Here is a 72,089-nt window from a genome sequence, read left to right on the forward strand (position 1 = left end):
TCCTAGTTTGAAAGACAAGTGTTTGCTAAGGAAAGCAGAAGCCTCCCTTTGGACTGAAAAATGTGATCCTACCTTCCTTCCGATTATTATGATTTTGAAATTAAGGGAGCTCTCAGGCAGATATGGGGATAAGAATAACAGTTCTTTACTAGTCCATCTAACAAGACAAACAAGAACAACAACAGCTATGAAATTACCCACAAACAGAACAGTAACTCAGTCCCAGTGTTTTTTGGCTGCAGGCACCTTTTCCCTGAGCTGCAGTTCCCGGTGCTGGGGGCGGGCGGGTCCCGCAGAGCCGCAGGAGGGCTGGGGGTGATGGCAGAGCTGTCCCAGGGGGAGAGAGAGATGGAGAGAGAGCTCTCAGCTCACGGTGTGGGTCCTGGTGCTCAGCAGAGTGCTGGATGGTGGCAGGTTACAGCGAGAAGGCAGCAGGGCAGGGTCTGACAGCAGTGAGGATGGCTCCTGGTGCTGGGATGGCAGGAATGGGGCTGAGGCAGCGATCGTCCTTCTCGTCTGAACTCCGCGGGGGAAATGGGGAGAGCCAGAGCCTTCCATCTGCTCTTCTGGATGTTTGGATATCGAGGGGTTTCCCTATTCCCTCCCCTCCCCTTTGCCACCAGGGCCCATTCAACAGGTATCTTAGCATGACAATGGGGAAAATTCCACAGAGGGAAAAGGGAAAGAACCAACCCCCAACAGCATTATGTATGTAAAGGACATATAAATATAGAATATTAAAAATGCAATCCTATAAACCTAATCTTATATATATGTTCTTCTAAATTCTTATTCCTAATTTAACAAAAGAAGTCACACCATCAATAACTACTATATCTAACTTTCAGAGAAATCATCCCTTATTTTCCATTACTTTTTTTAAAATGTATTTACACTGGAAATATTTCAATACTTTACTTAATGATGTATGCAGTTGTGTACAAAGGTGGCAAACTCTATTTACTTAAATCTGCATCAATCATGAATCAGTAGATAAAGGCACTATCGCACTGTTATAGTTAAACCAGTTATTATTGATTCTGCATTTCTTGCAAAATACCATCACATTTTTGTATCTCATCACTAGAATTAGTAAATAGATATTGCATTTCATGATTATAGTAAACCTTTCTGTCACAGCTATTCTGTGAAGACTCTTACAGTAAAGGACAGAAGCAGTCTGAAGTCTAGTTATCTTCCATTTGTTTTACAAGGTATTATACTATGACTACACAAGAAGTGAGAACTACTAGAATATTTTCGCTTTAGTTTGTTGTTTTCTTTCATTTCACCCAGTAATTTGAAAATGTGAATAAAGACTGAATATATAGAACTGGAAACAAAATGTGTAACTTTATAGACATTAGATATTCCATAATTGAATTTAGGATTGTCTCTGGGAAAAAATAGTCCCATTTGCAGGAGGCATGCTGGAGAGAGACAGAGCTAGAGAAATGCCTCCAAACGGCAAGGATGGCTGAACTGTTCAAAGGAAAAAGGGCCAACATAATAATAGCCATTAACAGAGAGCAAGTACATCACTGATTGAGCTGAAATGGCAATGCTGACATGGTCCTGCACTGGAGAAAACAACACAAAAATGAGAAAGCTTCACATATAGTCTGTGGGGGATGGGGAAGAATTAGAGGCTAGATAATTGTTTATAACCTAATCCCACAGTATTTCTGAAAGGCATTCTATAAAACACAGGACATATCTATTCTGTTAAAAGAAAAAGTGCCAGGCAGTGAATTTGAGCATTGGATGGGACCGCCAGTCTTCTACAGTGCATAACTGCTAGCATATTCCCTGGCACAGTTTTTGCCTTTCCCAGTTAACAGTTCTCCAAGACAATGACTGGGCAGAGTTCAGGGGATGACTTGTGCCAGGACCATTCCCAAAAGGCCACATGGAGAAGAATGCAGTGGTTTGGGTGTCCCCCACCCTACACTTAACTTTGCAGCAGTCAGCACTCTACCCTCAAACAATCCTCTTGCCACAAGACACTTCATGCAACACATTCCCACAGCTTCATGTTATAAAAACATTGCTATGGTAGACAACAGTTTTCATGTCCTTTCACAACCTATAAGCAAAAAAAAGAAATTAAATATAAAAGTAGTATTTTTTAAAAGTTCAGACATGTTACAGGGGTCAGAGGATGCCCATAAGACCCTTGGGTCCTGAGACTATGACATTGGTCTGTGGCCTTGTTTTATTTATTAGTATAGATCAAAGAAATTTTCACTGATATCTATGATGCATGCTACCAAATACAGAAGCTCTCAATGCACCTACAGTACTGAAAATACCTCCAGACATTTTTTTGTTTTGCATTTGTAACTCTGTGATTATATCAGTAACCAATTCAATAAAATAAACCAGCAATATTTGGGGGGAGAAATTTGATAAAATATCAATTAAATGCAAAAATACAATCTGAGTGCTACAGGCTTTTAATAAGAGACCCACAAAGTTTAAGTCATTATCACCCAAGGTCCCTGGCAGCTGACAAATATAAGTCCAGCCGTTCAAGACAGCCTGGTAATAAAATCAATACAGACTCACAGTGGTGGCTATATGTTCACCTAGGGCTATATGGCCTGCTGTGTTATGATGTGTAATATTTCCAATTTCAGTAGCCACTGGCAGATAAAAGAACAATGTGGCTAACAAAAAATTCAGTGGTCTTCGATTCCCCAGCTGAAATGAAGAAGAAAGCTTTTCCTAGCTGCTTCAGTTAGGTAAAAGGAAGCTAACACTCATAACAAGAACTCACAGAGAGCAAGGGCACATGCTGACATTGCTGGATATATTGCACATTTCCTTAACCACTTAGTTACAGCATCTCATTTCACTGCACCATGGCACCAAGTTATTTACTGAATAAGAAATGCAGAAGGACTAGCACTGTGGATCTTTGCCATTGTAACAGAGCATACCAATGTCTAAAAAGAAAACAGTGCTCTTGAGGATATGTTGACATTTCCTAACTTTAAGTATACATTTCCTGACTAGTACACTGGAAATTTACATCAGCTATCTGGAGTACCCTGGGTCCTGAGACAGTACTCTACAATAAGGCTAAATGCTAACCTTTGGCATCATCAGGGGTTAGAAGATAATTTCACCTGCCAATTCTGAAACTGCAGGAGCATAATTCTATTATCTTTGACAAAATATATTGTGGCAGTGATAAATACTACAGCAGAATTAACACATTTTTCCAGCTATTCACAGAATATTGAAATCATAGATAATTATCTAATAACAGTTAGGAAATTTATGTTAATTTGTATTGGGTTTGTATAGCAAGACTTTTCAAGATCCAAGGCTCCAAGGCAGGCCCACCTCTGGCCAAGGCTGAGCCCATCAGTGACAGTGGTGGCACCCCTGGGGTAAGGGTGTCCCGGATTCAGCCAAGGACAAGGTTATCTGTTTTCAATAAGCCAAGAAGAAGTGCGGCTGAGGGGGCATGACCAGACACTGATTTTATTCAATACCACCTCACATCATTGCCAGGGATGAGTAAAGAGACTCCCTTCCTTCCAAGATGTGCATCCTTTTCCAGGGGGGAGAAAATGTATTGCAGAAGAGCTGGTCAGTATTTGCTGCCAGCTTTCCATGTAAATAATTTTTTTTGCCTCATACCTTTTGATAATAATATTGTTGCTGCTACTGTTTGTTCTCTTATCTCATTGTTTCCAGTTAATAGTTCTTATCTCAAGCTGTGATTTTCTACTTTTGTGCCTCCAGTTCTCAACTCCATCCTGCCAGAGCAGGAAGGAGGAGGGGAAGGGGGAGCAAGTAGTGGTGTGGTTTTATCAGGATTACTAAATTGGAGAATACTAGTCCTAAACCACAATGCACAGCTGAGAAGGGAAGAAAAAAGCCTGCATGACAGCAGCAGAGAGAAAAGTGAAAATATGTGAGAGCAGCAGCTCTACAGACAGCAAAATCAATGCAGAAGGAGGGGGAGGAGGTACTCCAGGCACTGTAGCAGAGTGGTGCAGCCCATGGTGAGGCTGCTGTGCTCCTGCTGCCCATGGAGCTCCACAGTGGAGCAGAGATCCACCTGCAGCCTTTGCAGAACCCTAGACTGGATCAGGGGGATGCCCAAAGAATTCTGTGATCCCATGGGAAGTCCATGCTGGAGAAGACTCCTGAAGCACCTGTGGCCTTGTGGAGAGTGGAGCCCACTCTGGAGTAGGAAGAGCCCCATGAGGGACCCATGCTGGAGCTGCTCACAAAGAACTGCACCCTGTATGAAGAACTCCTGTTGGATAAGTCTGTGGAGGACTGTCTCCCATGGCAGCTACCCAGCAAGAGGAAGGAGCAGCAGAGATATAATGTGATGAACTTAGCACAACCCCCAGCCTCTTTGTCAATGCCACTGGCGAGGAGGAGGCAGAGAAACCAGGAATAAAGATGAGCCCAGAAAGAGGGAAGAGTTTTGGGGAAGATGTTTTCAAAATTTGTTTCAGTTCTCATCATACTACTTTGATTTTTCATTACAAAATTAATTTTCCCCAAGAAGAGGCTGTTTTGCCTGTGATAGTCACTGGTGATCTCTCCCTGTCCTCATCTCAATCTAAGCCTTTTCTTTTTTCCTCTCTCCTGCCCAGATGAGGAAGGCAGTGATAGAACAGCTTTGGTGGGTGGCTGTCCTACAGCAAGGGACAAATCACCTCAACTCTGCAGGAACTGGACAAGAATGTCTACTGCCTATAGACATTCCTATTTCTATTGCTTAGGGTTTTTGGCTTGATTTCCCTGAATTTCTGTATCTCTACCCTCCACTCTGTTGCTTGCCTCTTCCTGCTCTTGCTTCTGCTTTTGGGCTACTGCTGCTCCTGTATAATTTCCTTTATCTTTCCTCCAAGTTGCTATTTTCCATTTTTTCCCTTTCCCATCTCTTATCTCTGCAACACTTCTCATGTGCCCAAGGGCACTGTGGGTCCTGCTTTTGGGAAGCGCTCAGAAATGCTGTGTGACTGCAGGGAGGGATGGCCCAGGAACAATCCTGGCGCACACCAGGTGCATGCTCAAGGCCAACAGAAACCTCAGAAGATGCAGCTGTCATCTTCAGGATATCTTTGAAGATCATGAACAAGTCAAAGTATTTTAGTGGCTTATGTTTTAGGCATATTGGAGTAGAGAGCACACAGAGACAACATAAGACAGTTCTTGTGCTGTTACCAGTTTTTAGTCAACAGTGAAAGCAATACTTCCAGCACCAAAGGTTTCTCCATAAAAAGGCTATAAGAAGTACTTTAATGTTGGAGTGTAGGACAGAGCCAGTCTCACTTTGAAAATGGGGGTTGTGCCCTCTCTCCTTGACATGAGTCATGTGGTGGGAGTGCAGCCTGTTCTTCAGAGCTGAAATTCAGGATGGGCAGGAACCTCCAAGACCATACTCCAACCCTCCCACTGCACACTACCTCCAGGTCCTGCTTCTTGGGATTCCTGATCCCCTTTTTCAATTTAGGGAATCAAGCCTCTGCCATCCCTGTTACCTTCCTCTATTCCAAGGAACCACTCCTCTATAGGCTGCGCTAATGTTGCTGCCATAGCCTTATAAGAGAATACAACATGGAAGTTAATGTAGGTGAAAAAGACTGCTAAAATTTTCCTAATACTACTTCCTCCATTTCCCCCTCTCATAAAAAGCCACTGCACTCTAGTTACATGGTTGCATAACTGTGTTCAAAAATAACTGTAATACTTTATAAAACATTTTCCATCTTAAGTCAAAGCATGGAAACTTTTTGTGTAAGCTGTTAAAAGTTTCAGGAAATTTTATAGGGATGCATAACGGAAAGTTTCTGGTTGCTATAATCTACAATACACATGTATATCACATAATCACAGCATGGTTGAAGTTAGAAAGAACTCCTAGAAGGCATCTAGTCCAACCCTCCTGCTCAAGCAGGACAATTTGAAGCCAGTTGCCCTGAACTGCATCTTGATGGTTTTTGAGTAACTCGAGGGACTGACACTCCACAACCTCCCTGGGCAACCTGTGCCCACGCTGGGTCACCCTAACAGTAACAACTTGTTTGCTCATGTTTAGACAGAGGCGTCTATGTTTCAGTTTGGGCCCACTGCCTCTGGTCCTGCCACTTAACTAGGATGTAATGGCCTGTGGTGAATGAAACATAGGGATGTTAATTTGTGGATTTTGTTCTAGTGCCTAACCAAACTCAGTGGCACAGAATCTTCAGTTCATTTGTGAGAAGAAAGACCTAAGTCCTGCAGTTCAAGCTGAAACATCCTGAAGCATGTCGACCAGTCGTGGGTTCCAGATTTGGCATTAGACATCTTTGTCATTTTCACATCCAAAACTATGAAATATTGCATCTATTCAATTCAAAGAGCATTTTTCTTCCAGAATTAACACTTATACTCACACATCTCAGCATGAATTACCACAAAGAATTTTAAATGTATGTAGTGGGTAAGACCTGAAGTTTTTCATTCCCTTTAACCTTTGCTGAGTTTCTGTTCTTTAAATTGCTCCTACAGCTACTGAATTTCTTCCCCAGCATTATCAGTAATTTTTGTTTGGTTATTATTATTTTTATTTGTTTTGTCTTGCTTGAACGGAGGAAGATAATAGCTGTGTCACAGTGATAGAGCACTAGCTCCGGGCACCAGCCCTGGTGCTGCTGTAGCCATGTCAGAGGGAGCAGAATCTTGGTCTACCTGGGATGGGCACGAGAAGACCTGCACCAGCCCAGTACATCCATGGAGGACACAGGTGAAAAAAGCCTGAAAGGAGAAGGCAGGGAGGACTGGGAAGAGTAAGAAAGCAAGGTCTGCCTGTGGCAATAGAGGAAGGCTGCTCCTCCCCTGCTTCTCTTGTGTATTGCAGATGGACACTCAGACAGGGATGTGACCAGACCATACCATGCTCCTGTCTTCTCTCTCCTCTGCCACTTAGTCAGAGAGTTACCAGTGCTCTACAGGACAAATGGTCACCCTGTCATCATCTTACATCGTCTGGAAGCTTCCCACAATCATGGGAGGCAGCTCCATTCTCGTTGACTAGACAAGGATCAAGCCCTCAGATGAGCTCCAGACACCAGGCCTTAATAGTGTAGTGTCCATGTCACAGTGGGCAAAATGATGGTGGTGGCCCCTGTTAGAGTGGGGCTGGTGACACGGCTGGCCCAGGATGAGGCTCTGGTTACTGACAGGGAAATATGGGCTGGACAGTCCTGGTGTGAGGCTGGGAAAGCCTCAGGCAGGGTGGTAAGGGTTGACATATTGACAGAGGGTGGCTGCTCCATATATTGACTCTGCTGTCTTTGACAGCCATAGCCCCAGAGAGAGCCACAACCAGATCATGGCACTTGACAGTCCTCTCTCTCCTCCACCACTCCTCTGGAGAGCACTGCAGAAAACTTGTGCTAGGACATCAACATAAGGTTCAAGAAGAACACATATCTTTATTCTGTACCATATCATGCTCCTATGGGTGCCAAAGTGTCCCCACAGTTGTGGATGAAGGGAGGTCAACAGCACCCATCATCCCTGTACCCTGTCATTGTCCCAGAGGAACTGGAAGAGCACCAGAACTATGGACTCAGGGAGCTCCATACGACCTCACTTTCCTTTGGAAAACTTCTATGTGTCTAACCTCCTTACAAACATGCGAGGAAAAAACAGAACTCACCTTGTGGAAAAGACAAGTCCTGAACTCTGTCAGCAGCTTTTGTCTTAATAAAAAATTGTAAGGAAAGCACCTACTACATACCAGCTCTGAAATATCTCCCTTAGCAATTTTCTCTTGATTTCCTAGATGTTCGTTCTCACAGAGAGAGCAATGGCAATTTATTAATATCCACTATTCAGCCCTGAGGACATATTTACACTTGCCAGGAGACAGTGTATATATATATATATGTATAAATATATATGTGTGTGTATATAGATATTCATTTACATATATGTTAGGTGCATATTATGCACATAATGGGAAAGTCACCATATGGAAACAATGTCAGGTTTTGAAGGCAACTCACCTAACAACTCTGATATGATTGTCCCTGCAGTCTTAACTCTCCCTGCTGTGTATGTGGATCTATTAGCTGAAAGTACACGCAGAATGAGAAAGAATCCATGGTCCCCAGCAGTGGAGATCAGTTGTGCCTGTTTACTGAAAGAGAGGATTTCTTTTCCTTTTACTCTTTAATTTTTACCTTATTGATTTTTTGCTTTTTCTATTTGATGAATATTGATTGTACTCATGCAGTGTTGCATTCATACTAGCACTTTATTTCTCCCTTGTTTATTCATTGTGGTAATTTACTAGGGGTATAAAAACTGCTGAGTATCACAGAATTACAGTATCACAGAAGTTGGAAGGCACCTCTGGAGATCACCCAGTCCCTCCCCAGAGGAGGGTCACATACAGCAGATTGAGTGTTCTGTCAGCAAACCAGCATTGTCTGCTGACACACCAGAGGGTCCTGTTGCTATCCAAAGGGACCTCTACAGGGTAAGAGAAATAGGCTGAGAGGAACAAGAAACTCAGTGTATTGTCACTCCATCAGATAACAGGGTGGTTAAACACCTCTTATGAGGACTAGGGCCTACAGCTTTGAGGATTCTTCCAGTTTCTTGAAGGAGGTTCTCAGCAGTCATCATGTGTCTGCAGGTAGAGCTCTGCACATTCCTGCTGCTCTCACACATAAAGGGCAAATCTTCCTCCTCACCAGCCCAGCCTTAAGAGCCTGTACCCTTCCATTACAGCTCTTCATTGTGTGAGCCATTCCACCACTGGTCTGTGCAGCTAAACCAGAGCCCTGCCTGCTCCCCATGCTGCAGATGTAGCACTTTGGACCCAGCCTTACTTGTGCTCATTCCCCAAAGGGTGTGAGAACTTCCCTGTGTGCCGTTGTCTCACCCTTGATGTGCTCTTGCTGCAGGCAGGGCCTATCCAACCTTTTTTCAAGTTGTCTCCTGCCCACATCAACAGGCACCCTTTGCTTAAAGTTCAGAGAATCACAGAATCATAGAGTGATTTGGGTTAGAAGACCTCTTAAAGATCATATAGTTCCAACCCCACTGTGGGTAGGGATGCCACCACTAGACCAAGCTGTTCAAAGTCCCATTCACTCTGGCCTTGAGCCCTGTCAGTAGGGTAAAAATCCAGTCCAAAACCCCTGCATCTCCCTGCTGAGCTTCTCTTTCTTCTCTTCACCCTCTCTCCTCTGCAATCCCAGTGTAAATCCCTACACACCAGTTTGCCCATCCTGTGGACAATGAAGGTTCTGCTGCCCCGTCCAGGTAAATCCTGTCCCTTTCTGGCAGCCTGCCATCCCCAGAGACCATCCGCGGTCTCCGCAGCCGAATCCCCGTCCGTGTGAACCGCAGGCTCCCCGCACACACCGAGCCCTCCTTGTTCACAGCGGAGCCACGCCGGGACCCCGCTCCGGGATGTGGAATCGGGATGCGGGGCCGGGATGCGGGATCGGGATGCGGGGCCGGGATGCGGGGCCGGGATGCGGGGTCGGGATGCGGGGTCGGGATGCGGGATCGGGATGCGGGGTCGGGATGCGGGGTCGGGATGCGGGGCCGGGATGTGGGGCCGGGATGAGGGGCCGGGATGCGGGGTCGGGATGAGGGATCGGGATGCGGGATCGGGATGCGGGGCCGGGATGAGGGATCGGGATGCGGGGCCGGGATGCGGGGCCGGGATGAGGGGCCGGGATGAGGGATCGGGATGCGGGGCCGGGATGCGGGGCCGGGATGCGGGGCCGGGATGCGGGGCCGGGATGCGGGGCCGCCGGCTCCCTCTCCTGGCCCTGCGGCGGCACGGCGGGACACTGCCGCGGGCTGGGACCTGCGCTGCCAAAAAGCAAAAAAACGCTCAAGATTTCTGTTTAGGACATTTATTAAATATTATAATAAATATTTATTTATTTTTCCCCCGAGGCATTCGTATTCTCTGTTAAATCCCGGCTTCCCGTGGCGGTGTCTCCCCAAAAACAGAGCTCCTTTTCTTTGCACGCGTTAACGCAACATAGATAGAGTTAGTGCTGAATGTCTCCTGATACCTGAAGGAAAGAAAAAAAAAATAAAAGAAACCTGCTGAGCTGGGCATTCTGAGCAAGTGGAAAAATTGAGTTCAGAACCTCTCGTGAGGAAGACACAAATAATTCCTTGTCCTGTTTTTTCTTGATATGTGCACCAAACACCAATCTCTAATGGGAATGGGAACAGTTCCTGCATTTAATGAGTCTGTGCTCTGCTTCCTTGCAACGCTGGCCTGAGAGTGAGCTCCTGCTTCTGGATTACAAGTGGGGAGAAGCAATATTCAGTCTTAAGGAATTGTCAGCGGTTCACAAAGGGCTGGCAACTCCAGGGGGAAAAAAACATGTAAATAAAATATGTAACTTTTTTTTTTTTTTACATCAAATCACTGAAAATATGGAGAGAAACCAATGTGACAGCAGTTTACCTACTTTCAAAAAAAGTCAGCAATGTGCTCACACAGCTCCAGTGTAACTGTGGGTGGCTGAGCAGCAGGTAGGTGGGCATTACTTGGTGCATTGACCCCTTGTGCCTTATAAAACTTCTGCAAACAAGAAAAGCAATAGTGAATTTATGACAAAAGATTAAGGGTTTGTCCATAGGGAAAATTCAAGAGGGGTTCACTCCTTTAAGTGGATTATCAAAACCTCATTTAGCTTCTTTGAGAATCCCCTTATTTAGTGTTAAATTGTCTTTATTCTTGCACTAAGAGTGAGTTTCAACACTTTAAAGATACACCTTCTGTGCATTTGGATTGATTTTCCTCAGTGTCCCTGTTAAGAAAGATCCCAAGTAATTGGATTTTAGACAGTTTGCAACAGCGCAAAAGACTTCAAGATTCATCCTCTCAATCCAGGACTGATCCAGGACTACTGTCACTGTGGTGAGGAGCCTTTCCTGTTACTGTCTGCATTGTAATATCAGATCCTGTCCAGAGATGCAGACCCAAAAGTAAGATCTTTCTTGTCTGTATGAGCCCTTAGACCTCCACATGAAAGGTAAGGTGACAGGACAAGAAGAAATGGTCTCAAATTGTGCCAGGGAATGCTTAGATTGGACATTAGGAAATTTTTCTTCACTGAAAGGGTGCTCAGGCATTGGAACAGCTCTGGTGGAATCACCATCCCTGAAAGTGCTCAAAAACCTGTGGATGGGGCACTTGGGGATATGGTGGTGAATATGATGGTGCTGGCTTAGACTTGATATTAGAGATCTTTTCTAACCTCAGTGATTCTATGCCTGTTGAAGTTAGTCACTGTTCTGAACTTCCTTGGAAATATAGGAGAATGCAGGTATGGAAGTCCACAGGAACACTCCTGCTATGATTGCACGAGTCTCCACTGCAGGTGCTAAAACCTCCACAGAAGTTCAGCCCCTGGAGCTCAGTCCAGCTGCCTGAACTTGGGGTGTCTCACTAGACAATTCATTTTGAGACTTATTCCATATATCCACATGAGGACAGCAGATAAGATGGACACATTCTGAATGGGAAAAACCACAAGGAGCCTCCAGGTGGAACTAGATACGGACAAATAGGTTAAGTAAAATGTACCCTAAGTCTTTTATTCTAGAAATAGCTGATTGTTGTTTTGCTTTTATTGACCACAATGGGAAGTCAGACATATTCTGTGCCTCCAAACAAATGCATTTAAAGACCTTAATTTTGAACTTAATTGAAGTTCAAATTAGTGGGTTTGGTCCTGGTTTTTTTGGATTTTTTTTTTTTGAGTTTTTTGTGTGTGTGTGTGTGTGTTGTTTATTTGGTTAGGGTTTTTTTTTTTACTGAACATAGATAAATTTCATGTAGCAGAGTTTTAGGCACCCATACCCCTGAGCTTGTGTGACCAAGAAAGTGTATGATAGTCTCAGTCATGAGAAAGAATCTTATGAATTTTTGTCTGCAGAGCTAAACAATTTGTAACCCTATTCTGAACGTGAACTAATTTTAGGTACTAACACTCCAGAAGAGATGGAATTGGAGTGGGTTAGATCTTCTCTGGTATATCTGTCTTTCAGACTGGCACACAAGACATAGGAATGCTTATGACAGTCTCCACTCACTTATTTTTCTATTGTTGGAATTTTGTGGGTGAATACAGGTTTCTTAGCACTAAAATGAATTTCTGAGTGACTTTTTATTGGTGTGTTGCTCAGATACATTCTTATGTCCTACATAAGCAAATTCCTACATGGACAATACCTGTGAGGAAAAAAAAAGCCAAATGCAATTTCTTAAAGGGAACTCTCTTCCTGATAGGTCTTTTCAGATAACTCAGCTTTTCCTACAAGGATAAAACCAAGTAAGCGACCAATATCCCTTGACGGTGCTGGGAACAGTGGAAAACCAGCGGAAGAGGATGACGGACTTTCTTTCCTCTAGTGGTTTCCGCCGATGCCTTGATTTTGTGACAAGCTGCAGATCGCAGGCGGGATGCCACTCCCTGCTCGGGGACAGAAGGGCTCGGAGCAGGAGCGGGGCGGCAGGGGGCGAGCGGCTCCTGCCGGGGGCGATCCCGACGGGACGCGGGCTGCGGGACGGAGCCGCCAGCCCCAGTGTCCCAGCCCCGAACACTTGGGATCCTTGGCTGCCGTCCCGACAGCCTTTCTGCGCCGGCAGACTTCCACCGGAGCTGCCCGAGATCAGGTTTCAAAATCAGGATCCAATTTTAAATGAGATGTCAAAAGCTGGGGCCGACAAACGCTGGGGAGGACTGTAAAGAGGCAAGGCACAGGTGATCCCCGAGAACAGCTCGGCAGCCCTGCTGACAGCCGGGAGCGGCAGCCCCGGGGCGATAACGCGAGCGCTCGGGACGCTCCCCTGACCTCGGACAAGATGCTCGGCGCTTCTTCCTTCAGGTGCCGAGCTCCCCCCGCAACGCTGCTGAACAGCTTGACAGGACCGGCGGCAGCCAGGAATGCCACTCCGTTCTCGTGAAGCGCTCGGTAACCTATGGGAGCCAGCTTCCTTCCTCACTTTCTCTGTGTGTGAAGAACCCACCCCATGGAATAAATAAAACCAGGACTACAGAGCAAAGTATTGCAATATTCCCTCGTGGAATAAAGAATAAGTGCATCGCTGCACTTGACTGGAGCTCTCCTGTTTTCTTTTCATTGCTCTCTTTGGAACATTACAAATCCTTGAGGAAGTCTTCAAGCCAGAAGCAGAGAAGTCTGGCGATGCAAAAGGGAAGAGAAAGTGGTGAAAACAGCCAGGGAGCCACCGTCTTGGAAATAAGAAAAAAGTATTTGTAAAAGCACTACATTAAAATAAGCAGCGTCCAGTATGTATTATGCAATTAAATAGTCTGGATAAATGAAAACACTAGGCAGGTGTAACATCACCAGCTCAGGTGAAGCCAAATCGTCTGCTGTTTAGAAACTCAAGTAGCAACCCTCAGCTGGGCTGCTATGCAGCAATAAAAGGAAAACTCATTTGTCAAGCATGAACCAAGGACTTGTCTTTATTCCCCATTTTCATGGGTTTCTTTTCTCTTTTGTGGGTTGTTTAGCTTTCTTTTATTTTGGGGGTTTTTGGGTGGGAGGGGTTGGGGAGGCTGGGCGTTTTTTACATCTGAAGTTAGAAAAAAGTATGACAGCAGGGCCAGTCTGCTTTTTCTGACTAGTTGGAGAATGGTTGCCTTTAGTCCTAGAGAATGGAAGGCAATAATGATGTGCAATGGGGTTGTAGGTTTTTGATGGGGAAATATCTCTCATCACCTATGGAATTTTTCCACAGTCAATGCTTTTAGTTTTAAAAAGACGTTTTCTGTCTTGACTGAAGAAGATACAGATGTTGTAGAACATACTAAAAAGACCCAGTTAATTAATTTAGTCTGTAACCTCAGCACATTTCAAATTACCAGTGTGAGTGTACCTTTCCTCACTTATTCCCCTCCTAGACATGGGACCAAAACCCAGATTTCCCCCATGCATGTTTTCCCACAGTACATCCAACTCTATTTTGGTTCATTTTCTGCCACCAGCTTATTTGGCTATTTCTGATCCATCTCAACTGTTTGGTTTTTTTTTTCTTGTTTCTTTGTGTATGATGAGCATTTTCACCACATGGGTTCCTGAAGTGGAAGTTGACTTCCAGATCATTCCATGTGTCAGGCAATATAAATCTGGGCTCAGGCTGCAATACAAGGACTTTTTAATATGTACAGATTTTCCCATTATCTTCATCTGAAACACTGTGGCATCAACACACCACAAGTGTGACCAGCTCACAGGTTTTCAAATCACACGTGAAAGTGACTTGCTGAATTAGAGAAAGCATTTCATAATTCATAGATCATTAGACTATCTAGAAGTAGACACTAATAGAAAATAGTTTAGAAGGAAATATAATTGATTATGCTTTCATTACAGAGAGAAAGAAAACCAGACACATTCTCATCAATGCCAATCATCACTGGAGACTGAAATCTTGAGCAATTCTGAAGTGAGGAATTTGTTTTCAATCCTTTCCTCATAGCAATATTATAGAGACTGAAATCCAGGTCCCTGATTAACCCCTGAGTAAAGAATAACCTTCACCTAGAGAGCTCTGCTTTCAAAAGGGTTGGCCCCTGTAACTAGAGCCTGTTCAATTATTCTTCTTCAAAGAGAGCAGGCACCCAAGAATGTCAGCTTCATAAAAGGAGCTATAATTTTGAAGCAACTTCCTGTTTGTCAATTTATTTTTTTTTATCTCGGTATTGTAAAAGGGAGGAAATGTCACAAAGGAGATTTTTCTTTTTATTTTTTTTGTATTCCATATTACATTTCGCAATTACAGAAGCTTGCAAATGGAGTGTGTTTTCTGTCACTGTTTATAGATTGAAAGTGAGCAGACTATCTGTACATGTGTAGCTACCAAATACATGAGGAATTCAGATTTGCAGGATAACATATTACAGTGTTCTTGTTCAAAAACAAATAACGATTTCCACTTAAAAAAAAAAAAGCCTGAAAAAATCCAAAAAAAGCAACCTGAAAATCACACACTAGCTACTTCTCAGTACAAAAAGAGACATAGCTGAAGCTGGGTTTAGGCATGAAGTGTATCCCTGGAAGAAGTCAGCTTGTCAAAATTTCTCTTTCTTGGCAAAATACCAGAAGGGGAGTATTTTCACAGAGATGAAAAGAGTGTTAAATGCTAGCATGCTTCCAGATTGGATACGCATTCTTTCTTATACATATTTTTGTTATGAAACAAATGCATTTTGGTAAAATTAGGGATGTGTTTCTGTGTTTCTGCCTTTACTGTATATTTTGTGTGATAAAATGGCATTGATTTCCTATCTAATTTAAAACAGTTTAAAATAACTGGTAACATCTAGTAGTTTTCTATTCTTCCAACTTTTATTTTCTCTTCTGTGTATTTTAATGTGGAGCAGGGAGTTGGCAGGGGTTATTTTCTTTTTGTTACTTTTCTGTTTTAGAAGTTTTGATCTCCTCCCTTCTGTTCATGACTTCCTCACCATCACTAAGCTTTTCTGTTCAGTGTCTAAATTGCATGGCGGAAAGAAATGTTTGCATTTAAACCCTGGTGCTTTATGGTTTAAGATTCACTTCTTGAAAGACAATAAAAATCTTTATTAAATGATACACTAGTTCCTTTCAAACATTCCTCCACTATTTGGAAGTCAGAAGATACACGTGCTTTTTTTTTTTTTTTTTTTGCCACAGCCCTTGTATTTCAAAGTGTATTTCACAAATCTCTGATTTGGGGGGCCAAAATTAGTGCTTGCCTGTGATCTCAAAACAAAAGCAACAACAACAAGAACAGGAAAAATTACATTAAAAAAAATAAGAAAAGAAGAAAACAAATTCTATACTTTTCTCTCCAAATACGTGTTCTGTGTAGCTTCAGGACAAATGAGTAAGTGAACAGTATGTACACTTACTCATGGACAGACACTTCCACAAATATCCCTATAAACCTAGATCATGCTATTTGGGTGTACAGACGCTGTAGTATTGGGCAGGCTTAATCTCAGAAAAAGCTGCAGCCTGGTAATATTCAACATACTCAGGTAGTATTCGATACCTCTCATTAGGAGGCTGGACCTTTGTCTTGTCTTCTAAACTGTTTTTGTTTTTTTTCCTTTCTATCATAGAAACCTTTTTCAAATGCTTATGCTTTCCAGGAAAATAAGTTATTTTATTCAGCCTGTGTTTTCCTAATCCCCTTTTTTCCCTTCATGGTTACTGCCATTTTAAATAAAGTAGTCTTCACAAAATAGTTTCAATGAAACAATCAAGATTTCACAGTTCACAGATATTAGGCTAGAGATATAGGTAGAATATAGTTTGAAAAAAAGTACACTAAGGAGATTAAATTAGTGGGAAGTATTACCCTCCTTTATCTCTCTGGAAAACAACACATATGTTTGTTTTAAACACATTCCAACACTCAGTTCCCAATCTGGGAAGGCAAACCCAACCCCTACTTTGTGTAAAATTCAACTCCAAGCAAAGCTTCCACCAAAGCAATTGTAGCTGACATCCCCTCAGAATCACTCCTAGCATGTGCAGCCTGCGAGTTTCCTTGGAAACTGCCATGCAGCAAGCATGAGATTATGGCACATGACTGCTAAGATGGATAGCTTTACCCAGGAAAATGCAGGAATGCAAGAATGGGGACCAGGACTGCAATCCACTTCCCAAGTACAGCAACTGCTGATTTTCAACCTGAGGCTTCTAGTGGCTGATGGATTACTTTTACACAGACAGAAAAGATAAGGAACTAAAGCAAATCTCTTTATTATGAGCTTATGTTTATTGTGTTGCAGCCTGTTTTCCTGCTGGGAGGGGCAAAACTGAAAAGCAACCTGAAAATCACCACATCTGCAAAGACCTTCGAGAAGTCAGCTAGGAGGCCATATGACATTTTCCTTAGGCTGAGGTAATTTGGATAGGATACCTCATATGGACAATTTCAAATAGAGGCCTTCCCTCTCCAAATTTCTGTGATTGTACAGTGCTGAAAGTGAGACCTTGGGAATGACCGCAGTGGCCCAGCCAAGTAACCACCAAACTCATCAGCCTGTAGCTGACACAGTCAACAATAAACAAACCAAAGAAGAATATAAGTGCAACCACACATTTTTTGTATTCAGGCACCCTTGACAGATTTGCCTGCAATGGACTTAGCCATTTCTGACCACTAATAAACCTCTAGTCCCATCCCTATCCTGTGGCAAGCAGTCCTTCAGCATACATCAACACTCAGTGAGGAAGTTTTTCCTTTGGCTTATCATGAATCACAGTCCTGCTGGTTTCCCTTTGATGACTCTTAACTCCTGCATTGTAAAGACAGTGACCAATTGCTACCTATTCACCTTCTCTTTTCCACTAATGATTTTACAGCTTCTTTATCAGATCCCCCTCCAGTCATCCCAGTTTGAGGCTAGAGAGGAGAGCACTAGACTCATTGTTTTACAGTGGACTTTTACATGCACTTTGTCTATGGTGATGTCAGCTTGGAACATGCATTTTCTTGTAGTTTTATTAGGCGAGACTGATTAGCTGGATTCTCAAATATATAATTTAGCCTGTGGGCTTTGTAGTCTCCATATGATTTTGACCTAGGATATACAGGTCACACGAAAGCTTAATGATTTGAGTATTTAGATGATCTGTGGGAGCCCAGCTTTGCTGCTGCCATCCCTTCATGGCAGTAGTTATTATACTTGGCCTCAAATTCATTCATATTAACTTATATCGACTTCAAAGGTTCTGATTTAAATCCCACCTACCCTGACTGATATCTTTCTGGGAATCTGCTGTGCCCCCCCAGACCCTGCCAGGAGCCTGTGGCCCTGGAGCTGCCAGAGCACCCACCCAGAGCCATCTGGTGTCTGCCCGCCATCCTCTGGGGCACTGCTCGCTGAAGGACAGCTGCCCAAAACAAATGGTGACCTCTGTCATCTGGACCATCAATTGTTTCAACATCTGGCAACTGGCTTTCTTATGAGAACTGACATTTGGTTGCTTTGGACCAAAGATTTTAAGATCCATGGGCCAGAGTAGAAAATGGAACAGATCCTAATTTTTTTTTTCTTAGTATGTACTATAAATGGCTTGCAGTCACTTGGAATAACAATATAAAGAACTCAAAGCAAATAATAAACTTACCACTGTGAAAGAATGATTTTGACAAATTTTTGCTGGTCCTATCCCATTCCTGCCTTGACTTGCTACCTTGCTGCAGCCCCAAAAACTCTAAATTTCCTTAGAGATTTTCTCCTACACCTCAGAGGTGCATTTAACAAAACGCAATGACTACATTATTGCAGTTGTCTCTACTGAATGTAGGTGCCTGGCCATGTGAGTTTGTATCCAGTTTTTCATCTGCACCCATGTGTGCAATGCTGCAGGCTGCTCTGACTCCCTGTGCTCAGTCTCTCTTTTCATAACTTTTCTTCACAAGACAAATACAACAGATAGATGTTGACACACATCTGAATTTAAAACATTTCAATGTGCTAAAAAGTGTCTTTGGTCTTTTGCTACATTCATAAAGCAATTTGGAAAAAAAAAAAGAAATAAGAGTGATATCCTCAAAATCTTGGCAAAGCTGATAGTGAACTCTGGAAAATTACATTCAGGTACTGTATACAATTTATTGTGTTATTTCAGTCCCACAGATGGCTACAAATAAAATAAATGTTTAAAATAAAATATTTATTTTGAGCTACAAACACTGTTTTTAAAAGATTCCTCCCTAAACTCTAGGCAGATTTGACATAAAACAGAAAAAAAGAAAGGCAAATAACTATCAAATAAGTGACTAAAATAAACTTTAGGGAAAACAAAAGCATTCATAATGAAGAAATAAATCTTACTAACCACAAAGTAAAAGAAAACCAAATAAAATACAAATATGACAAACATGTACCTACATAAAGAAGCATAAAGGTTATTACAATGTATAGAATAAATTTATAATTTAAAATCTGCTAACTGCAATAACTAATGCAGACTTTTAGATCTAATTGAACTAATCAGCATGAGCAGATACTAATGCACAGTGGCTGCACTGATTTATCAAAACACCAAACATTCAGATAGTTAATTCTACAGGAAGAAAAAAAAAAAATCTAGGTGCAAATACTTATATTTCTCTGTGTTGAGGTTTCATCTGAGCTCCCTGTGAAAAATGGAGACGGAAAAACAATACTGTCGAGCTACAGAGCCCCATTTCAAGCACGTCCTGCAGCAGTCAGTGCCGGAGTCTGAAATGGAGTTAGGCTTGTTTAGCATGCCTGCAGGGTCACACCGACTGACCCGCTCCCCTCTGGTTTCACTTAAAACTCAGATTTTCTCCATGAAGATAACATGTTCCTGTGATATTTAGTTACCTGGTCTCCAGAAAGATCTCATTTTTCATGGTGTAATTTTTAACCTTGGTTTAAGATGTCCTTTTTAACATAAACTCTTTAAACCTGATATATTTCCTCAAAGAACATGTGCTTGCAAGGAAAATGTTTGGTTATTAAAATATCTTAACAAATCAAAGTTCACTGCAATTTTAGCTTGGTAGGTTTTAAAGGAGTGTTAAGGCTATCATTAAGTGCTCTTTCTTTGATTTCTTTTGATATTGTCTAGCATAAACATGAATATTCATATAGATAATCTGATTTTGTATGTGCTTATACTGAGAGTTTTTGTAACGAAATAAATAATGAGCTAGCACTTCTGTGGATTTTTTTTTTTTTTAATTCAGAAGCATGTGATTTGTGACATACATGAAAATTTACCAAAAAAAAAAAATAGATTAAACTGTGAGAGAAATTTTCATGAAAAATGCCAAAAAACAGCTCAACCACCTTCTGAGTGTGAAATGCTTCAAAATGTTGTTTGTATATTGAGGTTTTTTGAGGAAACTGGAAACTGAGTTGACCAGAACTTTGCTGGCATAAATTCGTTTCAGTTGAGGCATAGGCTGGTGCTTGGAGCACATTTGGTTGAGGACTTGCTGCTGTTTGTCTGGCAGCCACAAAGGCACACTGGATCCAATATCTGTGCAAGTGCTCTCTGCTTATCGGGAATGGCAAGTCCCAGAACACCTCCCTGCCCAAGTGCCCCCTTGAGAGGCCAGATTGGCATTTAAGGAATGTGAGGATTAGTGATGTAAACTGCAGCAAATCCGAAGTTTAAAGAGGGCAGAATCTATTTAAATGTGTCACTGGGAGTCTGGAATTGCATTTTTCTATTTTGCTTTCTCCAGTCTTGTCTTTTTAAGCCTCCTGACAAGTACTTTGAAAACTCTGCTTGCTGTCCCAGTCACAAGAGCAGCCTCCCACTTCACTGCTCCTTAACATCCCTGTATTTTCCATCCTTCCATGCTCTGTCTGCCAATCTGATAATTTATTTTTATTTTTAAGGGGGAGGTTAGAAGGGTATGGTGTGTTGTTGATGTTGTAAGGCAGCTGCTTCAGGCAGTGGGCCTTTACCTGAGAAACCACAAACAATTCAGAACATCTCTGCCTGCACAAACATAAAACCTTTCCACCCAGGAACCTCCCAAATCCCACCCCTTCCCTCCCCCCCCCCCCCCCCATCTATAGAATCCCTCCCTGAGAAAAGCACAATTAACAAAATAAGTGCACCTACCCATCACCTCTGAGACCATGGTTTTACATGAGGATTTTGCTGGTGGGAAGTCAATTTTAGAAGTTTCATCTCCTTTTTTTTCCTTCTCACCTGCTCATTTCTTTCTCTGCTACCCCACCTCTGGTGGGGGAAGCTTATCAGTCCTTCAGCAAGGCTAAGGGATTCATCTCTGCTGCTGACAGCTGGAGTGATGCAGTTTAATAAAGAAAAACAATACTTGAAGAAGGGTGGGAGAGAATGTCTATTAGCTTAGATCATTCCACTCAACCATTTTTCAGTATGGTCATCCAGAGAGTTGAATTGCCACATCTGAGTACCAACACAGGTGGGGAAGACTGCTTTTAAACTGGCTTTGCAACTTGAAAAATTATAACGTGGAATCTCAGCCTGGTTTCTTGGGTGTGTGGAGTAATATACATTAAGGAATCACATTACACCTGACTGAAAGGCAACCAAATCTGTTGCATAACTACTGCTTTTGGGAACCTAAGATAACAGATTCTGATACAACCAGTATGGAGGTGTTGAGACTTGTGCAAGGGCTGACTCCTCACTTTCTGTTCTCAGGAGCATCGAGGCATGGCAGATTTTATATTCTCCTTACAAAGACAGTTCTGTTCCTCCTCATCTGCAAGCAGGTGCCAGAAAAAAAAAAAAGAAAAAAATTTGAGAGGAGCAGAAAAGAGAACCGAAGGAGTATAAAGCTTTCCATGGAGGTGAGAACAAAATAAGCTAGATGACAACACTGTGGAAAGGGAAAAATTCTAGAGGGATAGGAGAAGTTCCTAAGGAATGTTGGGTGTTGTTAAGATGGTACATAAGGATGGTTTGCTCACAGTTTCATCCCGGTAAGCAAATAGTAGCTCACCAAAAATGAGTAAGATGTAAGCTGAATACGAACAAAAAGAAATACATTTTTTCACTGTGTGTAATCAAGGTGGGGAACTTGCTGCTACAGGATGTTTTTGGTGCTCAAAGCTCTCTTAGATTCAAGGGGAGAATGAACAAGGAAGATAAATCTAGGAATGGAAACACCTAGAAAGCCAACTTGCCACAGGAGGCCTCTGAGGTTCAGCTGGTAGAGTTTGTTTGGGGAAATATCAGTGCATTTCTCCCCTGTCCTGTGTATTGCCCCAGACACCCACCTTGTCACTACCCAAGGTGGGGCAGCAGGGAGGATGGGTTTGGACCTCATTCAGCACACCTGTTCTGATGTTATGCAACACTACAAAACTCTCTAAATTGGAAGGTGTCCTTGTGCTCCTATGTGTTGTTATGCTCCTACATGGACAAGGCAGCATCTTCATTGTATCTACAGGAGAGTAGTGTGGGCCTGTGTCCAGATCCTGAGTTAGGGAGCAGAGAAGGGTGCTTCCATGTTCCTGGAGCCAGCACTGGTGGGAACCAGTGAATCTGGCAGTCTGGTCCTCCTCCTTCCCTGTACAGGAAGGACTTTTAGGGAGTAAGATAACAGTCGAGGGCTTTGTTCTGTCACTGATGGGAAGCTAAGGGAATTTCAAATTTTTTAGGAGATAATACACACACCAGTTAATCCATCCAACTAGTAGTTTTGGCGTGGTTGGCTCCAGCTATAACCTCTTGAGTGCTTGACCACATGTGTTTGTAAAATACAGATCCTTTTAGAGCTTATTTTAGTTTCTCACAAAGAGAATTTTGTGACCTAAAGATTGATACATTTAATAGATGTGCAAAGACACTAAATGTCGTAGTCTATCAACACTGGTAAAGAAATAAAGAAATATGTGCTGGTGTTTGGCTAAAGCTTCTGTTTGAACCCTTACAACAAGGAAGTACTAGAAAGAAAGGCTTATGTTCATTTGTATTTTACTTTTAAAAATAATCTTGTAAGGCTCAATGTTGCACTATCACATAGTTCTTATTTTGCATAAATACATGATGATTATAGCTGTATAACCTTGGCAACATACTGTCCTCATGAGGCAGCCTGAAATAGAAGAGAAATGCAGATTATACTATACAACTGGTCTTTTGGGAACAATATTTTATTATGTTTTATTTCCTTTCCATAAAATTCAAAGAAAATGTAGGTAATTTGAGTTCCACAAAACAAATGATAAGCTGTCGAAGTAAATTCCTAAATCACATTCAGGCACAGCCCTACAAACAGGTGTAGGCAAAGGTGGGTAAGAAGATCAGGCTAGACTTATTAACACCTTGAATCTGACCTTCTCAACCTGGACATTGGAGATTTCAAACAGGAACTTTTTTAAAAATGAACAATTGCATGAAAATTGTGGGGCCAAATCTCAGACAGGAAATAACTTTATGCTGTATTTTATTATTGGGTGGAAAATGGCACATGGGGAAAAGAAGTACTAAAAATGCAGTGTCCAGTTGTTCATTAGTTTATACATCCTGAGAATGTGGCCCAGGGAGTCTCTCAGGCTGGCCATTAGGGCCATTGTAAAAACCATTAGGACTAGCCTGTGATGTCAGTGATAAGCTCAGCTTTCATTTAATAAGAAAAAATAAAGGCCTTTTTCATGGTGGAGACAGAATCTCAGCCAGCTTGCCTGCCACTGAAGGAAAACAAAACTAAAAACCTTTCATATAGGCAAGCAATTTGCTTTTTTTGACACTAAATTGACTCTTGGTCTATTATCCAGTGCAGACTGAAATGTCACTTCTCATAACCAAGCCAATACTCATTTGTTTAAGAGAAGTGTTTTCTGTTTAGTGTCTCGTCAGAAGCAGGATGAAAATGCTCCACAGAGCAATGGTGCCATATACCCTAGACATGCAAATTATGAGTTTTGCCTATGTAAGGAGAAACAGGCTAAGCCCTATACTATAGCATGAAAAGGATAAAACTAAACAGATTGTTTGATGCATCAGTGATATAATATCTGAAAAATCCCACAGGAGTGAACTTTTGCAGCTAAGCAATGGCATAGCATCAGCTTTACCATTGAAGGACTGGTGCTTTTAGCCCTTGGAATGAAAGAATGAAAGTGAAAGAGTGCTTCATTGGCATGTCAGCCCATTTATCTTGCATTTGGCATATGAATTCCCACTTGATTTGAAAATCTGCCTGGAAGGTACCTCACTGGTTATCACAGATGAATTATTCTGGAATTAAAATAAATAGCAAAACATATTTATGTCTTTCAGCTTGCTTTTTTTATATAACCTGTGTTGAAGTAACCATGGATAAAACTTGTCAGGTCCCAAAGCTGCTAATGTTTCATTAAAAAGGCTCATATTAAAAAGGCAGTAGGATAATTCAATACTTGTCTGTGGGACATATATTTACAGGGTTATATTCCTGTTCAATCATGGGAACATGAGATACCACTGGCAAACCCCTTGCCTGCACCTTACAACACAAGCATCTTTAAATAAGAAACTTCTGTTTAATGCCATAATGTTTAACGCAGAAGTTCCTTCAGTGATGTTAAAGATGACACTAGTAGCCTAAAAATGATGACAGAGAAGTTTCAAGGATTTCTCTTTACAGGCTGGCCTTGAATAATTGCAAACCAAATGCCCACCTTCTGGGCGGAGATGGTTTGATTCACTAAAGGACAAATCAGTGACTGGCCACCAGACTTCCCATGTATCAGCACTAGTGTCTTCAGTGGCTGTCTCCTATTTGACCTTAAATTTACTGAACGGTTGTCAACAATTGCCTTGCAATGACAGAGACTACCTGGAGGCCATGTAAGACTGCTGTGACTGGTCGAGATAAAGATGACATTGCCTCCTGTTTCCAGAGTGGATTCCTGCATACACAAGTTTTTATGAAAGTTGAAGTCCCTTTTACAGTTTGTGAGGACTTTAAGAGCAAATACAGGCAAAGATGGCACTTCAGAAGGAGTGAAGACATCTCTCTGTGATGTCTCTTTAAACAGAAGCAGCATGAACTCATAAGGGGAAATCATCTAAGGGGAAGGATGTGACAGAAGCTGCAGCCACAGTTACACTGGCAGACCGGAGATGGGCTGAATCATGGGATAAAAGGTATTTTGTGCATATAAGCCTGAACTGTCATCTGCACGCCCACTGAGCTTGAGTCATCCATCCCAGATAGACATTGACACTATCTGTTCAAGAAGGCAAGGGGACTAACAGTGACAGTGTGCTAATGATGTTCTATCCCCTATTTTCCACATATAGAACATCCAATTTCTCTTTCTTTCTAAGTGCCATTGTTTCCCAGCTGTGGAATGATCTTCAGATGAGATAGACAGAAGATTCAAAATGCAGCAGCAAGGCGCATTTAAAAGAATGAGTCAGAGGGAGTGCAAAATGGAGTGGTTTATGCCTGTGGACTTCAGTGCCTGTCCCACCAAAGCAGAAGGAGGTGAGGACATTGGAGAGGAAGAAATATATTTCTTACACTTCCAAATACAAAATAAAGTTGCTGTCTTCATGAGTGACAACAAGAAGAAACTATCAGTTGCAGGATTTTAATATGACATTTGATAGATATGTTAATCTGTCTGTGTTACTGGCAGTATGAGAATCTATCACTTATCCTGGTCATGGTTTGAAGTGAAGTTATACGGGAATTTTGTTTTCTAGAAGTAGAGCAAGTAAAAATATCATTGTTGGTGCAGAAAATAAGATGATCAAGCTTAAAAGTAAAAATCATATTGGTGATCTGCTGTCTCCATAAAGAAAAAAAGTAAATAAGATATCTGATGCCTAGCATTTTGTTTCAGGGGAAAATCTGTCAGACATGATTCCGATTTCCAAAGGACTGCAGACAGGCATGCCTGTTTCACCTGATCTTTCTGAGAAAATTCACTTTATCATATGAGCTAACTGGGCTACAGTACTTTCAGCCAGGGGAGGAAGGTGCCGAGGATCCAGTTTATTTGAATTTCTTGTGATTTTTTAGCCAGTGAGAATGAGAGAGGACAACCTGCATTTTCTACTTGTTCTATTAGTTCATAAATTCACGTAGCCCTAAGGATCTTAAAATGTCTTCCTCTCTTTTGAAGGATTTCTGTGGAAAGCACTCAGAGGTGATGCGCATATTCTCCATACAGTTCAGTTACAATTTTACAGCTTCACATAGTGCATGAAGTAACACATCAAATAATGTGCTCTTCTATGTGCAGAGCTAAGGTCTGCCCTCACTTGCCAGGTGTGACACTTGCCCATCACAACAATAATCAGCAGCATTGGTGTTGGTATTTGTGCTGGTATCAATACTACACTTCAAATCACAAGCACAGCAAAAGGCTCTATGATGACAGTCAAAACACACGCCTCACTTTTTGCACGCAGGACACACAATTTGTTTTGCCACTGTTTGGCATTAATAACAATAATAATATTAATAATTCAAAGTGTCAGGGAAGTAGTAATTGCTTTAGAAGTGTATGGGAACAAGCAGTTATTAAACTGAAGAATTCAGAAAAAGATAGCTAATATTACTGAACAAAGTTTAATAGTATCAGCAGAACTATATGCTTCTCTGACTCCCATTTCTCTCCCATGCACAAAAACCTCATCTCTTTTTAGGGAGGTATTTCAGTCTGTAGTGTTCAGATTGGATTTCCCAGAAATAGAATCTAGGCCAATTATGATAATTTTTTTATCTATATTTAAAATTAATTTGAAGGAAATGGTGACACTTAAATGCACCTGGATGATTAAACCATAGTCTGTAGCCAACTGGAGTTAGCAGAAAGTCTTTTATTGATTTCAGTGGAGTTCAGACCATGATATTTAATCCATTTTGCTTATTGGTCTCATTTATCCCGTGAGTGAACACGACCTGGAAAAAGAGATTGGATACAAGTGAAAAAGGGCCCAGTGAAAGAGTCTTAGACTATATGTGAAAGAAAAAACCAGATTGTTTAGGTACCATTTGAGTTATCTGAGAACAAGCAAAATATCTCCCACTCTTTCTTTTGACTTTTTCTCTTCTTTTAGTCCTTCCCCTCTTTTCTGGGTAAGGACAGTGTTTTTACCTGCACAGCAGAAGCATTTAGCACATTGTGGGTTCTTCTGTAATCCAAGCAGTAACAAATGACATTGCATCATTCTGCAGTCTTACAAGTATCTACAAAGAGACAGTAAAGGGTTCACAGAATATTATTATTGACATAATTGTTCTGGAAGTTTTAGAGGTTTTAGAATTACTGTGAGATTTGATAATGAGCTCAAAAGGACACTTAGCTTCCTTTTTTCTTAGGATTTCTTTCACATAGCATTTGCTGCCATATGGCAATTCTAGAAACATGTAGAAATTAAACCAAAAAAACCTGTTGGTTTAATAAGTGTTAGTAGATGAGTTGAACAGCTAATTACAGACTGGACAGATAGAACAATACAGTATGTGAACTATACTTTCCTGTGAGCTTCTACAATATCACACATAGCAGGATACCAAATTTTTGTGAAGACTTCAGGGCATGGTTTAATTAGAAGAAACATATGAATGTGCATTTCTGAGTCTTTTGAAACTCCTATGAGAAACTCCTCTTGATAATTCATTCTGCAGGTATGGAAAGTTGAAAGTTGAGTTTCCTTGAATTTGCACTTTTAAAATTCTTTTTCTGTTTAAATCCAAGTGGTACAGACAGGTTTCACTGAAGCTGGAGAAGTTCTTGCATCTTTTAGACAATCAGGCCACATGTGATGTTAGACTAGAATTGTTCCCAGTCTCTGTAGAAACATCTAGTTCTTTTATGGACCCACTGTGTATACCATATCTTAGGAGCTGAGCTTCAGTGAAGAAAACACATTTAATTTTAGACATTTAACTGGCATTCCCCACTAACCCCATAGAGGCAAAGTGAAACAGAAAAACACTTTCAAGAAAGCAGTGGTTGAAGATCTCCAGCTGCTTACTTCTGATGATTGTTCGGTAAATCCAACCAGCTCCATCCCTAACCTCAGACAAGTAGTGAAGGTCAGGTTAAAAGATTCCAAGTTCAGGAAAAACAGGCCATTCCAAAACTTCTCAGGTGACAATGCCACCTTTTGCATCTCTGTGAAAAGTTTCTGAAGCAACAGAATTAATGAAATAGAGAAGGATATATTGTCAGCTGAGATGTGCTGCAATGACTTTGCAAGTGTAGGACTTTGATAACTCTACAGACGTAAGTCTTGAGCTTACTGCTCAAAAGGTTTGTTTTTCACTTTGAGCAGCTGGCCTATTGCTCTAAAGCAAAACAGGTGGAAAGACATGGTTTAATTTTTTTTGTTGCTTGGTTGGGTTTTTTTGTGTTTTTTTTTTTTTTTTGTTTGTTGGTTTTTTAATAAATCACACTGCAAGAGTTTGAGGTATAGTGTAACATTGATGATCTTGTCTTGTGGTGAAACTGCAGTGTCTAACCTTCACAGTTTTCTTTATTCTGGGACAATCCAAGCATGCTAATGACTCCTAAATGAAAACCCACCTGTCTTTGACAGTAAAGTCCATGCATGTATCAGTCAGCAGTAATCACAGCTAAAAATTGTTGATTCTCAGATTCTTTGAAATATAGCAAGATTTCATTGGCAATGTTACTTAGGTAAAGAAGACATTTAAAAAATCATTGCATGGAACTAAAATTTCTAATCCTTAGGAAACCTGCAGGAGTGGTGAAGCATAGGAACTGAGTTATCTTGAATTATATATCAAAACTGTTCCTCCTCAATCTTTTTTTTTTCATATTATATTGCTGCTTTGGTCATACACCCCACGGGATGTGCCAGTTTGCACAAAGGTCCTTACCTTCATCCTGTTTGGATCTATCTTCCTTTACAGAACATCAGAGTTTGAAAAGCTCTTTGACTTCAGCAATAATTTTTACTCTCATAAAAGATAAATACCTCATCTAAAAGCTTTCTGAACATCTAATATTTCTACAGCTACACCTGCACTGCTTAGAACATTCATCCCAGTCCTTGATCCCGAAACTCTGTGAATCTGAATGGCTCATAGTCATGAACATTACTGCTAACTGCTTCAAGAGCAAACTGGGTACATCTGAAGTGTGCACTATTTGAGCCAGATTTCTGCTAGCCCACCTGTGGGGGTTTGGTTTGTTTGTTTTGCTTGAATGGTTGTCTGGCTTTTTGTTTGTTTTCCCAGTTCAAGATGTTTGAAATTATGTGAGAAGTGTTTTACAGCCCAACAGAGCAAATGTTCTAGGAATTGCCACCAACTTTCATCCCAGAAAGGTCTAATTGCTTTACTCAGAAAGAGAGCTTAGGTGTGAAGTACATACACAGAGAGAATAACGAAGAGATTGGAAAAAAGAAGAGAGTTGACTTTTATGATAGTGTAGACACACATACACTGAAAAGATATTATAATGGATGTTTTGCAAGTATCTAAATAACCACAAGTCGATATTAGTCTTGAATCACAGATATGTTTATGGTTTTCCTTTTACAAACTGCCTATATCTTGGTCCAAAAAATACTTCCTCTTAGACAGCAGTCTTTTTTTGTTCCTTGCTCTATTGGACTATCTCAAATGCAGCTATTTCCTGTAATACAGGAAATTCCATTTAATTGTAAGGAAAAGGTTTTTATTGTAAGCATGATCAAACTCTGGAAAAGGTTGCCCAGAGAGGCTGTGGAGTTTCCGTCTTAGGGGATACTTGAAACCTAACCAGATGTGGTCCTGAGCAACCTGCTGCAGGTGACCCTTCTTTAAGCAGGGATAGGATTTTTTATTGTTCTATGATTTTTTTTTCCTAAAGAAAATTATTTTTTCATCATTTAAGGCACATAAACTTCTTAATGTAAACAGTGGTCAAAAAGTGTTGGTTTATGCCTTCATGCTATGCTGGTGTTTAAACAGACCAATATTCAACACAGTGGGAAAAGAAGAAAGCTGGGCAGCTTAATCCATCTTTTCCCACCTTCTTTCACCTACTTATTAACTCACATATTTTGTATTCAGAAAAGTAATTCAACAATTAAGTTTCACTTGGTCTAGATGCTCTATGTCAATGTTTCTACTAATGGAAATAAAACAAAGAAATTACATTACTAATTGTACACATGCATCACAGTTCTTCTCTAAATGGTGTCCTGCAGTACAGATAGATGTCCCTGAGCATTCCTGTGTTCTGTGCTGGTTTCTCCTCTGAAACACTGAGGGTGAATGTGGATGGTCAAATGCTGCATGAAATATTTTAATTGCCATAAATGACTATTAATTTTTTGTTGTTCTTATGAATTGTGGAGTAACACTGATAAAATGTAGTGGACTTGTGATATTTTTAAGACATTGGAAAACTTTCATTTCTGAAAAATTTCTGCATATGACCTATTTAATTTCCCTAAGATGAGTGTGTTGTGTCTACAAATTATAGATCTGCTGAATGATCAAGTAGCATTTTGTATTTATCTAGATGGATTGAATAACTTATAGTACAGAAATTGAAGAGTAGTTTTAATTTTCCCAGAATTTTAAAGACATTCAGATGCAAATTCAGATTTTATGGACCTAAAGACACATTCATTATTAATTTTAAAATATTTAAAATAGCTTCCACTAAATCATCTGGAAAACTTAAAGAACATAAAACTAGATTAGTGACATCAGAAATCAAATTAAATAGTTTAAAACCATCTTCTTAACTTCATACAGGTGGCCGTCCCATATAAAGGGCAGTTCATTCCTACTGAAAATAATTTTGTGATCCACATGAAATAACAAAGAACTTGCCTTAATTTTGCATTGATTTGAAAGCAAATCTTCTTCAGGGTCTAGATTCACCAGTAACCTGGAATATCTTCATTAAAACAGTGTGTCCTAGATTTTAAACATAGCACTGGATAATGATATGTAGTGTCTTGTCATGTTGATTACAGAATGTGAGACACCTTATTTCAAGGGTTCAGGTCTAAGAAGATCTGCATGGCTTGAGGATCAGGTCTGCCCCAGCCTATGGCAAATGGCAAAGGTGGACCAGAGTAAGCGGTAGTGAGAAGGACAAAACTTTCCTTACAGGTAGCAAAATTGTTGAGTTGAGAGGAGAAGTAACAGCTAATTGAATTTATTTGCATCTTAGATATTCTTTTGCAGAGTCTTTTAGTATCTTGAAAACTAATTGCAAAATGAAAGCCTTGCTTTAACTCTGAATTCCAGGAAACATGTCTTTTCCTCATTCCCACCTGATCCTTTTGAAACAGTTCGATTGCTGTCCAGTGGTGAAAGCTCCCAGTGGTGGGATTATAATTTCATATATCTTCAGGATACAGAGAAACACTTAAGTATTAATCACCCTTCTCTTTAAGACAGGAGTTGAGTGTCTTCTGCTAATGGCTTAGAAAGTTCAAAGGCACTTATTTTCCACAGCAATTAAATGAAATGAATAATGAACTACATTTATTTGGGTTCTTTCTGCTGTCATGCTTATTTCCCCCCATGCAATTCATTGATTTCCACAAAGATATTCCTGACTTAGTCTTTGTGCTGATTGTTGACCCTTCTGAAAAGAGAATTAATTAATGTCAGATGCAGTGGAGAATCGCTACCTATCAAATGTGATTGAAATCATCATCTCTATTCACCTTTAGTGTAAAAATGTCAAAGAATCAAAATAAATTTTAAGTACTTTGAAGCAGCTCCATTTTCAAAACAAGGACTCCTCTGAATTCAGAACAGACATCTATTTAACTTTATAGAACAGACATCTATTTAACTTTTTATCACGCTTGCCCTTAAAAAAAACAACAAAAAAGTATTTTTATTTATAAAACCTCTTCTTTAAAAATTAAAGTGACCGTATGGTGGGCAAAACCAGTCCTTTGTTTTATACTTATGATTGAAAGTTTTAAACTTGCTTCCACCCTTTATAGAAAAACAGTGAAAACTGCTGGCTATATACTTTTATTGCTTTGATTGTCAAAAACTATTTTTTCTGCTACTAAACTTTTTCACTAGGTACATAACTGATGTGGCACATTCTTTATCAACCCTCACATTTTCTGGAGGAAAATCTCAATTAATATGTCTAAAACATTCAACTAGATTTCTCTCTAGTTAAGTTCAGACACACTGAATGATGAACACTTTTAATATATCATAAGAGGAAACCATGTTTTCATGAAACTTTATTGACAAAACCTGATAATTGTGTGCTTGTTGGAATCCTGTTATTGGATTTTTTAAAAGAAAAATGGCAAAGCATTTCTTTAAAAATCCTTCAGAGCCTTCATTAATGATGTATGAGGTTTTTTCCTGTGAATGTATCTTCTTTTTCTCTTTTTCTCTTTTTCTTATTACAGCATGTGCAGAATATTGGATGACAAATATTCCTCATTCAGTGTTTTGCTAGCAGTTACCAGTCCTACAGCTTTTGTTCTGAGCAGTAAAAAGGAAACTGGTATTGAGCATTATATAAAACTCTGTGAGCAAAATGAGTAAAATATGAGTGAAATAATGCAGAATACAATTCCAAATAGATGGCTTGTGTGCATGCAGATTACCCCCTAACAGACAACAGAGTTCAATTTGCACTTTTTACTAGGAAAGAGAAGGAAGTAAAAAAATAAAAATGGGCTGACCTCTGCTGAAAATGTCTGTGCAAAGACTGCTGCTTGCTCTATGGATTGAGGGCTTTAGCTCACTTTTTCCTTCTGGTCCTATTTTGTTTTGCAGCTACTCATTCAATAAGCATTGTATGTAGCTTGTTGCAAATATCAGCACATATAGTCCAGTGGAAGACTCTGTTTTAAAACCTAAATAAATTCACATATGAAAGCCTTGATTGGCCAAATTGCAAGGCTGTGACATTTTTTTTAATCAAATTAAAATAATATAGCCATTTCCTCTATAAAAGTTGCCAGCAAAATTAACCAAAGGTTACCTGCACTATAACTAGTCACATTTGGGGGAAAAAACCCAAAACCAATAACCTTAACATTAGGGACACCCATTTCAATTTTTGAACACATCTTAATGTAGAGTAGGTCTGACACAAAAAGTGTGCCCTCAGTGAAATAATATGGGATCATGCAGAAACGTAAAAATGTTTTATCCACCAATGTTAACTCATTTTATTAGTGACGTTTTGACATTATCGTGATCATAATTGTAATATGTTGGTGCACCCTCTCAGAATTTTTGCCAGAGCTTTAGACAGTGGAGGGAGTAGCATTAACATTGGTGGAGTGAGCACTACATCTAGTCATTGACAAAAAATAAGGTTAATCATAAATGTTTTCATAGAAGATTATGTAAAACTTATTTTTTCTCAGTCATCTTAAGCCTTTTTTTGTTTTTTTGCTATTTCATTTATTCTGAGTTATCTCTCTTTCTTTAGTTTGGACATTTTAACAAACTTTTTACATAAACATTAGTCCAGAACCCAAATATTTTTAATTTTAAAAAATCTATATTAAAATGAGGGGAAAATAGATTATTTATATACCTGTCTTCCAGGTAGATCAGGATCTTTGAGCAGACCTTTCATATAATCTCATTAATTCAGAAGGTAGAAAGTACCTTGTGGAGGTCAAGATCCTTCAGCCCCACTGCATGCTGTAGATGGCATGACTCATCAGGAAAAGAAAATGTAGGTCATGAATGCACCCTCAAGCCTCTGAAGCAGAACACATGAAGACATGTAACATACAGATGACATGAAAAAAAACAGAAATTTTCTATTTATTTTTTGATATAAAAAACTGCCATGCAAAACCAAGAGTCTCTTTGAAACCTAGTCAGCAAACAGGACCAAAAAAGGGTGTCAACAAAATTTTTTCAGAAAAAAAATCTACAGCTACATCCAATAACAATCTTTGCCTGGACTCCTTCTAGAGCCTGACTCTCTCTAGAGCTGACAGCACTCTGCAGTGATGCTGGATATTGTCCTTCACTCCATGATCTTCTTTCCCAGAAATTAAAGCACTGCTAACCCAACTGTATTTTGTTGGCAAAATGGAATTAACTAGTGCCTACAGTTTATTTTTTAAAAAATTTGGGACCATATTAATCACCACAATTTTATCTCACCTCATTTTTGTGACTGAAGATTGAAGTAAGAACCAAAAGGAACAAAAATGTGAATACATTAATTTGTTCTCAACATAAACATGGAAAGGACATGGATTACATAATTTTGGCAGAATAATAAAGAATTAAATTTGGTAAGTCCTTTCCTTATCATTATCCTTAGAGTAGATTCTGCAATTTTCCAGTTTTTGGCAGCCCCTTCTTTAATGCATTTTTGAACAAATGCCAGCTTGTTCCTCCTCCCCAGAGTCTGCCTGGGATCATGGTACTTCATGTCCACAGAGACAAGAGGGCTGCTCTGTCCTAGATTAATGAAGCTATTTGGTCTAACATTAAATTTCCAAATGAGGAAAATCAAGTCAGTCATATATATTTTCCCTTTTTTTTAGAGTTTTTCAGTTCTTTCCTGCTATACAGGAATTAGAAGAACATTAAGAATATAATTTAGCATCCTTGAAAAATGCCAAGGTAATTTTTGAGTCTCAGGTAAAATGTGCCATCAAAATCAACTTTTCATTACTCAGTGCTGATTCATTGGCAACCTTAGGAAAAAAATAATTATATACATTTAAGTATTTGTATGAATATAATTAATTGGAAATAATTCTGATGTTAGAAATGCCAGGTCAAACCTGGAATAAAGAAGTATCAGAGAACACTGCTGAATTGTCAATTTTCTTATCAGAATGTTAAGCCTCAAGTCATTGGAATTAGGTTGAAGTGACTTTGTTTTTTAAATTCCCACAGATCAGCTTCACTGAGCATCTGATCTGCTGGGGTATTGGCTCTTTTGGCATAGCAGCTTTCTTGGTTTCTCTACAGAAAGGTTATGCGAGGATATTTTTTTTGTGCTTAGGAGATGAAAAACAGTAACAGTTAAAAACAATTTTTCAGTCTGAGTAAACCCAATTCTGTTAACTCAGCTTCAAGAAAATCGTGTCTGCTGCTTCTCATATTTAATCTTGCATAAGTGAGAAACCACTGCAGAATAATCTATAGGAGAGACAAGCGAGAGATCAAAAGCAATGCGAACTAGGACCAATGTTACACGTCTTCTTACCGGATTACAAGGGGAAGCATGAAGGATGGATGAAAGAGAAAAAGAAGAATGGATGAAATAAAAAGGGAAAAGTTGTGGAAGGCTTGAATACACAAAGATAAGAAGCAAGATATAAAATTTAAAAAAGTAAAACTGCAGCCTTTTGAATGTGGACTTTTATCTTAGATTCTGTAATCAGATATTTGTCTCCAGGCTTTCAAACAAGTGCTATGATAACTGTTATTATAACTATCAAATATAATAATTCACGAGAGATGGTAGAAACTTGAAAGGGACATTACACTTTCTTCTACCATATGAAATAACATATGAGAGAAAGTAGTCAAGTAAGCAGGAATACAAAAGGAATTTATTCCTGAGAACTTTTACTCATAAATGCTCTTTATGAGGACAATAGCAAGAATGAAAGAGTTGTAGTGAAAATAACTAACTTTTAATGCATTTATTGTGAGTATGGATTTGAATTCTAAGATGTGGAAGCACATTCTGCCAGGCTTTTTTAAAAAGACTGATTTGTGGAATCAATAAATACTTCAGCCACTACCTTCCTGCATTTGCTCTGAGATTTCTTCGCAATTTTCTGGCATAAATGGGCCTTAATCCCACAATTTCCCCAGCAATTTCCCAGTCCCCTTACTCATTACAGACAGAAAATTGTTATCTCATCATCTTCATCAGATTCTTTTACACGGACACTAACATATGGCAGGACAGAACACTTGCAGGCTTCAATCATCTTCACATTTAGGCTGAAAACTAGCAAATGATTCTTATTATGTCTTAGCCTCCTTGATCTTTTCCAAATGACTCTCCATGAGAGAAAGAGACAATAAGACCTAAACCAGAAAATTTGCTTTAATATGAGTTGTTCCAGTTCAAAATCTCTTTATCTCCAACTTTTTCATCTCACATTTGAAACTTACCTTTTTACTTGTGTAATTTTTCTAATACCCGTACTTTCAGTTTTAACTAAAATGAGGATCTTTGGCAGTTTATTTTGTTTTCTTCTGCTGCTACACTTTAAAGTTTCTTGACTCACTTTATTTAAAAACATATATTTAATTTCTAGATGTTATTTAATTAATTAATTAATTATTTGCCTACATAGCACTGACATATGAGGAGAATGCATACACATGTGTGGGGCACATGTGTGGCATTGGAGGTACAGAGAGGGGTTTATAGCAGAGGATACAGCCTCTATTTCAACCATCATAGTCCATGAAGAAGTTGCAAGGTCAGAATTGAAAGGTATTGCATTCTTCATTAAGGCACTAGCTGTTTTGTTATGCAACCTGAAGGTTGAGAGATTTCAATTAATGATGATTGTGAGGTCTGCTAATATTGACTGCTGTCTCCACTATTGATCCAGAGTGCTAGTAAAATTCCTCTAGCCTACCATGCCAGGCAGGTTTTTGAGAAGTGCCTGCATTCTCCTCCTCCTTCTGAACTGCAAACTCCCGTATCTCATTAAAATTGATGATGATTGTGTGCCCAATGACGGCAGGTTGACTTGCAGTTTTGCTGGCTTTGTGGGTAATTTTCCCTACCATGCCTTCTTCAATTATTTCTTAGCTAAATAATTCATAGCAATCTTACAAAAGTAATAAGCATACTTATTGCTTTATAACTGATATTACAAATGGAAAAGGAAAAAAAAAAGAGAAAGCAGAAAGAAAAACACAGCATTGTCTGCTTATATACAGTCTTCTGGTCTCACACAACAAATACTAGGTTGTAGTGGGTTGCTGTGTGCTGGTCACTAAACAACCCTCCCTCAATTTTACTACACATCCATAGATTTCATGAAGTGAAGGATTTTGGATGCCCCATATTGACAGCCCTATGTGAGTTATTTTGTATTTTGAAGCAGATGACTGAAATTAAGCACGGCTGGAATTTTTAAGCACGGCTGGAATTTTGTTCATGCCTCCTTAGAGGCATGAACAAAAATAAATTCATTCAAATAAATGGGCATTTGTAAGAGAGTGAGCCAGAAACCCTTTGGAAGAGAAACACTATTTTAATAAATACACTTTTAAATACATAAATGGAAAGCAATCACAAAGAAAATTTCCAGTAAGGAACAGGTATTCTGAAGGCAGGACCTGTGACTCTTGGGAGTAATTTTTTAGATTCCTATAGTCCTTGGATCTGACCAAAATAATTCTTTAAAAAGAAGATTATCTCAAAATTCCTACCTTTGTCTTACATTGTCTTTTGTCTTCAATTTCTTACAAAATTTACCTAATCTAACTGTTCACCCACACATGCACATGCTCCTGTGTAGAATCCTACCTTTTTTCCTGTCATTTGCACAAGACATGCCTAGTTTTCCCACAGGAGATGGTGGCCACATAGGGGAACATGAGTAATGGTACCAGACCTGTCAGAGAATAACTGAGCAGGGACATCCTCAAGGACTTTCCTTCCAACCTCTTCATCGTTGCTGCTCCCTCTCCCAGAACCATAGACTCATTTGGATTGGGAAAGACATCTAAATTAATCAAGTCTGCCATTAACATAACACTGCCAAGTCCACCACTAAACTATGTCCCCAAGAGCCAGCCATATGTGTTTGTATTTGAAATACTTCCAGGGAAGGTGACAGACACCAGCAGTCTCAGGAGAAATGCTGTAAAAGCCTGCAGACACAGGATTTGCCCAGCTCACAGCAAGATATAAAAGTCAAATAGAAAGAAGATCTGTGTCACATGTGTTCCCTAAAGATAAACTGCCTTTTTCAGCTACAAACAGAGTAGGAGATTCTTTAGAACAATCTTCAGCAGGAAAGGCTTTGGGGGGGATTTCCCATCTTAAGATGTTTCAAGTGATAGAACTGATCTTATTTCTCAGCACAGAGCTATATCCTATACTTATGAAGCAAAAGGGTCTTGTGTTTTTCAGACAGCAAGGAATCCATCAGACTAAGAATTACACAGTGGGAATCATACAGTGGGAGGAACTCTCCAGATGTGTATCCAGTGGATATTACACTCTTGGGTGGAAACTACCTGGCCTCATTCTCCTATCTTTTTCAGCTGATTCCAAGAACATTTCACAGCCTTAATGTGGAATTTCTCTTGGCTTTAGTGGAAGTTTCCTAAGTATGAGGAAATATTTATATAGGATTATCAGACCATTATCACACCATCCTCAGCATTACCAGATCATCCTCAGCAGTGACACCACTATAATGGGAAGAAAAACATCTAAAGAGTAGAGAGCTAGAGAGACAGTGAAGACAAATAAGAATTTCTCCACAGCTTATCTTCCTTTCTGTGACAGTTCTAGAACTTGATTCTGAGACCTTGAAACTGTAGGGGTTTGGTTTTGTTCCTGAATCCTGTATTATTTTTCCTTTTGTTTTTGCTGAAAATCTTGATGTCTTTTCTCATTTTGGCTCCACAGATTGTTTTTGGCTCTAAACCATTGTTTTCTGAAATTTTACAACAATAGATTTGATCAAGGTCCCAATATTTGGAACCTAGAATTGGCTGATCTTAAATCTAAAATATATTATTTTGGCTGAAAGGTAAAAGCAAAAGTGTAGACAATCAAGAATTTACAGTGGGAGTATAGGTAGAAGCACTACACAGAAGGAAGATCTGAACCCATTTTTAATTTTCAATAAACCCAGTGACTCACACATTAATTAGAAAGGATGTATTCCTTTACAAGGTTTTTAAGTGTCCATCTGATTGGGACAGAGAGATAATCATCTTATTTCTTGGAGACACGGAGAGAGTACTTGGCAGAACTTAAGCACAAAGAGCTCAGAAGTTTTTTAATATCAAGTTCATTTTTGTTCCCTTTACACTTAGGGTGTAATTTTGAGAAATTTGCAGGCTCTGAAAATTAAAGTGGCTTTGTTAAGAAGTAGAGCTGTTAAGGTCCTCTGGTTTTGAAGATGATAATTATTTTTTCAAACATTCCTTGGAAATTTGTGTTCTGGGTTGTTTCATTGAGAAGGAAACATTCAACTAATTACATTATTCTTCTAAAAAATTCTATTTCTCTATGTCACTCTTCTTCCTCCCAATCTTTTTTGCAATGATTTTTCTCTAGAAGTCAGTGAAACTAGAAATGCTTCTTGCTAAACACCTTATGAAGATAGTCTCTCAAGGACTATATCACTTTTGTTGCCTCTTTTTGGAAGTATGAATGTTCTGGAGAGGTCTCTATGGCTTAAAGGGCTTCATAATATATCTGAACAGAATTTAAATTTCTACCAAATATACAAATGTATGGCTCCCCTCTGGAGAGGTTCTTTGCCTTTTGAGGTTGTTCTGACTGACTTCTTACGGAGTCCCCATCTCAGACAAGATCTACATGAGATCCTTAGTCCTGAAGAAAGATGGTCGTTTTTATAGCAATGGTTCCCTTTGCACCTTGCAGCAGAACTTTAAAACCTATATGAAGGAATAAAATGTGAATATTCCAGGAAACTTCTCTCTGCATATCTCCCAGCAGTTTTGCAAGATGATTCAGGAAAAGATTAACTTAACTGGGTGTCAAAGTAGATTTTCTGCCAAAATAAATAGGCGATACTGCAGGATCTCTGCAGCCAGAGAGGTGGCTCAAGCAAAAAGCTCTCTCAAAAAGCTCTGAAGAAAGCTCTTTTCACAGATCTGTAATGTCTTGCCCTGCAGATGGGAGTCACGCAAGAAATCCTAGAATCCCAGAATGTCTGGAGTTGCAAGGGCCCCAGAAGGATCATCAGACTCCAACTCCTGGCCCCACAGAGCAACATCCCCAAGAGTCACACCATGTGCCTGAGAGCATTGTCCAAACATTTATTGAAATCTGTCGGGCTGGTGCTGTGACCATTTCCCTGGGGAGCACATTCCAAACACCCTCTGGGCAAAGAACCCTTTTCTAATACTCAGCCTACACCTCCTTGACACAATTCAGGCCACTCTCTCAGGTCCTGAAGACAGGACACCACACAGGAGAGATCAGTGCCTACCCTCCTCTTCCTCGTATGAGGAAGTTCTAACTCCCCTCAGTCTCCTCCAGACTGAACAGACCAAGTGACCTCAGCCCCTCCTCACACGGCTTCCCCTCAGGGCCCTTCACCATCTTTGTTGCCCTCCCTTGGACACTGCAATAGTTTAATGTCCTTCTTACATTGTGACACCCAAAACTGCCCCAGCACTCGAGGCTGCCCCAGCCCAGAGCAGAGCAGGGCAATCCCTCCCTTGCCTGGCTGGTGCTGCTGTCCCTGATGTCCCCAGGACAGGGTTGTCCCTCCTGGCTGCCAGGGCACTGCTGGCTCATGTTCAACTTGTCACTGACCATGATGAAAGGGAATAGAGGGACACGGAATGTAGTGTTGAGTATCAGTGACTCACTTGCTTGGCTTTAAGAAAGCATGAGTAACTTACTGAAGATTTTCCACACTGATGTGCTGAGGGTGCAAAGAGTCTCCAACAGCAAGGAGACAACACAAGCAGGAGATGAGATATTGATAGATTTTTCATTTTTCTTCCATATCTTCTTATTCAGCTAACAATCACAGAATCATCTTTGTAACAGAGACTGCAGTTTAATTCATCTTTTGTTTCCAGAGCTATTCAGAAAACTGCAGAAAATATATTTCCTTACAGACAACCTCTTTACATAGAGAAAGGTAACAGCAGCTTTCCATCAAAATTTCATGGTTTAAAGTATGCTAATAATCCTATTCTTTCTTCTTCCAACACAGAAAAAAACCCCTCTATTGCCTCAAGGGAAATTTTTGCAACCTGCCAGGATAATATGATGAACATTTTGTTCATCCAGGAATCCCACCGTGCTTTGTAGACATTAATACATTCTATTTCAGAAGAACCCTATATCATATAGTGACTTTATATCTGTATATATGTGTTCTCAGATGTAAAAGCTGAGAGACTTGTATTACTTTATTATTTTCTGCTGTTTGCAAAGAATTTGTAACTCAGCTGATTGAGTTGCTTCCTCTTCCAAGCCCGTTATTCATCCACGATGTGGAAACAGTACTCCAAAGGCTATGAGCAGTGTATCTCAAATCAGAATTATTTAATATGCATCCACATCTAAGCAATAGTTTTCTATCAACCTTTCAGGTATGGCATGCCAGATGTGCTTCCCTTCCCAGAGATTCATTTGCAGAAGCTCTGGAGAAGGGTAGATAACATCTGACTGTCAGCAGGGCACATCATGGATGCCAGTCTCCACATGTGGATTATACCAATTTGCACTGTCAGAAAATGTTCCCCATACAGCAGATGACAGGATGGATTAATGGTGGGCTACAGCCCCTCAGCCCTTTTCACAAGTGTCTGAGAAGGACGATGCTGCCTACTGAAAGGGAAGATAGTGCACCAAAGCTGTGCTGCTCCACGCTGTTCTAAGGGTATCAGTTGTCAGCCACGATGAAGGCATCATTCCCTCACCCAAAACTTTTAATCAGTAGTATTTTCTAAAATTATAGGGATTTTTTTTCACTTTTGAAGACATTTTCCCAGGTCTCAGATGAGTTGTATCTTTTTTGTTTTTCTTCATCAATATGGTCTGCTACGTGAATAACTGCAAATTCCCATGTTAAAGGAAAACCAATTGCCACATAAAAGAAGAAGAATTCATTTGATACTGGGTTTTTTTGTTTGTTTGTTTGTTTGTGGTTTTTTTTTTCTCCTTTCAGGGGAGACAGCACAGTGCAAGATCAACAGCTATCCTGTATATTCCACAGCAATTGGACTGCCATATGTTTGGTGGTGGCAAACTTTGCTGCGTGACTTTCTCCAAGATTAGGGCAAAGCTGTCTTTCATTCCAGTTCAGTTCAGTCTGCTTATGAAAGTGATTTCCATATTTCTTTGTTTTGCTTTTAAAATAACAACAACAACAAAAAACAAACAAACAAAACCAAACCAATATAAACAAGCTAATTAACAAATAAACCCCACCCAAAATCTAAGGGTGATGTTGTTGACCTTGAAAAAGTAAACAGACTGCATAAGCACCTCAATATCCATCACAATCCAGATGCTGTGCTGATATATACTGAAAAGGCTTTCCTGGGAAGGGGTACCTTTAAACACTTCTCAGAAGCATCACAGGCGTGGCAGCCAGAGGCACAGAAGGTTGAGAAAGTTTTCATATTGGGAGTTGGTAGGCAAAATACGCTTTGGTGGTTTTTCAAAAAATTAGAGTAGATAATGTGGGTAATAGGCAAATGCCAATCCAGCTCAGCACTGCTGCGGCTCTTGGCTTTTTCTGCATATTAACAGAAATCTTCAGACTCTTCTGCTCTGAGATCCCTGTGCTGTTGCAGTACCCAGGGCAGAGAGTCCCTGTACCACAATTGTCCACACCACATGTTGCCTGTCTGTGCAGCCCTTACCCAAGGCAAGGGGGTAAGGGGATCCCTTGATCCATGAATGGTATTGTGGACAAACTGGAAAGAGGATTATTCCTCTCCAAGCAGAACTATGAAGGATACACTGGATCTGCAGGTAGAGGAACAGTGTGATGAGGGAGACCTAAGGGTCTGCTGCAGGATGAAAAGGGACACCACTTTCTTAGAGCTCACTGTATCACTGTGTTTTCACCATATCCTGAATTCCTTCAGGGACAACGTCCAGCCCCAAGGGTTGTGTTTATACAGGTAAACAAAACAAGGCTAGGAGAGGAAGAGAGATTTGAGGAGTGGTGTGTAATTTTCTATAATTCTTTAATTTTTAGCATATTCCCTTGTATGATTGATTTTAACCCATACCAACAATCATGTCTGTGATATTGCCTGGGCCTGGGTCAGATTATAGCTCAGGCTTTAAGAAAAAAAATATTTTTACCAGAAGGACAAGAATGAGAACAGCCTTACTAGTAAGAGTTACAAAGTTTTCTACTGCATATCCTAAAAGCACATCTGCCTGCTATGAAAGCTGTGAATTTAGTATCAATAAATCTGCATACCTTGCATTCAGGAGTTCTGAAAGAGTTGACCCAGCCATCTCTAGACCACTACAACTACCTCAGAATAACATTTGAAACAATGATACAGATGTCTGGACAAAGCCAGTGCTGTGTGAATATTTCAAAAATCAGAAATAAGCAGATCCAAGTGATTACAGATCTGTCAACCCAGCATTGATCTTTGACAAAATAACAGAAAATCTGCTGTGAGGATTGGTTCATAAAGAATTAATGCAAGGAAATGCAACCAACTGCAGTAAAGATGAGAAGCAGATGTGATCAAACTCACTTGATTACTTTTTTAGATTAGACAGGAAGTGTGGTTTGTAGAGGCAAAAAAGCTGATAGAATAGACTTACATCCAGGATTGGTACTGCATGACATTTTATTTGCCAATAAATTCAGGATTATATGAAACTGAGATGGCATGCCATATAGACTGGAAACAAGCTATTGATAAGTGTTAAACTGTAATCTTACATGAAGAATTATCATTAAGTAATTATGTTATTTCTGGGAGATTTATACTGCTTAAAAAAATAATCAACACAGTCTGTGCAACAACTTTAAAAGCATTACTAATGAAGTTTGCAAATGCCATCAGAATAAGGATAGCAAAGAAGAGCTAAAAGAAGAAAGGACACCAGCAATTGCTTAGCTAGTTAGGTGAAACCCACTTACATAAAAATAACTCAGACAGAACTTGGGAGTCACCAAGGACAACCTGCTGAACATGCTCTCTGAAAATAACATGCTGACCAAAAATATTAGTACTGCCCCTTGGACAACTGGGAAGTATACATAAGAATTACTCAACACTGGAGCCACAGCTCTGGAAAACCCTGACAGTAATTTGTGAAATGGGTAAGACTTGAGGAAATGTCCTTAAAATAATAGAAAAGATTGAAAAATTCACCTGCTTTTTCATACCATATAAATTGGTCTAATAGCGGATACTGCTTCCCAAAAGAACATTTCTTCTGTTTTATAGTGGGACTATAATAGTGTCAGCACTATCTTAATGCAGTAATAGAAACATGGAATGGTTTCACTGGAAGGGATTTTAAAGATCATCTAGTTCCAACTCCTCTACCATGGGCAGGGACACGTTTTCACTCCACCAGATTCCTCAAAGTCCTATCAACCTGATCGTTAACACTTCCAAGAAATGGGGCATTCACAGCTTCTCTGAGCAACCTGTTCCTGTGCTTCACCATTAAGAATTTCTTCCTAATATCTAATTTAAGACAGCCCTGTTTCAGTTTGAGTCCATTGCCCCTTGTCGTGTCACTCCATGCTCTTGTAAAAGGCTCTCCATCTTTCTTGCAGACTCCCTTCAGGTACTGGAAGACTGCAATTAGATCATTCAGAAACCTGCTCTTCTCCAGGATGAACAGACTCAGCTGTCTCACCCTGTCTTCTTAAGAGAGGTGTTCCAGTTGTTGGATCATCTTCGTGGCTCTCCTTTGGATTCAGTCTTACAGGTTCATGTCCTTCTCACTGGGGGGCGTCAGACATGGATGAAGCAGTCCAGGTGGAGTGCCATGACAGCAGAGCAGACTTGGAACAAAAAAGAGTTCAATATACTCAATTTTATCAAAGAAATGTAGATAGCATAAAAAAAGAAACATGTGAAGTACTTAGTCCAGAAACATCATTGTGAGGAGAAAAACTTCAACAATCTTGAGAAAGGAACCCAGTAACTGGAAGGCATGAGTAGAGAAAACGAGGGCAGTCCTTGTTGCCTGCATTGTGGTTATTGGAAGAGATGACTGCAGTGGTCCACCAGACCTTGCACCCTGCCAATCTGTACAGAAGTGAGTTTTCAGTGTAACATGATGCCAGGAGGCCAAATTCTCACATAATTGCTGCTAGTCTTAATGAAATGTGACATATGGTTTCTCCATAAACATGAATGCTCTCAGATTATACTTCAGATTTTGTTGCATTATCATAGTATGTCATAATATAATATCACCATCTACTCTACTACTGTCTCATCTCTCTAAATATACTGTTAATCCTCTATTTAGACTATTCAAGGAAAATTATGAACAGAGAGATTTAGTTTATTTAAGCCAATCTTTATTCATGCTCTCCTAGATGTAGCCTGATATATTGGTGACCCAACAATGATATTTGATAGCTTTTTTAAAATCTTTTAATATGAGTTGATAGGTTATTTTTGTAAAACTAAGTGTTCTGTTGTTGGGGTGAAAGGTACTTACTATTAACTCTGCATACTTGAATAAGAACCTGGCTACATCATTCAACATTTGTTGGAAACGTAACTAACAGCAATACATTTGCTGTCCTCACTGATTGTCTTTCTGTGCAATTTCTAGAATACCTGTAGGGCATTTGTACCTAAACAGCTGTGTTGAGCAAACTAATACTCTTTCTAGTAGTCAGTTCAGGTTATTATCATATAATCATTACTTGTTTGTCCTATGTCACCTAGAGGTTTCACTTGAAATGAGAATCATTGTTGGAAGAACAGCCTTTGCCCAGACAGCTTATGACTTAACAGTTGAGACAGATGAATACACTTCGTCTGTAGTAATGAGGATTTTGCAGAGCAATTTACTTTCTGTTATGCTTGATTAAACCTATTATGCCTTTAGTAACACTTGTGCAACCCCATTATCCTTTGTAGGTTTACACAGGTATAACAGGTTGGACCTCTAACAGGAATTAATTCTGTGATTTCTGCATAAGAACAAATAGGACTCAGCTCACTCTGTCATAGCTGCATTAGCTCAGCAGGATGGACAACAGCAAAAATTACCTGCAGTGAAATGCATTTTTGATTCTAAGTTATAGGGATGGGACTAGATATGAAGAGGGAAGAGATGTCTGTTGAACTGAAAGATACTTTGTTACACTTAAAAATAAAATATTTTAAATAGCAGGAGAATTCTTCAAAAACACTGAAGAAGTTACATGGAGTAGCATAAATTGCAAACAAAATTGCTTCTATTAGGTTAAGGACTGAATCAGTTGGCAAATCTAAGTAGAACTGATATTACAGGTGTGGTTTAAACTAAGGGATCTATTAAATCTATAAACAGGTATTTCAAGATCATTTTTGTTACTGAATCTGAGAAAGCTATTTTCTTCCTTGCCAAGACATTTGCCAGAGTTAGGGGATATATATTTAATTCACTGTCTGTGTCTGCTTACACAAACATCAAACGCAAAGCCTTGAACTACCTTCCATGGGACAAATAGCAAGCAGGCAATGTTTAATTAGGGAGGATTACATATGTCAGAGCAAATGTGGATTTCTAAAAATCTGTATCTTGCACCCCCAAATCCTTGTGTGCAAGAACTTAACAAACAAGTGTCAGTGCATCATCACCCTAAGGCAAATGTTTAACCAGTATCAAAAATTACTTGACCTACTAACTTTACTACTTTACTTTATTAACTTTACTAAGAAAATCACTTTTAAGTCATTATTGTACATAACCATGTGTCCTACTTTGGAATGGGCTTGTGGACAATACACTAGCACTGGGAAGCATAGCAATGTGTATCCATTCAAAGTTTATTCAATGTGAACAGCACAAAAATTCTCAAGTTCCTACTGAATTTGACTACAAAAGTCACTGTTACTTATCCACATCTTCTCCTTCTGCAAAATTGGTGGCACATATGGTGAAAAGAGCTTTTCAATAAGGAATTAACTGACATGAAGAGGTACTTAGATGTTGATCACAATATGACTAAAATTTATTCCATTATATTTTATCATCTGTTTGGTACAATTGGTATCATATGGAAGCTATGTTTGCCTTAGCAAGCAGAATGGACCAAGAGGAGTAGATTCTAGGCAGAAATGTATGGGCCTGGGTACCTAATATCAACATTTTGAGAGCTTTTTATTTGCTATTAGACTAACTCTACTCTGATCCCATAGCCTGCATGCCTATATGAGGCTGGAGTGCAGTGGGTATGCCTCTGGAGCAAATTTTCTTGTATAATTTCATGCAAAATTAACTGAGCTTGGAACTCAGAAGTGTCTGCATGCTGTGAACCAGAGCAGGGACTACTGGGAGATGTATTTCAAAAGTACTTTCCTGATCTGAACTAAAACTCTGGTATACCAGATACACCAGAAGACTGTGCCGCCATTCAGCCAGACCTGGACAGGCAGGGGAACTGGGCAGAAAAGAGCTTAATGAAGTTAAACAAAGACAAATGCAGGCCCCCGTACCTGGGGAGGAATAACCCCATGGACCTGTACGGGCTGGGGCCTGATCTGCTGGGAAGCAGCTCCATGGAGAAGGACCTGGGGGTCCTGGTGGAGAACAAGCTCTTCATGAGCCAGCAGTGTGTGCTTGTGGCCAAGAAGACCAAAGGTGTCCTGGGGTGCATTGGGAAGAGCATTGCCAGAGGTCACAGGAGGTGATCCTGTCCTTCTACTCAGCCCTGGTGAGGCACATCTGGAGTGCTGTGTCCAGTTCTGGGCTCCTCAGGACAACAGAGACTTGGAGATCCTGCAGAAGAACAAGCAGAAGGCTAGGAAAACTACAAAGGGATTGGAGCTTCTATTTGGAGAAATATTGGAGGAAAGGCTGAGGGAGCTGGACCTGTTCAGCCTGAGCAAGAGGTGGCTGAAAGGGGATGTGTTCAAGTTATAAGAGCAGGTGTCAAGAGGACAGGCCAGATTCTCTACAGTGGTGCCCAGCGAGAGGTGAAGGAGCAACAGGCACAAACTGAAACTCAGGAAGTTCAGAAGGATTATGAGGGCAAACTTCTCTACATTTACATGGAACAGATTGACCAGAGAGGTTGCGGTTCCTTCGCAGCAGATAGTGAAAACCTGTTGGACATGAATCCTGTGCAACCTGCTCTAGGTGAACCTGCTTTATCAGGAGGGGTGGACTCAGTGATCTCCAGAGACTCAACCACGCTGTGATTCTGTAAAACACAAAACACTAATGCATTCAGAATATATCAGTGAAACTTCCTGGTCTCAATCAAAACGCAGAAGTGAAGGAACACAGAGAAAGTGAAAAATAAGAAAGCACTCAGACATCAAAGAATAGTAAAATATGTTTTTAAAGTTCATCTCAAGTTTAGAAATTGGAATTTATTCTTGTTTATCAAAACTCATATGTCAGTTGTCACCGGAGAAACATAGCTGAAAGAAAAAATCTTTGCTTCACTCATGTGTGTCAGCTCAAATTGACCAAAAATGTTAATAAAGGGACAAGTGAAATTTATAACATGCTTTAGGAAAGGAGGCTGAAAAAAAAATAAGGATTGTTAGCATTTTAATTTCTAAACTGTACATAGCAACATCATTAAAAATGTATTCTAGAAAAATGAAATGTTGTTTTGAAGTATATCTATGCCACTTTTTAAGCATCTACTAAAAATATTTTGGGTCAAGTGCAAGAAATTCTGTCTGAGACCTGTAAGAATTTTAAGCATTTATTATAGCAAATGCCAGCCTTTTGGTTCAGCTAAAAAAGCCCAACCTCAAATTGTCAGATCTTATTCCTCTCATTTTTCATTGTGCTAATTCATACTATTTGGTCAAACCAGAAGTTGGAAATGCATAAAGAACTCAAAAAGAAAAACACAGTTTGGTTATGGCAAATCAGTGGTTGCAGCAGTGTTTTGATTTTGGCAACAGCTTTGCCAAGGGGGAGGAATCCAAGTAAGGGGTAGTGGAATCCAAGTAAGAAATAAAGCTAATCAAAATAATTTACAAATTTTATTTTTAAGAGATTTCTGGCTTAACCCCTGATATTACTGTGCAGCTTGCTGTATATTATATAAACTGTAACATATTCTCAAGAATACCTGAATAAAACAGTGCATTTTTTTTGACAATAGATATACCTTTATCTGTTAGTTTCCTTTTCCAATATTTTTTGATTCAGAGAACTTACTGTGAGACAAATCACATTGTTATCTGGTTCCTCTTCTCCTACATGAGTGATTCATTCTGAATGGGGAAGCTTAAAGCAACAAGTAAATATGATAAACAATATCTATCATCACATAGGGAGCTTGGCTAAAAGGTTTCTGTCACTGCTCATATTTTTTGGTTTTCAGCCTCCCTGTTTATTGCATTAGTAGCAGTTGTAAAATACTACAAAAAGTAAATAACTTTCAGTTGATGCTACCTGTGAAAATCTGTCCTCTAAATGTAGATATTTAAACTTTCTCTGGACTGTCACATAATGCATGTACAAAAAGAAAACATTATGCACCTACCTCAAACTATTTATATTGTGTTATATTATATGACAAGATACCTCACTTTATATCATCAATGCAAGAAAAAAAGATCACTTGGCATCTCCAAAGTTTATATAATTTGTCTAGAAGCAGCTATTTTATGTCTATTTCATCTTATGGAGGCTTTAAGCCCAATACAGTTTAAAAGTTTTCAGTTACCGACTTAAAAAATTATAAACAAATACAGAAGATAATATTATGCACTAGCTAATCTGGCTTTGGAGGGGGGGAATTAATATGCTTAATTTTAGGCAACTAAACAGCTCCATCGTGGTATATTACTTGTTAAAGCGAAGAACATTATAATGTGCTCTGGTGGAATGGGACCACTCTGACTCCCACAGATATGTAAAAGAACTAGAATCTGCATTCTGAACTGACACAAAATCTCTAGAAAATTTCTGCACAGTCTTTAGCCATTTTTAATTCACCTGTATATACAGTATATATGAGAAATGTTCCATTTGTTGACATATATGAAAAGCTTCACACAACTAACAATTTTCTCCAATTATTGAAGGAAAGAAAGAGAAAAATAAATAAAGTTTCAATTAATTGAAATGTATACAAAATATTTTTGGATATTGTCAGATAAACAAGTTATTTAAATTAATTTTAGTGCTTTTAATCTTGGTTGCATTTTTCAATCATATAGATTTCAGTATGAAAAACATCTTGATTTATAAAAGGTCAAAAACAATTGAGACAAACAAATGACTGTATTTCATGGATAAGTTTAGTACTACCATATCCTTTATTTTTTGCAAATAAACTATGCATTTAATAAAATATGCTTCTATATTAATAGGCCTGCAAATTTCCAAAATGCGTCGCTATGTGACAACATAACTTTAGAGTTATTGTATAATTCATTCCTACCTTTTATGGGTAGAAGTTATGAATATTTCTATGAATATGACTAACTCAAATGCATATGGCTGAACAGGGGAAAAAAATCCTAAAAAATCTTGAGATGTTCCTATAATGTCTAAAACTGTAGATATACTTAATTTGTCTTGAAAGAAATCATTATAAAGACAATTTTAATATGTTGCTACTTCTTTCCTGTAGAAACTTTTTTTAACAATTAATTTATTATCAAGTATTTGGGGAAAATATATATATCCATTTTAATTAGCAATCACAGGACTGTTCTTGGCTAGTTTAATCTGGAACATTAATGCTGGACCACTTTCACACTGTGCTTTCAGCAGTCTCTTTCCCTCTATCTCACTCATGTATTCATATGCATATAAAGCTAAAAAGATGCACCAGAATAAATTCCTTTCTACAATTTAACTGAATTAAAACCACTGATGTGTCTTTTGAAAGCACATGTAATCAGAAACCCAAGACTGTGTGGGGATGATGTCACTAAGTTTCCCCTAATACGTCTATACATTTATGTGTGTGTTTGGATCTCTATGCATATCAACACAGAGAAATAGAATTGACACAAGCATTTGACTTTATACAAAACTGCATAAAGCAAACCTAGAGTCTACTACAGAAATCCTCAGTGATTTCAGTATTATAGACATTAATAAAATTTGGCTTATGAAGTTTCCACAGAACCACAGATTTGGATGAGACCTTAAGATCACCTAGTTCCAACCACCCTGCCATGGGTAAGGACATCTTCCATCAGACCAAGAAGCTCCAAGCCCCATCCAACCTGGCCTCCAGTAACAAATTTAACAAAATTCAATTAACACTAAATGGCTGAAGTTCACTGGTATAACTCATGTCATGAACCTAAATCCTGGGTCTGGAAGGGCAAGTCTACAGCAAAGTATTAGTGAGTGTGGAGGAAAAAAATATGTATGCCCTTGTGTTGGAGCCAGGATGGCTTCTTATGCAGTGTTTTGTGTTGTTTATCAGTCATTTGTCCTGTATCCTCTGTGTGACACACAGTTTGTGTATGCTTTGAAAAAAGAGGTCATATAGACTCCTCTTAGCTAATATTTCACGCTTCATACCCAGTTACACAGAAAGATGTAGAGATCCACACTGCAATTTGAAAATTGTGTATTTGATAAAAAATATATATGTCAATCTAATGCAAAATTTAATTCTTCACTGCGGTATGGCTACCTTAGAAGATGGAGAGAAAACATTTTTAAATAGACACATAGACATGTCTTCACATAGTCAACACCTTTACAACAGTAAGGGAACTCAGACTGAAGATCCCCTTCACGAGGTCCAAGAGCACTATTTTCTTCATGATCCCTACAGGACAATGTAGGTCTTAACATTCATAGTCATGGGAAAGGTTAATATCAATATGAGGAGCTGGATGCAGTTGGTAGAAATGCCATGCAGAGTACAATTTAGATGGATAATCAGGTGCAGTTGATAAGAGGCTCTTACTCTAATGGGGAATCCTGGGGGAAAATGTGGAGGAATGTGTATTTTTGAAGCACTCCATGAGATTTCAGTAATGGATATTTTAGTGGTAGACATAATATGCTGACAAAAAATAGCATCAAAGTAAAAGTGTTTCTCCAGAAAGGTACATTCATAAGATGTAAAGAAATGAGGGAAAATTATTTGAAGCAATACTTGATTTTGGATAAAAACACCTGTGTTACTAGGCTAAAATATATTGTGGGAATTCTGGAAAGTTGATATTAGTCTATTATTGATCCCAGAATCTAATCTGGACATGAGAAAAGATTGTTGCATTTGGTTGGAAAGATACATTTTACAGATATGCATAACAGACGGTTATCCTGTTGTGAGGAAAAAAGTCCTACTGGCTCAAATAGCATTGATTCACCCATCTGAATAAGAATTGTTGTCAACTAGCAAAACCTTAGTGTACAGCATTAAATCTGTTTTAAAAAGAACAACAACAACAAAGGTGAAGAAAATAATGCAGTTAAAACTACTTAAAGCTGTTCATTTCAAAAAGACAGCACTTCATCTAAAGTAGAGACAGCCGGGAGAACTTCTGAGCTCCCAAATGTGGAAATAATCCTTGGCTATCTCCCAAGGGAATGAGGGCAAAACCTTGGCACATGCCTGCTCCCTTCCCTTGGTGAACTTTGATTTTGATGAGAAGGAAATCTGGGCCCATGAGTCGGGAGGGAGAGGCACCTCCCTCTGACACTGTGCCCTATCTGGGGATCAAGCAACTGCGACTGCAGGCACTGCGCCGGGTGCACAAGCTGCTGAGTTTGGATGCAGCCCAAGGTAACTATTTAGGGAGACCAACTGAACTAAGGAACTTGGGGATTAGATTTTGGAGGCAGCCTGGAATGTCTCCATGTCAAACATGCTAAAGCTATCTGGAATTTGTATGCCAGGCAAGGAGAAAAAATTGTTGTATGAGAACTTTCCAGACGTAACTGGAAGAATAACCATCTTGAAAATGACATAAGTAGGGAGCCTACAAGGAGTGGAAAAAAAGACTGATCACCAAAGAAAACTATGACTTCAAAGTCAAGAAATGCAGGTTTAAAGTGAGACTTGGCAAAAGTGGGACTTGCTAGTGGGACTCAAACTGAGTATGACCTCATTAAGGAAATCAGGCTAAATAGTTAAAGTTTTCTTTAGGTATGTGCTTAGATGGAGAAAAAGGCAGGAAGTTGAAAGACTGTAATGAGGATGAAGTACACATGAAAGCTCCATATTTGATTTGAGTCAGTTTATATTTGGCTAAAAAATATAAATATTATTTCAGTTTCCAATAAAGTTCATGGGTTTGAATGTGGGATTACACACTGAGAGGCAAATAGGAAAGGATTCACCTGCAAGCAAAGTGACTATTATACCCAAATAATTTATTATACTAAAATTGAGGTTTCTCAGATAACCTGCAGTGTCACAAATTTGGAAGAATAGGTGAGTGAAACCCAAATTCCCACAACAATCAGCTGGAATAAACCTATCAACCAGCTCACAGTCCTCATAACAGGAATACACAAATACAGCATTTGCATTAAGACTAGTCATCCCAGCACCTAGAGGATCCTGGATCCTGATCTCAGCAGTGAGATTAGACCTGAGGATTTCAAGGACCTTGTAATATTGTCTTTTTTCATGGATAAATTATGCTCTACTGCATACTGATGCCTGTTTTGTTGCTTGTTTTTTTTTTTTTTTTTTTTTTTGGGGGGGGTTTTTTTGTTTGTTTGTTTTTTGTTTTTTTTGTTTTTTTAACCAGGTAATGAGAACACTACCATGGCAAAATCAGAGTGCTTAAGAAACTGGGATCGGCAGAAGGGCAGTATGGCACAGAAGGGACTGACTATAAAGTTACCAGCACCAGGCTGCAGACAAAGTGTGAGGCAAGAGAAAAACACCTGCAGAATCACCTGAAGCATAAGCTTATGTTTATCCTGCTTAATAGTTCCTGAGCGACTAAGAGAGCATATTGGTGAAGAAAGCAAATTAAAGAGACTCTTGGGGTATTCACAAAGACTGACTTAACTGTAGTGGAAATAATTTCTCTGGGATATTCCAATGACAAATGGCAGATTAACTCCACCGAGCACTATTCATATAAGGTGATGAAACTCTTGCTCCAACCTGACTCCTAGATATCTTGTTCTTCCCTTTGGCACATAGGCAGCCTGGAAAGGCTAATTTTGCCATCCATAGCTAGACTAAAGCTGGTCACTGCACACACACACCTCTTCTATTGCTACACTTTCTTTATGTGCTCTCCACTTGCATTGTCAATACATTATTAGATTATACAGGAAAAACAAATTGACCTTGAAGATTATAGAACTAGGATGAACTTCAGTAATACAAAATTCAATAGTTGCATTGCTTTCATAAACTGGGAGACCAGTTTTAAATAGCCAGTGGGAATAGGATCTGGGAAGCCAGCAGGGAGGCAGCTTAGCAGATGTAACCTTGAGATATATAGGTAGAATTATTTACACGGCAGCAGACATTTATGAGGTGTTCTCCAAAACACTGCATACAATTCTGGGCATACACATTACGAAAGAAAAATTAAAATAGAAATAGGTTAAACCAGCTTATGAGAAAATCAGGAAGACAGACAAATAGCATTTTCAAAAGAGGCAAAAATTTTGGTTGATTTGCCCTAGCAAAACAAAGTTTGAGGCAAGAAATGAATGCCATATGCAAACATATTAGGGAAGTAAAGAGCAGGAAAAAGAAGACACTGTGCAAACTAAAAGGCATTACTGGCGAAGGAACTAATGTCTGTAAACTAGCTATTAATACCTTTAGGATGAAAATTAGTGTTTGACCATTAGAGCAGTGAGATTAACAAGGCAGATTCTGAGAGGGGTATAGCCATTTCTGAGAAGGCAGTGAGACACTGCACTAAATGTTGTATGTGATAACTCCCATGATAAAGGGAAGACTCCAGAGTGCTGCTGCGTCTCACCCAGCCCAAACCAGCTCTCCATTCCTAAACATACTCTCTGTTTTAAAGTGATGAGGGACTTGGTTCTGCTGAGACATGAAATTTGGTGTGACTAGAAATGAAACCTAAACCTGAGGTGTTCATTCCTTAAGAGAAAAAGAGATTTGAGAGAACTAGCACGAGAAATCCCGAGTGCTCCTGAGAAGCTTTCTGGGTCTGCCATGCCCTTTAGCAATGGAGAACACAGCAAATACTTCAAGTACCCTTTACAAATCCACCCAAGCTTCAAACCCATGCTCTGGCTTTCAGCATATCTGTACTGCTCAACAAGTGGCACTGCTGATTGTGACTTATTTTATCGATAAGTTCTGTAGTCCCTGAAAGTATCAGTCTGCATAAATTTTATGATTATTGTACCAAGAATTTCCTACAACTGACTGCTCCCTTAACAGACATGACATGTACTGACAGTGCAGAGAACTAAGAAAGATATGGATCCCGAATCACTTGAACTGGAGAATTTTTCATACTTCAGCCATGAAGGAAAACAGATAAAGAATCATTCAAAATAATTAAACCTTATAATTTTGGATTGATTTTAATTAATTAGGATTAAGACATAAAATCCCCATGGCCTTTGAATTTTTTAATAATATGTCAGAAATTATCTTTGATTGTTTCAGGTGAATAATACTACAATTGTTTCCTTTTCTTGTGATTGTAGACTGCTAGGCAAGTTGGTTTCTTGCCAATAGTAAGTCTTTTTATATTGCTTCAGCCTTAGAGTGGTAGAACAAATCAAGCTTCAAATTTTAATGTTATTCAGTTTGTTGTTTCAATTTAAATTTCATGTATTGCATGTTTGGCTCTTTTTTCCTTGGTTACCTAGTATTTTTTTTTTTACCTTAAACTTCATTGGCATAAATACCACATGCAGCATATGCCTCTGCAACATATATGAGAGTCATGTAGAGCAAGTTTTGAAAACGTGAAATAATTGCAAAAGGAAAAAAAAAACCCTATATAAATCTATTAATTATATCTCAACCAAGATTGTTTTCTTATGTAACTATTATCCCATAGCCTAGCCTGATTTCTTATAGTTCATTGACCCATTTGGTATATTCACAGACAAACTTTGGCAGAGGTGTAACTTGATAATTAAAAAGTATGTTATCTCTTGCCAGCTTGTTATAGCCAAGTGTAAGCTGAATGCTAGCTTTCCCTAATCCCATCAACCCAGTCTGTAGGAAGGGTCAAGGGTCAGTAACTGCTTCTAAAAACACTGTTCAATTGAATCCAAACAAGCTCTTACCTACTAAGCAGCTGCTCACAAACAATTCGGAATCTGTCCTCATTACCAATTGTTAAGGGCTCCTGTTGCAAGAAAAGCCCTGTTTTGAATAGGCCTCTAATGCACCAGCAAGTCTTCATCTGATAGGCTAAGACCTAAAGTCAGCAAATTTTTTTACTTCTTTTTTTTTCCCCTTCTAGCACAAAGAGAAAAAATTAGAAACTGGCTATTACCAGCTGGCATATCCACCGTCTCTGGCAGGAAGCAAGATGTAAATTTTCAAAACACAGTTTTGTATGTCAAAGAGGACTTCTAGGAACTGGAGGGAAAAAGAAAGAGTAAATATAATAATATATGAAACATTGTGAAAAGCATAAACTATTTTTGAATTACTGATAGAACAAAAAAAGATTGTGCTAGGAAAAAAAAGAGTTTTAGAATACCTCTTCAGGAAACTTCATTCAAATATTTTCATCACTAGTGAAAATAAGAGCAACATCATTATGGTCAGTGGTCAGACCTAGTTTTGCTGATTATCTAAAGGACGCTGACTCTACTGCCAGGATTTGCAGACTTTTAAATTTTGTTCTACTGTGACACATATCTAGTAATCTAGAAATGCCTTTGGTAGGAATAGGTGAAGACATTCAAAACTTGTAGAAGAGGAAAGTTATACTTACAGTAGAGCTTGTTGCCACCTACAAAATCAAAGTAGTTTCCTGATTTAAACATTCACAGATTTATTCCTCTAAGTTTGTTAAAGTTTGTACATTTCCTTATTAAAAATGAAAAAAATCTTTCATCTGTGGCCAACTATTGCAAGAGGTGGTCACACCCTGGAACTGTGGTATGTAGGGTACCTCCACTGGTGTAATCATACATCAGTCTCACTGGTTTCAGGGTGGGAAGAATTAAGCCCTCTCTGACTGCCCTTATTTTTTTATGTTTTAAACATAGTTGGTTCTTTTTTTGAAATCTTTTTTAGATAGTGTTGAAAAAGACCATCATAAGCTGACAAATGAGGGGTTGCACCGAGGTATTTAGTCCTGACACCAGCTTGGTGAAAACACCTGCTCAGAGAATGAGAATGTGGTCCCAGACTCCTGAGATTTTTCAGTCTCTTCTTATTCCTGAGGCCACTAGCTTTTGCAAGCCTGATTTGTAGAGCATCTTGTCTCTCTCTCCCTGAGGTTAACCTGCTGTCCTAGTCAGGAAAGTGAAGTGCACAGCAAGATTAAAATTTAGGAAGATTTCCTAACTCAGGTGCAGAGTTTTATTATAGCAACAAATGCAAAGAGCTTAGATGCCTTACACCTCTTTATGTCCCTGTGAAGCTGCATGATAGTTCTCCTAATTTTACATTACAGTTCTGGAAGCTGAGAAAATATGTTTCTTTTTCTGTGCTTGTGGGGTTTTTTTGTTTGTTCTTGTTTTTTGGTTTTTGGGTTTTTTTTTTTTTTTTTTTTGCTTTCTGTTGTGAAGATCACAGCTTATTGTGGGAGCAATTGAAAGAAATATTTTAGGTAACTTTACCAAGACAGTGGTAAGAAAAGATAAGTATACTGCGGAGCAAGAGAACAACTTTTGTGAATATTCGTGCATCAATTGTTGCACATATTTAAATTGCCCATCAGACACAGTACAAATATTAAATTTCAAACGTATACAACTTATTAAATGATAAGTGAAATTGCTGTAGAAATAGTCATTATTAGAAATATGTTATTGAACAATATTTTTAGTTTTACTTGAAGCCTTAAGGATATAACAGTTCCATTTAAGTGATTTAAAAGTCTCTGACTTCCAGAGGCAATAGTCAGATGCAGTAAATAAGCAGACTTAGTATATTAGGCAAATATTCCCAATAGTTTAAATAGGAAAAAAATAAGAAAAAGGAAGATGAAGATGCGTCTTACTGGTTTCCAGCAGTTATGGCATGCATGTATGCACTACTGGGTTGGTTGTCTCTGCTCATTCAAACTCCTCCACCCTCCACAAAACCCCTTTCTCTGAGTTCATTCTATGGGACTCATTAATGAATATTTTTCTAAGGGCTTTGGATGTCATCTTCTCTCTTTTTTATACACTCCCTCAAGAGCAGAGATAAGAGTGATGCCAACATCTGAGCTTCCCTCTGTGCTGTTTCATCACTGTCCAGCCTCCCTTGCTGACTCTTTTCTGACTCACTGGCAATACACTCGTTTGGTATGCTTCGGATGGCAGGCAGACATTCAGCTATTCCTTCAGAAATTAATTTTCCCAGCGGACCCTGCTTCCAGAATAAGAATACCAGAACACAATCCAAATTATCACACTGCTTTGAAACTAACTTTGAAAACATCAGTGCTAGCAGTTAGTTGTTGAGAAGCAAGTCCATAGACTCAGCATATTTCCCAAAAGTGGGTATTTATATACCCAAAATGCCATCTGGAATCTGAGAGTTTTTGAGGCTGAGGATGAAGGGGCTGGGACTGTCCTCTCCCCCTGTCAGGAAAGACATTATGGTGTTGCTGTTTGCTTCTGCTCCCCACTTGACTACCTACTTCTTTGCAGAGGGATGGGAAATGGATTCAGCTATAGGGGCTTCAGCCCCAGGGTGTGTCAGAAATTCCCATAGTGACGTTGAACAGGCTCTTACGTGCATTCCCCCCAAAAAGATATAAATTTTCACTTGATCTCACCTACTTGAAAAAAAATGCAGAAAATTTTTGTAATTGGACATGAAAGTGATTGAGATTCAAAAATTTGTGGGAATTAAATTCATGGCATGAATTCAGGAATTCATTTATTTCCTAAAAAGAAATTATTCTGGGGATTTATTTCATTTTTTTTCCTTGTTTCTTTTTTTGTTTTTTGTTGTTGGTGGTGTTTTGGGGTTTTTTTTGTTGCTCCCCCCCCCCTCCCCCCCCCCAATAAATTACTAAATGTGACTGCATTCGCTATTCTTAATTGTCTCCCTGGAAATAGCTAGTCAAACTATGCTTTCAGTCACCCTAATATAAATCCAGAGTAGCTTCAATGAGTTCAGAGGAAGAAAGCCAGATTTCTATTTGTACAGCTATGAAGAAAATTTTATTTAGAGCTCTTGCGTACTGTTCCACTATTTCTAAGAAATGTCTGATCAAAATACAAGTTAAAGTTTTCAAAGAGATTTTTTTCATAAATCAATATCCCAGCAAGCCCAGTCAGTTAAACAAACAAACAAAAAAACACAGAAAAACCAAACAACAACAAAGTAAAACGCCTCATTTTATTTTCCTGACTCTGTTAATCTCTTTGCTCTGAATGTTTCTCTTTGTTTGGTTTTGAGTCCTAAATAACAGCAAATTGCTAATAGCTCGGGCTTGATTTAAAACTAACAATGACAGCCTAAGTCCCCCTGAAAAAGGTTTAACATAGACTGCACACTAAAGTCTGCTTTAAAAAATAAGTCTTTAAATCATTTTATGTTTAAGAGAATTTCTTTTCACCCTTCCCCCTTTCAAAAAAAAAAAAAAAAGAGAAAAAGTGAGACCATCTTAACTGTAAGAGTAAGTTTATTCAGGTGGTATGAATCAGACAGGGCTCACTGATGCAAACTACAGCCTCAGAAAGCACAGCAGGCCCTGAGCCTCACAGGGCTGCCCCACGAAAAGAAGCATAACAAAAACCAGAGAAGAACAGGCCTGCAGTAATCTCCTCACCCTGGCTAGAAAACAGGGGTGAAGGAAAGCTGCCCTCTCATTATGGTTTTGGTCTCAAGGTTAGAATTAGACCCTTAGGGTAAGCAGCTGTCAATTAGAGATAACTCGGACCAATGCTGTCTGAAATCTTGGACTTATCTCCTAGCAACTCCCCTTCTTTCAGGGCAGCAACCCTCCACTCTGCCTTCAGCTCAAGAGTCATCTTGAAGGCAGTGAAATAACCTTTTCAATTTGGGCAGATGCATAAAAAATCCAGCTTCCAGAGCCTGCGTGAAGCCTGCATGACATTTGACTGAAGCCGAGTTTTAATCTAGGTTGATTATGTATTTGCTTTGTTTTTCAGGCTGCAGATGTTGAGAGGTGATTTTGCTAAAAGAGGGTTCTCAGCTAATACCTACAAACTGAGTGAGTTTTAAGCACATGGTGGTTTTCTGAGAGAGACACAGGGTTATCATGTTTGTGCATCTGCTGATGCATCCCTCCTTCCCACTGTCTTTTACACCAGGAGAAATTTGCCAAGAGTGGTGAATGAGGAGTGGCCATGGTTACGGCCACAGCTCTGGAGTCCTCCCTCTGGTGTGGCAGGGTGCGCAGAGCAAAGACAAGCATAAATCCTGTTAAGAAAAGCAAGAGGTTATGTACCATTTGTGTAGGGAACATGACTGAATTTGAGGGGGAAATTTAAAACACACCAAAAGGAAGCTCTACTTCTATTTTCAGGGCTTACCATTCATTAGATCTTATTTTAGATCTGCAGCAGACCCTTTTCCTAACAAGGTGAAAGGAGAGAGAGAGAGAGAGAGAGAGATAAAGAGGGGGATCAGAGAGAGGAGGGGCAGGAAAAGGGAAAAGGGGTGCTCATGGAAAAATAAGGGGGGGGAACACACAACAAGGACGGAGCTCATCTTTGATTCAGTTGGGGTCCGTATTCACAAAGAGATCACTCAGAAATTTTGTACAAATGGCAGGAGCAGAATGTGAGCGCAATGAGGGGCCTAATGCAGGCACTTGTCCTGTAATCAAAGATTCAGCTCAACATGAGTCCTTTGTGAGACAACAGCATCATTCTCCACCCGGGCTAACCCCTGAATGCAGAGCAGCTCTCTCAAGCAAGGCAGGCAGGATGAGCTTTGCATTTCTTTGTCTTCTTTGGAAAATATGATTTTTTTTCCCCCCTATTCCTCATTTGCTTCTCTTCTAAAGAAAGCATTTTTTGATATGCCTGTAGTAAGCCAGAGGATTTTTGTGTGAGTGGAGGCGCTCTCAGGGCGAGGAGAGAAGCAGATGGGCTGAGATGGTGGAGCAAGGGCAGCTCCAGCCTGCATTTGGGGAGAGTGTGCAGAAAAATGGCTGACATCTCCCGCTGGCGAATGCATGATGGGCGTCCTCCTCTGCGTAAGCACAATTCCCCCTTCCTCAGGCTCCAGCAGCCCTGCTTAGATGAAACGTACTGGGATTCCTTTCTTCCTGCTTAAAGCCATTCTGCGGTAGAATTTCAAAGTATTTTAAAACAATTTTCTTGGAAAAAAAAATGTTTTACCATTTTGTTAAAATGAAACAGAGAATTTCAATATGTGTAAATAGACTTTTGCATTTGGGTTTCATTAGGAATACCTTTTTTGAGTTGCATACAGTGTTTTCTTATATATTTTTAAATTTCACAGTAAAAAAATTATTTCTGCAAAAATATAAAACAATATTTATCTGCTTCCTGATATCATTGCTCAGTCTGAACATTACCTGATATAATGGGTATAAGATATTCTTTTCAGAATTTGGTTCTTGAGAACTGGAAACAATAACCAGAAAGTAAGACTTATTTTCAATCCTTAAAACTCTACACAGGAAAAATACAAATAAACAATATTAAAGAATTGGCATGCAGAAAGTGAACATAAAGTAGCCCAGTTGAACATTTTGTTATTCTGGGGTTACAGCAGTCTACAGCAGTGTAAACCAGCGTGGCATTGTGGCAAGGAGGCAGGTCCCAAATTCTTAGGAATCCCATTAATTCTTTGCTTTCTTCAGTAGCTAAGTGCTTATCTCTATAGAGGACTGACTGCTACCTCTAGCATTGCTAAAGGTGTTTGTTGAAAAGGCTACCCAGAAATGAGTCCAGCCTACAATCCTTGTAGATATTAAGGGGAATCTTGGAAGCAAAAAGGTGGACTGCTTAAATTTCAGACAGCTTATTTGAGACACAAATATCATCATAAATAACCAGAAGTGCCAGTATTACTATTTTAGTGCACAATATAAAGTCTAAAATATTTCTCAATACCTGATGATGAAGTAAAAAGGGAAAACATTTTTTCAAATAACAGACTTCTTGATATAAACTTCAATTGTAAAACATAGAAAATATTACTGATGATCTTGTTGTTAATTTAACTGAAAATGTGTTTGTGATATCTGTTTGGTACATGGAGTCATCTTTTTACTTGATTCTCCAAAACATTGCTGTGATTCACCTGACCTCTGTACGTGTGTCAGCGTGCATGTGTGTGTATATTTGCATGGGCACGTATTCCTCAGCTACCTTGCAGCTGAAGGTTTTAGAAACCTAAATTGTGTACTTTTCTCTCTGGTTTTCTTTGCAAGTCAATTTTCGTGCTATGTATATCCAAAATACAGTTCAAGTCTAGTTGTACATTAATAACATAAGGCTTTACCAGATTATTATATATTATATATATATTTTATATTCATCAAAAGTGGGCAAATATAAACCCCTAACGGATTCTTTTGCCATTTATTTTTCAGACGGCATTTGTGTGTTTTCACTTTAGTATCATAAATTTGTGACCTTATGTAAGATTGCAAAAAAGTTTTACATTTTCAAACTAGGCCTAGCTTTAATTCTGGGAATGATGTAATCACTACCATATCCCTTCATGAGGAATCAAACCAGTGAGAGCCCTGCAGCTCTGTGGCCCTGTCAGGCCGCCCTGGGCTCGGCTCTCAGAGCTCCCAGTGTGATTCAGCACTCTGCCCCTATTCAGGGACAGAATAAGAATGTGCTTAAGTGCTTTGTGCTTCAAAAACATGCTTAAATGCTTTGTTGAATTAAGAACTAATTAAATGACTGAAAGTTCAAACTTAATATCTTAGTGTATGGAATGTGTGAATTTTCCCACAAGAAAGAATAGCATGCTCTAAAAATATAGCCAAAAAATTTTGTGTTTTTTCCCCTTAGATTTGCACTGGTTTTTTGTGGAGATTTTTGGGTTTTGTTTTGGTTTGGGTTTTTTTTGCTTGTTGCTTTTTTTCAGTAGGAAATAGAGTATAATTAATTTTTAGGGTTTTTCCTTCTAAAAAATTTAAAATGTTTTTTAAAACATGCGCAAGATAAATTGAAAGCAAAATAAAAATATGCATGTTCACTGAATTAATTTTGTAGTTGTGGTTAGGATTTATTTCTGAAATCTAGCAAATGCTACTGGGGGGGGGTTAGATTCTCTTTTCTCAAATGTTAATTTTTACTTTTTCTTTGAAGTGCCTCACAGAAGGGGCTGGCAAAGATCCAGAATAACAGCTGGAAGTGAGAAGGAATGAAAAAGTATATAATAGAAATTCAAATGAGAAATAGGATATACATTTTTAATGGCTATGGTTATCATTCATTTGAACAAATTATAAACGTATAAACAAGGGATTGATTTTTAGATTTCCAGATGTCTTCAGCTCAACATTGGATGCCTTTCCAACAGACAAATACAAATGATTAACTTCACAGAATGTCTTTGAGTTGAATTTCAGACAAAGATAAAATGGTCCATTCTGGCTTTTAGAGCTCAAATCATCAGAGATAGGAAACACTGTAATTCTGGACATAAGGTCATTTGCAGTATGTGTGAAAAAGGTACATTTCATGTCCTGAAAAATGAGTATTTTTTTTAAACATGATTTTGTTTTGGTTTGGTTGTTTTGTTTTTTTGGTTTTTTTTTCTGTTGGCTTTGTTCAAGAAAGAACACATCAGAGAGGGTTGCTGTTAAGATCAGATCTATTGACATAATTAACTTATTTGCAAACAGTTTAATGTATTTTTGTCTGAATCTGCCTCCTTGCACGCACCAAAACTACTCTGATTCAGCTCCTTGTGAATTGGGGTGTGCAGCAAATAAAGGAACAATCATCTCGTCCAAACATATTTGCATTCTTAATATGGTGCACACATTCAGGCAAGTGGCAATTTGCATGAAGACCATGAGCCAAATTCAGTTCTGACAGTAGTAGGCATAACTTTATTCAAATCAGACAACCAGCAGGCATTTACAAGGGGCAAGAATAGGTGCTGTGTTTTTGCTGCATGCCCATGATCCAGCATAATGCATTGCTGTTGTGCAAAACTTCTTATTTTTCTTAGACAGAGCAGAGCTTATCAAAACTAAAGGCAAGTTTTAGCTGCAAATTTGGGTATGCATGCAATATCTGGCAAGATATATGGCTTGCTTTTACACCTAGGTTTCAGTGTGAATACTAATCATACTTTTAAAAATTATTCTCTTTGCAAGCTTTTGTATCTGGGATTAAATTACAAGCATCATGCCAGGATGCCTCTGGCCACCTTCAAAGCATCTTTATAAATTCAGTCACAAACATAATCAGCTTCATTCTGTCCAAAGTATTAGCATGTTTTTAAGCGTTTGTTTTCCAAATGTTCCTACTAATACTTTAATGGTGGTTGTATACCCCAGTGCTGAGGAGCTGGCTGATGTGTCTTGCTGCGTTTCAGCGAATGTTGTGAGGAATCTACAGCAATTAGCTGCTCATGCCTCTGCTTTCCTGTTTTGTGCCTTCCCTTTCATGTATCAGATGTTTGTAAGTTTTCCATTAGACATTTCCTGCTCCTAATAGATGTTTGTGAGGCTTTTGCTTTGAGCTATCAAGGCTCCAATTTGTGCTGAGATGTTTGGTTTTGTTTTAGGGCTGAGGGGTCTTTGTACTCCTTTCTTCCTAGAAAACATTATAATCTGGAAAAAATAAATAAATTGTACTTTGCAAAAAGTGAACATGACTCCTTCATCTAAATGGCATGGTTTGCACATGTGTCTTTTGTCAGCAGATCACTCCTAAAATAAAAGCACTTAAACTACAGTTTCTGCCAACTTATCAGACACCGATTGGTGACAACATATATGTATTGCAATTTCTAAAGGCAGCTTTGTACTCCAGTGTTTTCATCTTCTTGGCCCTGTTTTTTTTTTCCTCTTTTTAATTTTGAAATGGTGACTGAGTTCTTTTTCTGCTTCCACCAGCTTGGTGTGCTGCATGTAACAAGTAAGTAGCTTGAACTGCTTTTGAAAGAAAAAAATACCTCTTAAAAAATGTTTCAAATGAGCATTGCCCCATGTGAAGTGGCTGTCAAAATTAACATGAAAGGCATAGTTGATTCTCTGAAAGTCATACATGAAAACTAGCTTAAATTTTACAAATCCACTTCTGTTCTGACACATTCAAATACTTAAATAAATGTGGCGCTGATCTTTTAATCCCCTCTTCCATCCTTTAGGAGTGGAGCAGCCTACCCAGGCACCAAGGCAGCCCCATCCTCTCAGAGGGTGTTTTTGCAGCCAGGCACTATCCGCCATTCCTCCATTCACATGGTACCAAGGTTTCTGGATCTGTATTTTGCTTATTGAGTCACCAAACCAACGCATCATCAAAGGAAGCTGTCAATTCACAGCACATCACCCGTGCTTTGAACTAAGGAACGAGTCAAACGTTTCTGAGCTTTATTTATTAAGGTCAAAACTGGGTTTGAATTGGCAATGAGGGCAGGGGAGTGGTGAGGGGAGCAGAGGATGGCTGCTGACTCAAGAAACCTGCTGGGACTTTGTGGCCCACTGCTAGGCAACAGCCCATCCCCACCACAGCAAACATACGGCCACAAAATGAATGACCTCATCTACAAATCAGCTATTTGATATGCAGATCGACTGCCGGCCTCTGCCATAGCACCGAGCTGCACGGGCAGCAGGTGCAGCAGGAACAACTACATGGCCTCTTCATGTTTTAAAAGGCAGGGCTGGCTTGTGCTCACCCACTCCCTCTGGTCCTTTGCAATTCCTGAAGCTCTGCTGCCTTCATTTTTTATTTAGACCCTCCACGTAAAGAGAAGATGGCGACTCCTTTCTGCTTCCCTCCGCGCGCAGCCTTAGGCCCAGGGAGGAAGGGGCTGGGCTAAGAAGCTTCGCCAGCAGCCTTTAGGATTCTTTCAGCATCCCAACACACGACCTGAAAAAACAAGGGGCATTTTAGGAAGGAATTGCAATTCCCGAGGTTTTTGTCCTCTCAGATGTCATGTCTTTGCAAATGATTATCGTGGTGTGGTTTGTTGTCGTTTCTTTTTCAAAATGGAGACCCTCTTTGTGCAGACAGAGCTGTGGAAGGCAGCATCTCCCCTATGCATGGATGCTCCCCTTCAATTGCATGGAGAGTGCTGTTTGCAGCCTACACGGAGGGGAGGATGTGTGGTTTTGAGGGCAGACTCACAAAAAAGCAAAACATAGCATTTTGTAGCAGAATGAGAGTATTTTTCAGCTGAGTGTTAAAAAGAATAAAGAACTGCTGCTACTCTGGTCTATGAAACAGCACTGAGCCTCTTAGTGGGCCTCAAAGAGCAATAAAACACAGTGTAATATAATTTGTATTGTCTGTGGTTGCAGGTTATGTCCTGAAAGCCGTAAACTATTACAGCTTTATAGCTATGCTGCTGGTATTAACTAAATGAAAGGGCTATTTGTTCTAAATCTGTAGCCTGAATCTTAAGTTCATCAGAAGCAATTGATGAAAAAAGGGATAAAAATGCTGCAGATCCAATAGAGTCAAAGCTCTAATGCAAAGAAAACAAAAATTTGGTGTGGTATCTAACCCCTTCAGGTTTCTGCCTCATATTTCTGGCAGCAGAATCAATCATCCCAAGACTACAAGGTATATTCAGCTGATGGGCCTGAGGGAAGCCTTGGGCTGCTTGTTACAGGAAGATATGAAAAAATAGATATTTACATCAGTGTGTCTAGATCATTCTGGAGTCTAAAGAAAGATCCTGAATTTGCTGAAATACAGGAGCTCCTTCTTTTTTCCTCCTTAAGAGAGTTTTTATTGAAAAATGCACCTCTGAGTACCAAAGACAGTGATTTAGGGAGCCAATCTAACATCACCGTGTCTTTCTCCTGAAAGCTGTGAAATTAGGTTTTAGCTTGAAACCTTGGAATTTCCTGTTAAAGAGGAATTGTTTTCCACGTGTACCCAGTTGCTTTAGCTTTATTCAGACTTGAATTCAAATGTGGATAAGATATGTGCCATTAAATTTGCTCAAGGCTATGAATTATTTGTCAGATAATTCTGCAGCTGGTTCCTCATAACCTTCAGCTTCTGCATAAGCCATTGGATGCTGATGCCAGGAATAGGTTCTGGCCGGTCATAGACTCTTGGTCAGTATGAACTTCAGTTAGGCTTGTGTGAGACAAACACTTTTGAGTTCAGAATGCACATCAAGTTAAAGCACTCAAATATTTTCTTAAAATTGGCCAATCCACAAGTCGGTTTTTACTAAAAACTGACAAGAATGCTCGCAGCAAATGAATGCTAATAGGATGGATGAAAAAGGAAGTAGATTTGGGCACTCAAATGATTGTGGATGACACAATTGTGATTATTGCCCCATTTCTTTGAAATGGGCCTTGCCTAGATGTCTGACTGTCAGACCAATGCCTCAGGGCTCCTAAAATGTTGTATTCAGGGCTTGTTTCAGGACAGAACCAAAGTGCTGCCAGCATCCCCCTTTGTCCCCTACCTGACAGAAAGTAAGCCAGCAATTTGAAACACTTTGGGGTTTGATACCAGGGACCTTGAACAGGTTTTTAAGACCTGAGCAGGTGTGAAAGAAGGCATGGACCTGCCCTCCTGATGTAGTGCAGGTGAGCAGCAGGCAATGGAATGGGGGAGTGGGACTGTCCCCTCCCTTGTCACAGCCCTGCCATGTTTGCACAGTTCTGTGTAGTTATGGTGGTTCACTTGCTTTCTTTTGCCTCTCTGAAGAACACAAGTTACTTACCTGGGAGAGTGGGCTATTGTAGGGGCCATTTTCAGTGCCATTTGTCCAGGGGGTTGAGGCACATTTTGTTGCTCCGGGGGCATACATGTGAAAATTGCCTGGCAGTCTGTTTTCTCAAAGTGGGCTCCAAATAAGATCTCAACTTTGCAAACTTCCATGTGCTTTAAAGTCCTTAACCACCCTCCATTGCAACACCTCAGATATTTGGCCAGATGTATACCTGAATGTGTTTTTAGTTTTGAAAGTATTTGCTGTTGGGAGCATTAACTTCCATGCTCTGTGTGTGATCACATCAGCAGAGCAGGGCTGGGTAGCCAAGGGGCCTCCCCAGGGGCCCTGCCTCATGCTGACACCACTGAAGCTTTGGGGTATATCCCAGGCACCTTCTACTCCCCCAGCTATGGTTCAGCTTACCAACAGCTTCTCCACAGAGAGCATCTTGTGTATGGCATAGGTGCAAAGATATAGAATCATAGAATCACGGAATGGTTTGGACTGGAAAGGATCCTAAAGTTCATCTAGCTCCAAACCCCTGCCATGAGCAGGGACACCTTTCACTAGACCTGCTTGCTCAAAGCCCCGTCCAACCTGGCCTTGAACACTTTCAGGGATAGGGTGTCATTAATTCCTATATTTTTAAGGACATACCAAAAGACATGGAGATTTCCAGCTGAAGGCAATTTGTTCCAAGTGATAAATATTAGAAAACTTTTGACTGCTGTAAACTCAGGACTCTCTTCTTGCAGTTTTAATAGCAGAGAAATGTCAAGAAGCCAGAGCGGATGAGAGAGAGAGTAGTCTTGATGGCAAGCTGGATGTGACCATCTAGGGCTGGGGCTGGCAGAGCCCTGTGGCACAGCTGCAGGCTATCCCCTGCCTGCTAGACCCAGTGCCAGAGAATGATCTGGACCATTTTCACATAATATTTGAATGAGGTTTTAAATAAAGATGCCAGTAGTGTGTGCAAGATCACAAAAGGCAAAGCTGTTGGTATGCAAGGGATTTAGGATGAGCAATGGATGCTTGGACAGGCTGCTTGGGCAATAGCTAGCAACTGAAGAGCAGTTTCTGAGCCAGCTAAGTGGCATCTGTTCAGATTTCTTGCAGAGTGCAGGCTTCCCTCCCCTGTGACAAGGCCAGGCACATTCCTCCTGTCCCGGCTGACAGCACAGAAGTGGTGGGGGCTGCTGCTGTCCCTGACCCGGGGCCCCACAGGGGCAGAGTCTACTGGTGTGAAGCTGCTGCTGGGACAACGTGAAAGAGTGAGATTGTTCTGATATGCAAACAGGGAGCCCTGCTGAAACTGTGCTGCCTGGAATCCAGGGAGAAGAACAAGGGTGCTGGTGGAAGGAGGACAACAAACCCCAGTATTAAGGCTGCTCCTGCTGAATGCATCCCACTAAAGAACAAAGCAAGGAGAGCCTTGCTCTTGCAAGAATTTGATCCACCAAGCAAGGCTGCTACGGTCTTAACCCCTTCGTGACCAGCCGCTTGGGATGTAATTTAACCGGAATGCCATTGAAAAGTGGCAGATTGCTACGCTTTTACAGGCAGGAAATGCCACAAGCTCTGGAAGGGGATCACTGGCGCTAGCATGTTAGCCTCTGCGTTTGCACCTGATTTTTTGAGGGGAGGTGCTAGTGAAATAATTGTGGCAGGCCCGTGGCATTGAAAGAGTTATTACAAACCAGTGGATAAAATGTCAATGATGCCTGATGCAAATAAATGTGCAGCGTTAGCAGATATGTGTTGCTGATCTGGTAACAGCCAGCCCTCTCCACAACAGTGGTATTTCTGGGTTTCAGTGACCAGCCCCATAGGAGGTCTGCCTTCATACTTTTAACCAAATTGTGGCATTTGGCTCCTGGCCAGTGAAAGGAAGCCAGCAGGGCTACCGGCCTTCAGGAAGGGTTTGGGTAGGGATTGCACCTGAGCTGGCAAGCACTCAGGGGCACGGCACGGCACGGGCTCCACCAGGCACTGGTAGTATGTGTTCACCTTTTTTTTTTTACGGCAACCCTTCCACACATTTCCTAATCCCACCAGAGCGGATAGATTGCATTCAGGAAAGACATAATTTCCATATCCTTTGAGGGTGATTGTGCAAGGCCAGGTGCAGTGTGTCTCCTGTGCCTGTAGGTCTCAGTTCAGGAAAACAGCAGTGTTTCACACCTCCCGGTGCTCCCCTGCTCTCCCTGCCTGTGCATATTCTGCTGACAGTTCCATCTTCCTCCAGCCAATATACTCAAGAGACCACAGCCATAGTCCTGGCTTGTTTCTGCAGCCCCTGGATCACAGGCAGAGGTGCACAAGTCTGCACCTCTCACAGCCCTGCACAGTTCACAGCCAAAATTTCTGGTGTGGCAACTGTACTGAGCTTTGCCAGTGGACTGTGACTTTGGGATTAGAAATCAGGGAACTGTAACTGCCTTGCACTGTGGTCTGTACTCATCCACTGTGACACTGCTGTTGCTTGTGGCATCTTTGTTTCTAATTCTGAACTATGAAGGTCGCTCAAAGGCTCCATCTGTGCTGGATGTGATTTGCTCCTATTGCAATAGTGTTTGCAAGTACTGACACACCATGCTGGTCAACATCAGGTTAATACCCCCAAGACCTCCCCAAGTGACTAAGTACATACAGAAGCATCTATGTTTGCACCAGAGATTTTGCCAATCACCACCTGACAAATTGGTGGTTGGTTGTTTGTGTGCTTCTCTTTCACTTCACTGTCCCACACAAAACTTTGAAGAATAAACTAGATTTAAACTGTAGCTGAACAACTGTAGACACAGCAACACAAAAATTTGCTTCCAGGACTGAAAGTACTTGAATTTCTTTTTGTGATGCTCTTCCTGCAGATTATATTGCTCCTCTTTTTCTTCTTTTCCTGTCTGTCTCTTTCTCTATCTCTTATTTATTTATTTTTTAATTCCTTCCCTAAAGAAGACCCATATTGTAACACTTTAGCAGAGGAAATTCACTCTGCCTCTGCCTTCCTGCTCGGTGTATATTCAAATAATTGCTGCATTTTAACAAGCTAAATTGCATTCCCACCAGCTGTCCCTCAGACCAAACCTTCAAGGATATGCTAAGCAATAATGACTGCAACAACAGTAAACTCAAACGGCCTCAAGATCCCTTCAAAGATAAGATGTCTTGCTGTTTCCCTTCCATATCCAGGCACTTTCATGCAAATTACCAAAACAGCATGCTTGCAGCCTTCACAGGCGAAGCAGTGCTTGGAATGGGGTGAATTTGGCCCTGTGTGAATGTAGGGGAGGAAAATGCAAAAATCATCAGATAACACTACAGCACAAATCCGGGGTAGCTGAGCAGGGTGCGCTGCTGTGTCGCCCGTGACCTGGCAGACATTAGCGTTTCACGTTCCCCCCTCGGTCACAAATCAGCAGATAGACGAGATGCTCTTCTGCGCAGCTCATTCTGCGTCCTGCACGGCTGTGACCCGCGACCTTCCCAGGGCCGGTGTCGGGCTGCAGGGACTGCGCAGGGTGGGGACGGGCGGAGGCGGCGTGGGCGGGCAGCGGGGCAGCCCTGCAGGAAGGGGAGCTGCCAGGAGGAGGCAGAGGGGACAGCGGGGACATACAGGCAGCAGGGGGCAGGAAGGGGGACAGGAAAGGGGACAGGCACTGGGGCAGGCAGCAGTCCCTCATCTCCAGCCCCGGGATGGCTCGGGGCAGATGGGGAGGGCAGGAATTGGGATTAGCGATTCCTCCTCATCTCCCCACCCCTTCCCCGGCCCCAGCTGGCTGTTTAAAAAGAAAGCCATAAACCCATTAGTACAAAGACAAATGAATCTCATACCCTGAGGCATTCCTTCATTCAGAACTGGCTTTAACTACTTTTCCAACCTTCCTCCCTTTAACCCCACTGTCTTTTGAGTTTTCTTCTATAACAGCAGAGTTCAGAGTTTTCTTCTAAAACAGAAGCATTCGGCAAAATGCTTGTCAATACAGCCAGTTAGGAAGTTTTTAGTAAAATTCTATAACCTCACTTTGTGCGTGTGCAGGTATATTTTCATATGTATAAACACACGAGTATAAATATCTGTCAGCATATATATGTCCAAATATATATGTCCAGATATTGTTTATATATATATATTTTTTTTTTTTAAATTCACTATGTTAGGCACATATAGTGGACGTTAACACTGGAAACTGGCTGTATGTTACAGCTAAATTTAATATTATATGATTCCTTGTGTCCTAGATTTTACATTAATGCTAAGCACATGTGAGCCTGTGGCTGCAGCCAATGTGAATAATTTCCCCTTGCATCCACACAGGATGTAGAAAATAATGTGGCAATACTGTGGTAACTATAGAGGACTTGCCACAGCATTATGGTGGGAAGTGCTATGAGGAAATGGCAAGTGAAAATGCAAATATGGTTTTATGGACTTTTTGTTTGTTTGTTTGCTTGCTTTCCAATTAAAGGAACTGCTCTATGTATAGGTGAGATGGTACAGAGGAAACAATGCTGCAGATTACATAAATGGTAATAATTCAGAAGATGCAAATATATAAAGTTGTTTAAAGGTGAATCTAGCTGAATTAAATATGTCTGAATTATCAGACCTTTTGGAACTCTGCCTACTTGAGGGTGTAACACAACCACTAATTTAAAGTTTGGTGGACACTGCTTAAGTCTCTTGCTTTTTAACTTTTTGTCCCAATCAACTACTTCCTATTCAGCTGTAATTTGCAATTTCCTGCTGTTGATCATACACATGTATGTATATAAATGTGTTAACTAGCCCATAGTTTAAAAATGTGTATTTAAACTGACTGGAAGACTTAAGCATCTTTTAT

This window comes from Cinclus cinclus, chromosome 3 (assembly GCF_963662255.1).
Source record: "Cinclus cinclus chromosome 3, bCinCin1.1, whole genome shotgun sequence".
Taxonomy (NCBI): domain Eukaryota; kingdom Metazoa; phylum Chordata; class Aves; order Passeriformes; family Cinclidae; genus Cinclus; species Cinclus cinclus.